Genomic DNA, 71,491 nt, shown 5'->3' with positions numbered 1-71,491 from the left:
TGCTCAGAGCTCCATCCAACTTGGCCTTGAACACTTCCAGGGATGGGGAATCCACAACTTTTCTGGGCAACCTGTTCCAGTCCCTCACCAACCTCACTGCAAATAATTTTTTCTGTATAAATAATCTAAACCTGCTCTCTTTCAATTCAAACCATTCTCCCTTTTCTGTCACAATGTGCCCTTGTTGAGGATAGAACCATTCTTCAGATTACTGGGAATGCCTACACATTGGAATTGGGAAGGCATACGCTACTGGGAATGCCTGGTGTGAGGAGACGAGATCTGGAAAAGTTGCCCGCAAGTCTCCCACATTGCAGGAATGCCTCCTCCAGAGCCCCAAATATTTTTTAGTATATTTTGAGAAGGCAAGTCTTTGGAAACATTCATAAGTCACACCTCTTGAGTTTTACTCTTATTTCAGGTAATGTCTACAGTAGAAAATGCGTTGCCTGTAGTGGGAATTACAGCTCAGATTTGCAGACATTGTCAGATAAAGTTTCTGTAGATCAAGAATGTAACCACTTGTAGTTGTTTCTCTGCCCCACTGCTCTGATCAAATGCAAAGCCTGACCTCTGCTTCAGGAAGCTGTGATTGGATATGATGATACAAACTCCTGGAGCTTGTCCCATCTCTTGGCAATCAGTGTTCCCACAGAAGGAGAGCTGGCAGAACAGGTAGCCTGTCCTTGCTGAAGTGCCCCATTCAGCACTCCAAGTCCAGTCAGTCATTATTGACAGAGCCTGAGCAAGGCTGGCTGAGGAGCTAGCACAGCATCTGTCCTGCCACTGCCCTGGAGGGAGGGATGCTCTGCAGGGAAGGTGAGAGCAGGCAGCTGAAGCCAGGGCAGCTTCAACAGGGGACATTGAGCTCTCCCTCGTGCTCAATGGAGTGACGAGTTTGGGCTGCCAAGGTCAGACCCAGCCCAGATATCACAGAGGGGACTGCTGGCTCTGTGATTGCAGCAGATTGTTTCTCCTGGCACAGCAGTGTGCTGGCTCTCCTGTCTAATCTTTTCCATTGTTTTTCTTAAAGTTTGCTACTGGAATAGGAAAGGTCACAATGTACTATCAGACACAGACAGGACATTATGAGTGTTTATATGTAAGCTGGAGAATGTATTCTGTGTTCATCTTGGGGAAATCTGAGACTGTATCTATTCAATGTCTCCTTTTTGTAATTTTTTTTTTTTTTGTCTTGAAGTATATACATGTTTGGTCTCAAAGGCTGACAAACATTGGTCTCAGTCTTCTTATAACTCTGTTCTTTGCCAGCATGCCAACATCGTCACAGGATCCTTCATCCTAACCTCCTGGTGCTTATAGTATTGTTGGAAATATATGGCTACAAAGTCACCCTAGAGACATATATTACTGCCTAGCCAGGTTCAGTTTGTGTTTTAATACAGATAGTTTAGTTCTGCTTTTAAGATCTGATTTCAAATTAAGACTTTAGTTCCCTAACTAACTATTTCAGTTTAAGTCTCTCTTAGGGATCCATCATTGTGAGAAAACTGCTTAAAGTATTTAAAGATAAGATTTATTGTACCCAAGGCAGCTATGCTTTCCTTGTTCTCTTTCTGTACTGTGCCTGTCTAGCATTTTATTACACTTCTTTATTCCTTTTTATCTTCTTCCTTTACTCCATCTCCAGTAACTGAAATGGATATCAGATACAGCACAAACACCACAGGCAACACAGAGTAGCTGGAATTTCTGGGATTTCCTCTTGCCTGTCCACCAGCTATTTCAACATGGAGCAGTGTTCAGAGTGCCACTGAGAGGCATGTTTGCTCCAGTGCTCATCCTCATGGGCCCCAGCTGTGCAATGCTCATTGCCTGGGCTGGAGCACAGCTTCAGGTCACTCTCCCACTCCAGCACTGCAGCACAGCCCATCTGCCCAGGGCTCATTCAAAGCTGAAGTTTGTTGTGAACAGGACTGCTGAGCCAGAGCTGGGCTGTCAGTCCCATAGATGAATGGGTTAAGTGGCTCCAAATCTTCCTTGTTTTCAAGTTTGCCTCTTCTCTTTTTCCCTGAGATATTGCAGGTAGTACAGATACATTTGAGAGGTGATGTGATAAAAATACTAATAAGATAAACTCACTGAACAATATCGTCCTGAGTGGAAAACAACTGGCCATTGTTTCAGCCTCCTCCTCTGCTTTCTTATCTTGTGTGAAAAATACCTGTGGTTCTCAGAGCGCAAACATGCAGGATAGAGTGGGGCCAGGTCTACAGCACAGGCCTCTGCTTGGCAATGAAACATCTGCCAAAAGTGTGAAGAGCAGTGTTCCCTGACAGACACAACCCTGCTGGTCAGGAGCTCCTCCACACGTATGGGTATATCAACAAATCTGCACTTTCCTTGATCTTAACCACAGAGTTTCTGACCAAATTTAGTGTGTATTAGTGCTTTAAAGTACTGGTATTATGAGTGGATTTACCAGGGCTGCATGGGAAGCTGTCACCCCAGTGCAGTGCCACCAGAGCATGAGGCTATTGACTCCCACACCAGGCCTGGGAATGGGCTTGGAGGGAAGGTGGGGTCCTCATCTCCCCTACCGCTCTCTTTGAGTCTTTGGAGAGAAAGCATTTGTGTCTGTCCTGTGTAAACATCTGCAGGAGTGACGACAGACGAGACCTGTGTGAGAAACTGGGATAGCAGCAAAACCAGGGTGTGATTCTGAGTCTGTACATCCTCCTCCCTGACAGAGTGCACAGGCACATGTGTGGGGTCACACACTCACATTGGGGTGACTGTCTGCCTCACAGGTTTACAAAGCCTAGTCCTTGCTCTCACAGATCTCACCAGCTGCCAGCAATGCCCCTTCATGCCACAGAAGCTGTTTTTTTCTCTCCTTCTCTTCCACTGCAGCTCAAGAGAATGTTGTTCAGCATGAAATGCATCAGCCTTGTGCCAGGCACAAATCCCAGACATCTGTGGAGAGGAGCGGAACAGAAAAGCCTTCAGTGAAGGCACTGGCAAAATACTTGTATCTTTAGCTGTACTGTAAAAAAGAGAGGAAACAAAAGGAAGATTACAGTTTTGACAAAATTCAGGTCTGAGCTTCTTGCTCAGACTTCTTGCACATTTTTCTGAGCTCCTAGGACTATAGTTGAGGTCTGTGAGTGAACACATCTTACACATGTAAGACTCCCAGACATATTTGGTAGCATAGTTACCTCAGCAGCCAAAAATTAAAGAGCCCTATCCCTTGCTTGTAAATTGTGTCATTTTCATAATATCTTTAAACATAATATTGTTAAGTTACTTTTATGTCAGTTATGTCCTGCAGCCGCATTTGGGAAGAGGCCATGTGTAGCCAAGGAGGGAATGTATAGGGAATAGAAATACATGGAGAATTCATTTACACCTGTACACAGCATACACCCTGTACATTCACAATGCACACAGACTGGAGAACTGTGTATGCTGAAGGGCTGCTATAAGGTGCAACCTGGAGCCCCTGCCATGACCATTGCAATGGCTTTTCAGTGTTTTCTTCACCACCTCTCAGGAGGGACTGAGGGGTGCTGCTCTCAGGGATGCAGGGCTGTAGCACTGCCAGTTGTGCCTGTCCCAGTCAGACCCCATTTCAGCCTCCCCAGAGCTTCCCACTCTGCCCCTGGCACAGGATCCCATGTCAGTGAGTCCCTGACAGTCCCTGCAGCAGCACTGCTCTCCAGTTCCCTCGATCCTGCCTGCCTGGCCAAGCACCTCAGACATCCCTAGATATAGCAGCACAGTTAAAGCTCAAAACCAAGTTTCACACCTCGTTTCTCTCCTGTTGACAAGCACATTCAGATTCGGCTCTCATCCTCCTCTTACTTCCAACTAAGCATCTGCACTACCTCAAATGCTGGATTCACAGCTGGTAATGCATCAGCCCTGGAACTTAACTGGCTCAGAAACTGTTCTGACTGCAGCCTTATTATTTTTATACTGTTTGGTGTCTGAAAAGTTATCACAATGTGGCTAACAGGAGCTTTCACACCTCTCAGATGACAAGGAGCTGAGATAACCCCAATCCAAATAATTGTCATTTTAACAAATATGTAAATTCAGTGAGGCTCAAAGGATTTAGATTTAAATAGCCAGAGGATTGAAAATTGTGTGCTTCAATACACTGTGTAGGTCTGGGAAGGCTCCTCAGAAGCATCACAGATAACAAGAGTTCAGTTCTAAGCAAAGGGAACCATAGTTTCAGTATCACAAATTAGTCATCTTGTCTATTATTTGATCATCTCCAAGGAAAATTGGAAAGTTATTGGGATCTTTTTATTCCATATAGTTTTGTTTGCTTTGTTATGAAATTTCAGCTTCAGTTGTGCTACATCAACACTGGTGCAGAGCTTCAGCTCAGCTGCCTGCACAGTGAGCCTATGAGCACTCTCCCAGGCAAACTCTGAACCCAGCATGTATGGATTTGAGCATCTGGGTATCTCCAGACTGTGCCAGGCAGTTCCAGGGCAGAAAACAGCCCTGAGCATCCCTCATTTGCAAGAAAAACTATAGCCCTCGAGTCTTCATTGGCCTGTCTGGCATCAGCAAGATTTTCCAGAGGCTGAGCAAGGCAGGGTTTCACCCAGGGGCTATCCCACAGTTGTTCCAAAGGCTCTCACACTCACTTGGGATGTATCTGTTCCCGCTGGCAGGACATCAGTGCCAAGAGCGCTGCTCCCGACCGCACGCAGCCCTGACCTCACCAAACAGGTACCAGGGCTGTGCACAGCAGCAACCTGCACTGGAGGCTTTTGTCTTGGGCTTTGAGGAACAAACAAAAGAAGGGGAACAGAAAACTGTGAAACTTCTCCATTAAATAGGGTCCATAGCTTAAGACTTATCTTTTGTTGTGAGGAAGGAGGGGTTGACTTCAGTGTTGAATGCAAAGAGGGTTTGGGACAGGAGTGTTGTTTACAGATATTTGCCATGCTCCCAGTGGTCAAACCACAGGTATTTCTTTAATTCTATAGAGCTTGCTTACAACTCTATTAAGTATGTGAATACATAAATAGCAGACTGTAGCCTGGGCTCAGCCAAACAGACATTCTCTGCAGCACAGCTAAAACCAGTTGTGACTCTCTTCAGCTCCACTGATAAAGTATGAATTGCAATGAAGCAGCACAAAATACCTACCTTGCTGGTTTTGAGGTTTGTGACTATATAAAGAAATGTTTTATTCCACCTCTGCAGAACCTAAACTTTATTCAAAAATATTTAAAAAGCAACTGAGTGACACTGGCTTTTAAAACTATATAAAATTTGAAAACATAACTTGATAAAGTTTTCAAAAATACTAAACACGAGGGGTAAAAAAAGTATTTCATATAAGGTGAAATCCTTGGTTTAAAGTGCTACCATGTCCCCAGGCATCCTTCAGCTCCAGGCCAGTAACAATTGCTCCACATATCTTATCTTCCACACATTTCCTTCCTGTACTACAGCAGAGCAGCATCCCTGGACTGATTGTGTGGAGCAGGGCCAGCTGCAAGCTGATTGTCATTTTCTTGCATCTCACTTTTCATATTCATTCAGCCCTCCAGTCTGGCATATGATGGAACACTCATTTTGTAATACCATCCCTGTGTCGTGAGAGACCCAGACACTGCCTGAGCTTGAAAATGCCCAACACTGGACTGTGGAACTGGTCGGGCTCCTGGAAAGCCTTCCACCTTCCCTGTAACTTTCCTTCCATCCTCACAAAAGCCCAGGAAAGTGTCATGTACACAACATCTGAAGGATAGTCCTGTTGCTTTCTCAATCAGTAAAAAAGAAAGCAGCTTTATCCATCCTCTAGGCATCAACACTTCTTTAGCCATCTAAAAAGGTGTTAATGTAGTTACCTGAGTTTCACCTGTAGTCAGTGGAGACAACATTAAAAGCACCTCAAAAGGACAGTTCTTCCCATATTTACTAGACATCTGTTTTAACAGGATCAGTTGCCCTCTGGAGAAGGTTTTTGTCTTCATTGATTAAAAAGACAGACAAGTAGCACAGACCAAGTGCTTGACTTTTAGAGGACAAAAGCTAAGCAGATCTTATCCCTGATCACATATTTTCCTACCTAAAGGGAGATGCAGCAGACTCCCTATAAAGAGGGATAGATTAAAACTCTGAGGTATAAAAAAAGCAAAATCCAAAGATAAATCAGTTTGATGTCAGTGGTGGACCAATCAAATCACTAGCAGGCATAGCTAGGTTGTACCAGGTGGGGATTGAGCAAGTCCAGGCCCTGTGATTGTATCAGGAACCCTGGAAGGGAAGTTGGAGAGGTAGGTGATTACATCAGGATGGCTGGGATGATTTACAGCCAAGGTAACAAGAGCTCATTCTCATTATGTCATTTTTTATGGCAATCATAGACAACTTATAATATTAATCATTAATAGAAATTGGAGAAGCAATTCTGTGATGTAGGAAAGGCTTTTAAGCTGGCACAGAAAATTCATCACAAACTGGTATGACGGCAGTGAAATGGGAGAAGCAGGACAGAGATCACTGCAAGTCTTATTAAAAGAGTCCACTACCACATCAGCTGGGATTGCTGCAGCCACTACATTGTCAATATTCTGACTTTGGTGATGACGGCCTCTCATGCATGGATGAGGATGTGTAAGAACAAATTTTGCTTTCTAGAGCTATGTTGAGGACAGATCTGGTCAGATCTGGTCAGATGTTCCTCCTCCAGGAGGGAAATCATCCTGTGCCAACAAACCCTACAAGTCTTACACTCCCAGAGAGAAATTCTAGACTGCAGAATAAGGACTTTGGCAATAGTCACAAAATCTACCACTCATGTAGGACATTTGCTAAGAGGACAGGTCAAGCTTGTTCACTCAGGTGAGGAACTAATAGTCTGAAACCAGCCTGTGATGGATCCCCACTCTCCTTCTCCTCAGGGCCATGAGAAACCCAGGCAATCTCTTCACAAAAGCTGGTTACTGGAGAAGGGATGCCTGGAATTCCTGCAGCAGGGCCAAGGTGTTCTTTGCCTTTTCATCCCTTGCAGGAGGTAAACATAAATGGGATATGACAGTAGAATCATTTGCCGACCTTGGTGTTTGAACCAGTATAGCAAATTCACTGAAAATAAAAATTGGCAAGAAAAAGAGGGTCCATCACTGGCAGGAGGTGATCTCTTTCCTGCTTTTTACTGTTCCCAAATACCTCATAAGCTTTTTACTTTACAGTAGAAATTCTGGAGTAACCTTTTCAAGGTGCTGCTTGGCCATTTTCCTGGGTATTCTTGTATCATACAAGGAGGAGTAAATGCTTGTCTGGAGATGAATTTCAGCTATACCTTTGCTCTTCCCATGCCTTCCTAGCATGCTGCATTCCTTTTCCACTATCTGGCCATTCCCTGGAAAAAAATTAGTTTATTTATCTCTCAGTTTCACTTAAGATGTGTTTCCCCATGCATGGTTGGATTTCAGCAGGGGGGACCTGTGTGCTGGGACCCGTGTGCCAGTCACAGCTGGGCCCAGCCATTTGTGACACCAGTCTGTGCAATCACCACTCACCAGAGCTGCAGCCAGGCAGGCAGGGGATCCCACAGCATCCCAGCTCAGATATATCTCAGGAAGATTAGCACCCATTGCAAGCAGGAGATACACAGATAACACTTTTAGGGAGACAAATGAAGACAGAGATAATTGTGGAGACACACAGCTGGGGATACACTCTTGGAAGGAGGAGCTCCACGCTAAAGGGAGGCAGCCTGTGGCTTATAGGCAACCCAGAGTGGGCAGGGACAAGCCTGTGGGACTGTGGCAATGAATGATCAACACTAGGGAAAGGACAACTCTGAGGGACTGTGGCCAACATGCAAAACTGTAAGAGGCAAGAAGGACAGAGAAAAACCAGTAAGAATGACAGATGGCCAAAGAAATACCAGTAAGGAGTGTGGAAAGGCAGCAGAATAAACCTACTGTGTATATGGCCCCAGCCTCTGGGATTATTCAGTGTAACCCACATCAAAAACAGGGGGGGGGTGACACTAGGAAGCAGGAGAAAGCTGCTTACCCAAGTGTTTGCTTAATTGTTCATGGTTTCTTTTTCTCAATACTCAAATCAGTGATTAGAAGCTTCTGTTCATTGGCAATAAACAGAAGCAAGTAAAAATTCTCTGAGTTGAGCCTGTTTGCCAGTAACATCAGACATGCAGAATTTTCTTCCTTTGCCTCTTTCACCTTAATCTTGCTCACACTGCCCTGGTGACACCAGAGGACCAGTTTTTCCACAGATCCACCTTTTTTCTACCCTCTCTTGCATCTGACCACTTCATCCATGTTTAGTCTTTGTTCCACCTGGCCTGATCAGCTCAGCCTTGTGAGAGCCTGTGCTTCCAGCTAACAAAAGACAAAGTCACAGCAGGAGTCTGGTGAGCAAAGAGCACCTGGACACGCTCAGCAAAAGAGGGTAGCTTCATCTCTGTGCCCATACTGTGAACCCAGCCAGCTCCAACAAAGGACAGTTTGGGACTGAGGGCAGCTTGTGGCTTCCTGTGTGATGAGTGACAAGCTGTTGGAGCCCATGATGCTTTTTCCTGAACTGAAGTGTTACATTCAAGTAATACAAACAGTATTAAATACAAATAGGAAGGAAGTGGTTTGCAATACTCTGTTTGCCTGTGGCATCTCTTCTTACATTTTTCACAAACAATTTCAGTATATTAGACTCCTGCTGACCTTTAGAGATTCCTGAACAATTTTGGTCCTTCTGCTCCAGAAATATTTGATAGCTTTACCTGAAGGTGCTTGAACATTCAAACATGCTCTTTATTTCCCATTTGAATTTATCTGCCTGCCTTTTCCATTGCTGCTCACCTACCACTCTGTTCAGAAACTGGGGAAGAAATTTCACATGGTGTAAAATGCAGCATTGTCTCCTTACTGTTTAGCCAGAGAAAATCACTATGCTGCACTGCTGTTATTCAGACAAGAAACAGAACAAGCAAGAAGCAGTGGATTGGAATAAAGGGCAAGCAATGGATTTCACTAATATGCAGAAGGCCAGCACAAGTCTTATATATTAATTACATGCAGGTTAAGAAAGAGTCTGAAATCTGTTTGAGATCCAGGGAGTATTCAGCTTTGCACTGGTTACTCTGGACCGTGAGTTTCACCCTTGCAGCCCCTGCCCTGGAAAAGAGTGGCCCCTTCCTTGTGAAAGGCCACGGGTTCCCCCTGTCTGGTGAGGGTGGTGGGCGCCCAGCCCTGCTGGGATCTGCATGGAAAGGCAGGGAATGAGGAGCTGCTGAGTCCAGTAGTGAGATCTGTTGAAAGATATGAGCAGCCCGAGGGTAAGGAGACGCTGGGAGAGACAAGAAAACTCCTAGGGAGTGGTGGAACTAAACTAACAAAATTCTTTCCCATGCACATGCCTAATACTTAAAATAATAAAAACACCTTTTGGGGACTACTGAGCCATGGGAAAGCCAAACAAAATCTGTTTTGGCTTTACTTTAGTCAGCAGCTCAGGAATATCAGAGACCCTGCTACATGAACTGGATATTTAAATACTACAAAATTCCAGAGAGTGCGATAAAGATGGGCTTTTATTTGGCAAGAGGGGATGTGCTTGTGCAATGTTCTCAGCAGCAGTGCATTTACCCTCACCAATGGAGTAGTGCTTATCCCAGAACTGGTGGGATTGCCTCCTTTACTCAGGCATTCAGCCCAGTGCTGAATCCCTTAGCAATAACTTGGCCATAAAGCAAACAGCTCAGCTATGGCCCAGCCCAATCTCTCTCTGCCACATTCACACACACAGCAAAGCAGCTTCTAAATTTTGCATTAAATCTCGCTTCTAAATTTTGATGGGTTTTCTCCAGGCTGTCCCTACTCCCTGCAGCACTGCAGTCACAGCTGGACACCAGAAATGCAGCAGCTGCAGCAGCCAGCAGCTCCCACTCTAGCGTGGGCTGCATGGTTGGGTCAGCTCTGAACAGTGGTAGCTGTTTTTGCTGCAGTGCACAGGCAAAAAGGCCATGGGGAGCAGAAGGGCCTCGAGCTGAAAACCCGCTGTGGTCTCCCAGCCACTAGGGAGGATTGCTCATCAGAAGGGTACTTTGTGTAGAAAAGGTGTTCTTCAATACCTTTGCCTCTCATTTGGCCTAGATTAGATTTTGCCTGATGGTTACACCTGGGCAGATGTCTTCAGGCATTCCTTTTCCTTAGTGCAAATATATGCTGGCTCTTTGAAAGACTCCACATTTTTGCTGATTGTGGCTTAGGTGGTGGTGTGAAGATACCCCTGTGGAGATACGGTGTGGGACTGGCAGATGGACACTTTGGTGTCTGCCTGCACCTTGAACAGGATAAATTCTTGAGGGTGAAGGTGATTGGGGGCAGACAATCTGGAGGACTGGCTCCCCTTCCATGCTGCTCCTTTTGCTTTGGGGAATGCTGTGAACACTGCAAGGTACTCTTTGTGTCTGCCACCACCCATGGGAACAGAATCAGACACAGTGGGGAACACGATATGGGGACATCTGACACTGTTAACTCAAATTCAGTGCAGTGTAAATATTGCTGGGCTGCTTCCAGACTGGTTGCAGGACATCTGTGTACGGCTGCACCCAGCCAGGCTTGGCCTCTCACTGCTCACCAATCTTTCTGACATAGAACCTGCAAAGATGTGCAACCACTCAGCTGAGGATCAACTGGATGAAGAGATGTGTCAGAAGGCAAGGAACAATAGCAGTATTCAGTCATGACCAACATGGTTTGAAAGCACTGAACTGGAGATTTAAGGGATTTGCTACAGATGTGTCCCCAGATTCTTTGGGGCCACAGGAAGGATCCAGGCCATAGTTTGATGATGTTGTAAATACAGCTTTAGCGCTTTGATTAGGTCCAAAATGCTGCATCCTCAAGCCAAAAAACTTCTTTTAAAAAAAGGGTGAAGTAGAAGCAAGCCTTGTATCTACTATCCAGCCTACATATTAAGTGTAGCAGTTTTACAGACATATGGCACAGCAATTTCTCTCCTCAGATGTTGTGTGAAAGCAAGATATAAAGAATCTCAGAAGAAGACTGCAGGGGGAGGAAATAGCTGAACTGACAGTGCATAACATCATGTTTACAAAGTAAACAAACTGGGTAGACAAAAGCAAGGCTTCTCTCAAATCTTTAGTTGAAAGAGCCTTGTGTAGAGCATGCAGCTATTAGCACCAGCACAGCACAGATGAGACAGAGAGATTTGAAGCTGATGTTCCTTTAAGGAGCTTGCCATGTGGTGCTGCAGCATTAGCTGTCTCTTAAAATCCTGGTTTAGGAACAGACACTATTTACTGGATTATCACCGAGCAAAGGCCTGTCACCAAATTTATTTCCAGTAGTTGCATCAATGGGCACTGAGTTGCAGGATCCAAGAACCACTGTCAGTGGTAGATTGAACCTGCATCCCCAACAGCCATCAACTGCAAACCAGCTACAAAAACCCTGCCCATCACTTCTCCTGAAGGTGCTTTTTGAACCAGCCATGGAGGGGATTTGGAATATTTCAGTGCAAAAGGATGAGAGCTGCCTTGTGCAACTGCAGTTTGCCTTACACAGGGGGTGTTGCAAGTTTTTCTGTGTGTAGAAGAAAAAATCAACAAGTAACTGCTGCACATGGATGCCTTGAATAATTAGAGGTCCATGAACAGTGTAAAAACTGGGCTCACTGATGCATCCTGCTAAGAGGATCTCCGCATCACTGTTCCTTCTGTTACCAATGTGCTACAGAGACACAGAGGCTGTGCCTTGAATTACGTACTCAACAAAGTTACTGTTTAGCTTTTTCTTAAACAAAGATGAGTCAGGTTTGCCTTTGCTGAAGCCAGCTCTGCCCATAAGTGGGGGCTGAGGTGAGAACTCCACACAGTCCCATACTGATGCACTCTCACTTAGTGAATCCTGAAGTAGGAAATGGCCCTCAGTGCCTTCCTTGGTCTCACTCTTTTTTTTCCCCACAACAGCCTTGTGGTGATACCCAGAGCTACCCCCTTGTGGTAAATATCCACTGTTTTGCTGTGGGTACGGGCTCTGGGGGCAGCCAAGCCATGTGCTCTTATTGCAGGTGATAATCTGCAGGAAGAATAAAAAGGAGGCTTGAGAAAGGCAGGTGGCTGATCATGGTCAGTCAGTGTCCCTGCTGTCCCAGGTGTTAACCTTCCACAGGAGGGCCTGGCCAAGGATGGCTGGGTGCCCTGGTCTGAGAGACTGTAGGAAATTACTCTACAGGCATTCAACACTAAGGCCATTCTTCTCCCGAGACGTGGAAAATTCACTCCTGGATCAGAACATATCCTTGGTTCATTTTATTGGCAAAATACCCTGGAAATGAACCTCCTAGCTCTCACACAAAGGCCCGGAGAGCTTTGGTTTCAGAGGGGGGGTGAAGGCGGTGGAGAGAGGGGTGGGGGGGATTATGCCTGGCTGTTGTTCTGTTGAAAGTCGGTTTGTTTCTGTCTCATAAAGTATGCAAGAATGTTCCCATGCTCTGCCCGGGCCAGCCCCCAGCAGCATGCTTTGCACATTAGCAGCTGATGCTGGAATGCGGCGTTCCCAGGGCAACTGGGAGCCCCCCATGGGGCACAGCCAGCCCCCAGCATTGTGCGGCCCCGGCTGACGCGGCTTTGTTGGGTGAGGTAATGCCGTGTGTATGCAAACCAAGCCAGGGGCACAAATGGCACTTGGAAACTGTTCCACGACTTCAAAGGGCGGGCTGCCTGGCCCCCAGGAAGGCTGCCTCGCTCCAGCCTGCACCTCCACTACTGAATTTCACCTCCTCTCCAGCCCTGCTGCTGCTGTCACAGTGACAGAATCCTGGGCTGCATCATTTGCTCAAACCTTTGTGGTGTGGTCTAGTGGGAACACTGGAATTCGGTCGAAGGCTGGGCTTGGTGATCTTGGACGTCTTTTCCAACTTTGACGATTCTATGATCCTATGAAAAGAAGGGAAACCAACAAGTTGAGGGAGTAGGGTCTACTCCACTCTGGTGAGAGCCTACCTGGAGTGCTGCATCCACCTCTGGGGCCCCCAAACCTAGGAAGGACATGGACGTGCTGGAGAGAGCCCAGAGAAGGAGTGTCATGGTTTAACCCTGACAGCATCTCTCCTATGAAGACAGGATCAGAGAGCTGGAGTTGCTCAGCATGGAGAAGGGAACCCTTCCAATACCAAAATTATTGGAACATGAATTCTGGAGAGGGACTTTTTACAAGGGCATGTAGTGATAGGCCAAGGGGGAATGGCTTTAAACTGAAAGAAGATATATTAGATAAGATCTAAGAAAGACCTTTTATTTACAAAGCAGGTGGTAAAACACTGGGACAGGTTGTCCGGAGAGGTGGCAAATGCCCCATCCCTGGAAACGTCCAGAGTCAGACTGGATGCAGTTCTGTGCAACCTGGTGTAGTTGAAGATGCCCTTGCTCGTTGCAGGGTTGTTGGACTAGATGTGCTATAAACCTTTCCAACCCAAAATATTCTGTTCTATGACAGGCCTATCAGAAGTGTGGCAGGAGCTCTGCAGTGGACAGGACTCAGGTGCTGCTATCAGTTTGTCAGCCCCAACTTGCTCATCCATGTCTTCCCACATGGACCTCTAGCACACAGCCAGAAGGCTTTTTTCAGAATAGTTTTATTTTTAGATGCTGGAATCCCCTTCAGTGTGGGACTGAAAAGAGTGCTGCACAGTAAGAAAGAAGAGCTGTCCTCTCAGATCCATATTCCAGCCATGGACACAGCTGAATTCCTGCTCACCGCCTTCAATAATTCAGCTAATTCTACTACACTGTATCCTCAAGTGATACAGCTTCATATTGATTGGAGGCTTAGGCTCCAGCAAGCAGTGACTTGATGTATATCTAACGCTGTGTAAACGTTAAGACATTATTCTTGTCCCCAAAACTTTGCTGTATTCTACAGGTAATGAATATTGAGAGAGGAATTGGAGGTTTGCCACCAGATACAAAAAGAGAGAGCAATGTTATTGTTACACTTAAAACTCTTTTACTAGATTGCTGTCTAAATTACATGCAGAAACAGAACACATCAGGCCATTAAAGGGACAAATCAATTCCTTAACACCACCTTGAGCTTAACGAAAATGTTGGCATCAGACCATGCACCTGTCAGATTGATTGAGAAACAACAAAAAACTGCCTGTTCTGTGAGCCTGGTTTCTGTTCTCAACAAGAAAGTGGAGGAGACATTTCAAAGGATATTTAAAAAAACTCCAAGTGGAAAATATGCAGTGATCAAAATAATCTTTATGGTATTCTTTGGTTGTGCAACAGCAAACCAATATGTAACTACAACTAGGACTGAGAAAACTCCTGCCTGGGAACCAAAGGCATCCCAGTTCCACACCTATTTGCAGACTGCAGAGCGCTTTAGCACTGACATCGTGTCCTAGTACATTTTGGCCCAGTTTTTCAAATATGCATAGGGTGTCAGAACATGCACATATGCATCAGTGAATTAAGTGTCTAAGACCACGTGTCTTTTACTACTCTGACTTTGTCAAATTCTCAGACATTTCTGTAGCACTTCTGAGAGGCAGGCAAGTCAAGTGCACCAAGGATGTTTTTTACACAGTGCAAAATCAGTAAGTGAAATGGCTAGGACTTTGTCAGTGACAAAACAGAGACAAGAAATCCTCTTGATTCCAGGAGGGTGAGGGCCAACATTGCTCCCTCAGCTTTCTAGCTCACCTGGCATGCATTGAGGTGATTTCATGATCACACAGTGCTTCTGATGGGAGTGAAAACTGAATTACAATGTTCTCTGTAGTAAAGATAAAGCAAAATCAAACAAAACTACATTCTTGAAAGCCAAGAAATTCAAAGATACCCTTAGAGCAAACTTATGATGTGGAAATAAAGATTTCTATGAAGTATATGACTTTCCAATGGGTTCTTACCAAAACTGCAGCAGGAGGGCTTCTGCATCAGTTATCCAGCTCCCCGAAAATAAAGCTGAGTAGAGAAACTTCCTGACCTGCTCTAGTGGGACTCAATTCTGCTTCTCTTCAGCTTATACAAAGCTTCCATTACTTTCAGTGGGAACAGCTTAGCAGTTCTAGTAGAGTGAATGGATGCATTATAATGTCAGTAATAACAAATGTCATGCACATTCCATGATTAGCTAGAAAAATGATTCCAGGGTTAAATAGGCATGTCTTATTCAGATGCATGTCACTGAGCTGGGCCCATCACCTAGGTACTGGATGCCATCTCTCTCTGTTTTTCCTTCTCCTATTGCTAAACATGCTAATCCTGGGCAGCAACCAAACATCACTATTGCAGGCTTGTCCAAAAACTATGCAGGGACAATTAGCCTCATTGAAAAAAGGTATCAAAGATCTCGCAGTACCAATTATCTGTTTCCCAGTGCACACGCACACACACAGGCATCCAAGGGATTTTTACCATAGCTAAAGACAGTTCACTGTGAATGGCAGTGACTTCATGCATTAAAAACTCTGCATCTCCCCCTGTGATGTAATGCCTGTGCCCTGAGATGAATGGCTTTGCTGCAGCTTTTTGTCCTGAAAGGCCAGGAGAGAGATAGTCCCAGTCCCAAGGGACACTGCAGCTGAACGTGCCCTGTTACAATCACTCTGGCAGCATCTGTCGATTGCAAAAAGCAGGTGGCAGCATCCTCATCAAAATAAACACAGGGATGAAGCAAACACCTCAAAGTGGACAGCATGGAAACTGGGAAAGGAGAACTTAGAGGAATACCACTGTTTTAGCATCTTGTATGGTGTAAGTAGTCTGCAGCAGTAGGAGTTTGTACTTCAGACTGCTTTAGTAGTATGAGCATCCACAGTGCTCCTGAAAAGAAGAAATGACATCCTGTGTCTATTTCCTTTATGTTACAAAGGTAAGAAGCAGGATGTTCCCAAATGTAACTCTCAGCATCCACAGAGCCTGAGGGGTCAGAGAGATGAAGTTAGGCAAGGGGGGGCAATAAGGATCCAGATGTTTGCAGAAAACTCCAAGTGATCTGGTGTGGCTATACAGTTGTGCAGCAGTTTCCACATAAAATTATATTATTAAAGGAGTATTTCTTCCTTAAAAAATGCTTTTCATGTATTTTGAAACTGGTTTTTATGACCACAATGAATATATTCTGTGGCATAAATTATTTATTTTCTTGTTCAGTGTGTGTTTATTACAAGCATGTGCTGTAATAGAGTTGTGACAAAATGCCTGAACCACTAGAGTAAAACTGAGTGAATCAGCCAACTGAGCAAAACACTAAATCACTTCACACTTTTTCTTTGCAAGAACTTGTCAACAGAGAATGTGAAAAAATCCCACAACTATGGGGAACTATGACAACTGTAATTTTTGCTGAGGACTTGGCAGAGCAGTCACACATCCACAAAAGTCATGGAAGCTGAGCACTCAGGAGTAGGTTACTCTCTGCAAACCTGCTGAAGAGCCTCTGGGCCTAAAAGCTCACTCACTTTTTACAACTGTATGAGCTCTTAATGCCACATAATAGCCTTTCTCTGGACCACCGAGGCTGCAATAGTCTCAATGCTGCAGCTCTTCAAACAGGTGCCTTTCACAGGATGATCCGAAATTGATGGCCATAAATAGGCACAGCCATTCTAAAAACTTAACTCTTAAGTCTGTTTGAAGATAACAAAACCAAATTTTCCTAATTTCCTTTATTAAAAATATTTACATGCTCTGAAATAATTTACAGACTACTACCAGCCCTGTAGAAAATCACTGCTATTCCAGATAAGTACGTTTTTACATCGAGCTGCTTTTTAAGGGCAAATTAAACCACACTGAAGAGGCTGTCCACAGCCTTTAGGAATCTGCTGTTGTTAATAATTAAACTACACACCATTTCCTAAAGGTGGTGCTGCAGCCAAAATGCAGTTCATAGGTGGGCAGTAGAAACCAGGCAAAGTAACTGTTCTTCTAATAAGGAACGATTACTGCCTTCAGGCATAATGCTTTTGACAGGCTGCTCTAAACTCTTGTCGGGGTCACAAGGTTAATCTCACAGCAGCCACAGGCCCCCTTGCTGCTGAGCGTGAACAATATGGTTAACATTTTTGGAATGGAGTTAAATTTCTTTGTCATTCCTAGCCTACACCTGACAGACGCAGCCCTCTTCTCTGCTTTCATAACCTGCCATCTGGAAGATAACAAATTCTTATCTAGCCGGTTGATCTCTCCTTCAATGAATGTTTCCCACCACCGACCAAAAGGCCAGAAAACAGGGTTTACCCACCTGAAATAAACTCTGAGCTTTCCTGAGGCTAATTCCTTCAGATCCTGCCAAATACAGGAATGTGTGACACAGCAAAGAGCTCTTAATACCAGCAGCATTCCTCCGGCTCATCACCACAACCACCACAGCTCTCATTCCTGGGCTACTGACTAAACACAAATAAATTTTGACATTGTTTTTTGTCCACTATCTCATTGTATTTGGCTTCATTCACCAGTTTATCCCATGAAAGGCTAAGGGTAAGTTAATACAAGATGGATGATGCTACTTATTTTACATCCTAACAAAGAAGAGGTTGCACTTTGCTTGAGCTCCTGCAGTGACAGTACAATATTTGCCTTTAGTAAATAGCATGTAAACAACCAGTTACTGACAATTTCAGTGAGGGAATATACCTGTCCTCATAAAGACTTGTGTCCCAGTCAGGGGGAATTCTGTGGATCAAGTCCTTGCAAACCCCTGCAAGTGTTATTTACAGACACAAGTCTTACCCAAATGTATAAATGGCCCATCGTATCTTGCACTTGGGCAAGCTTCTAGTCCCCAGAACTGAAGGTGTCACAGACAGTGTTTCATATCCCAACCTCTCTCATGCCACCTACAATTAACCAAAAAATTCCAAATTTTCTTTGCTAGCAGTGCAATCAAGTAATTAAGGTCCAGACAACTATGGTCTTATTTACATGTCCAAATATATTCGGGTGTTTGATATCAGGTGCCTATGCAGACCTGGAGAACTATTATGCTGCCCAATTTTAGGTGAGATGATCTGTACAGTAACAGAAGAGAAAGGGGCCCCTCATGGGCAGTCAGAGATAGGGGTTTTTGTTTCTTTATTGGAATGGCTGATGTGCCCCATCCAGAGAAGAGGGAAAGAGAATGTACACTGGGAAAGGCAGGTACATGTGAAACTCCAAAACTCCTCCAGAAGAGGCATGGTATGAAAAGCTGGAGAATTCCCTCTGCTAAATATCTGCTCTGTTAGAAACATGGATAGACTAGCTCCCAGTTGCAGCTGCCCCAGCAATCCATTCCTCCTCTTCTGCTTCACATCAGATCTAGAAAGCAGGAAATCTTAAGATTTAGTCCTTTTCTTTCTATGAGTTAGGTGCCACTTGACATTTCAATAAACCCTAGTAAGCAGCGGGTTTCTGCTGAAAAGAGAGAAAACCACAAACTGCAACTTCAACTGCAGTTCCTGCCATCCCTCCCTGCATCTTGTTGGAGTAAGGTTCTTCAATTCAGCTCACAGTTAGAAAAATAGATCAGTTGTTCTAGGGTAGGCCAAATGGACCAACTCACCCTGCAGCTGTACCATCACTAGAGTGCACTCCAAAGAAGCAGCAGAAGAGGACAGAGAGAGGGAGAGGAGCAGAACATTGTTTTTGGCTGGACCAGTTTAGCTGTAACCTGAAACCATATCATAAATTAGGTGCCTTAAAAACAAAGAGCAGGAATTTGCCCCTTCCCACCCAGGAGCTTAGACCACAAGGCAGGGACACAGTCAGCCATGAGCCTGCTCTCTTTGCTTCCTCAGCAGGTCATGACATCCCTGCTTTCAGGCTCTGTGTGGGCACACAGAAGAGCCATCTTTACCATGGGCATCCACCATGCATCAGTGCCAATGATGCTCCCCTCCTTTGAAATGGAGGATAGGCCTGGATGCACACATATGGATATTTATGGATGAAGTAAACTGATTAATTCAAATACTCTTGGGAATACTATTTTCTGTTTCAGAGAGGTGAGCTTGCAGGGGGGAGAGCAGCTAGAGAGCAGGAATGCTGTAGATATGTGAAATGACCTTATGCCTGTCAGTCCAGAGACACTGGACTGGCTTTCTACACCTGACATGTGACTGAAAGCATGACAAAGGTATCTCTATTTACTTAAAAGTACTTAACCTGCTTATTTTTACCCCTGTAGAGTCACAGTAAAGTAAAAACCAAAAAAAAAAAGATGAGCATAGATGGCCATGTAACTGGCACGTGCGTGGTGATTGGAAATTACTACCTTTTTCTAATTGCCTTAGAATTCTTTTCAACAAAAAAACTAAAAAAAAATGTATTTGTCACCTGAAAGGAAATTTAAAAACTGAAAGAAATATGGGATGGGCATTATAAAGTGCTATGTACCTTAACATGAAATTTCTCAGGGGCCTGAAAAGGAAGATATTACAGCATAGGATGCCTGGTTGAAGTGTTTTGGCCTCTTCAGAAAAGGCCTCTTGCAGCAGCTTGCTCAGTTCTACATGACCAAGAGTCACTGTACCCCCTGAGAATGAGACCCACCCCTGAGGAACTTCATGCCAACAGGATTTCCCTCTGCTAGAGCTCAGCTTTGCCACTGGGGATGGCAAGGGGTAACTCTAGAAGTGGCTTTTAATGTTACTGAGATGAGTATTTCTTCTGTCATTTTAATGGAAGGAAGAGAAACAGCTATTTTTAAAAAGTAGGACTCCTCTGTGGGATCATTTCCAAGAGGCTTTGGGCATCATCCCCATGGAAAAAACAAACAGTCACACAAACCCCCAAAACTCAATCCTCAACCTTGAATTAAAAGATTTCAAGAATCATTAACAGTAACAGTATTTATGGAATATACAGAGAATTAGAGAGTACTTCCTACCTTTTACAGATTTTGAACAACTTCACATTTTGGAAGTAACTTTAAGTGAACCAGGCTGACTTGTGTTTCGCATCTTTACTTGATGTATGATGACAAAAGGAGATAACCTTGGTATAGATAGCATGATTTATTCAGAACTGAAGTCAGTGAGACATGCTTACCGTCATTGCAGATTAGCAACCCCTGTGTGTACATTTTTTATTACTTTCGCCTTTTCTCCACTTCCCAGCCATCATCTCCTGCTTTTACTTTGTCTTTGCCTGTCTCAAAGTAATGTCCTTTCTAAAGGACAGAAACCAATCCCACTAGGGATTATATTTCACAGCCACATTCTTTATTTACAAGGGGGTTTCAGTGTTCCAGACTTTTTATACTTATAAGATACCTAAGTTGTTTTTATAACTTGATGAAATGTTTATAATGTGATGAAATAGCTTTCAATACAGAAATAATTTAATAAGATGAGTTCCAGCAGACATTTTAACACTTCCAGGCAGCCTCTAGAACCACTGAAGTTTGGTGAAATGCGATTATTATTTCTTGATATAAGCTTTCATATCAGCTCTGTTTATTTTCAGGAAGAAGACTTTTTTTTCTTCCTGAAGAATGACAGGTTGAAACACTCAATTCCAGGTAAATTGCTTTGTTCTGGCAGTAGAAGAACCACCACTCCCTGCAGAGACAAGAAAAACACTAAAATAGGCTGGAGCTCTTATGGCAGGTGAGAAAGCCTCTGACCAGAGTGGGGCTGCTGTGAAGGGAAGGGGCAGAGCCCCCTCTGTCAGAAAAAGGAGGGCTGTGTGGAGGTTGTGGAGCACCTTTAAACCTGAGCCCATTTTCAGAAACAAGAGCAAATCCGGACTAACTCCACCCTTGGGCACCCACCCAACCACTCAGCAGGAATTTCTCAGGAATGAGGGGAGATCTACATGCCTCTTTTTCTACTATGCTTAAAAGTATACTCTGTGGGTGAAATAAATCCCATACTTGAGGCACTTTTCCTAATCTCCCCTCCTGTATGGACAGATATCATAGCACTCTTCCCAGTCATCTCTTGCCTTTGCACAGGAGCTGGGAGTTCATTCCAACCCCTTACTCAGTGCCAGGTAAGGTGATGAGGAAGAAAGCTGACAGGATCTACACATCAGTAATTTTATCCAGAACATGATGGAGAGAAGAGCATTTATGGAATGTGTCTGTGCAGGAGATTCATACTGTACAGCAGAAGATAACGTTTCATGAATTTCAACAGCATTTTAAGTCAGGTACAGGCAATGACTTTCCTTCGTGTATGGATCTGTTTTGCCCCAAGTAATGCAAAAATTGGATTTTTTGGCATTTTAGCTAAATGTACCACATTTGACTTCCATTTTCATTGACATAGTTGTAAATTCAAATTATTTCATTCTAAGATCTTAATTTGTTAGAGCACACCTGACTTCTAATGACCATTTTTACAACCCTTTGTTTACAGATTTCACTGGTTCTATCCTGTCATATGATATTCTGCTTCTGCTGCCTAATTTCAAAGCTCTTGCTGCTTTGACACAGCATACCAGTGTTAATACATAATTGAGGCATTTACTAAATGGGCAGGAGGGGAAAACAGATGAGCAAGAGCACGGTAAGCACTTGACTGTAATTATCTCTGAATAGGCTTAGGTTAGCAGTGATAATGGCAGAAATAGATTTTACACGTCAGGCTAAGTTCCTCCTGTGGGTAATTTAAATCATCTTAGTGCCATTACTTCATGGAAATTTTCAGCCTAAATGTGCCCCTTCTCTTTTCTCCTTTCATCCCCCATTTCTCATTAAAGAAGCAGGATGACACAGCACACAAGGGTATCCCTTTGCTTCCCTTTAACTTGCAGGATCGTATGCTTATTTTTGGCTTTCTCTCCGTTTTTTCCCCCCAGTATTTTCTTTCCTAGGCACAAGATTTCCCAAGGTAGGGAAATCTGCAGCACTGCCTGGTAGCAGAAGGTAGAGAAGAGATTTGCGAGCGGTGGCCCCTGTTCAGCCGATTGTTTCCTGCACGCAGGATTTGGAGCTGGTGGAGCTGCTCCCAGGCACGTTTCCCTTCCCCTGCGCTCCAGCCCCCTCCCCATTCCCCCTCTAGAAGCACCAGCTCTCCTTTGTGTGCCCGGGCAAGGTGCTCCCCAGGCAGGACCCCAGCAGCCAAGATTACATTTCTTCCACATCCCACTTTGCTGGGGGGTGGGGATCAGAGGGAACATGCAGGATTTTCAAAAAAAGAGGAAAGGCCGATGCTTTGGGCATGAAAAAATCTGTGGTTTTGTAGAAAACTCTTTCCTGACCCTACTGCCTTTGTAGCTGGATCCTTCCTGACTCTACTGTTTTTTTTATTAATGCTCTTAACACTTTATAATATTGCAGACATTTTTATTATTAGATCTAGGGAAGAACAGATAAAAACAGATTTTAAAAAAAAGAAAACCTCCATTTAGTATTAGAAAAAAGCTTAACTGTGGAATATTCTTCCAAATATTTCCAAAGTTGATCAGTTTATGGAAAAAAATCCACTCGTCCTATCATCTACTGGTTTTATTCTTCCTTTTGTACCAAGAATATATAAGTCAGCTAGAGAGAAAAAATTAAAAATAGGAAAACAATATTACAGACAGAATTTCTAATCAAAACAAAAAGCAAAACACATAGCTGAAAGGAAGTAAAATGAAGTGAAAAGCCTTTGTGAAACCCACGTTTGTTCAGGGACAGCAGAAGCCATTTACTCCTTTGGAAGGTATGCTTTGGCAGGATTGTTGTCTTTAGGGGTCAAGAGAGGAAAACTTGCAGGGAACAGACAGCCAGAAAGAATTCTTTATTAAGCAGTGAATGACAATGTGTGTCACATGTTTGCCATGCCGAGGACATTAAATTATTTTAGCATTGTGATGGAAGCCTATCAGAGACATGATAAGCACTGTGAAACCCTGGGCAGGGATTTAACAGCTCTGGCATGGTTTCAAAGTCATCAGAAAGTAACCAAAACTTCACAGTTTGAGTTTCAGCGTATGGTGAAATCAGCAGACAACTCCTGTCCCCAAAAAGGAATTTGTACCAGCAGCTTATGCGCTTATGTGTGTATTTAGCTGCAGATACCAACTTGCCAGAGCACCTGTAGAGGCAAAGATACATCAAATGGGTTCTGTCAGAGAGAACGTGACAAACTCACTTGGTGGCTGTGCCACCACCAGCTGGGATCTCAAGAGGCTATGTAATGAACACAGGTTTGGGCTTGATTAGAGCTTGGGTTAGGAAATCTTGAAACCAAGGGCCCTGGGAATTTGGTCAGAGTTAGAATAAAACCATAAGCCTATAATGATGTTAAATGATTTTGTGTACTGAAAGATTCTGTTTCTCTTTAGAATGAAATGCTGCTTGTGACCATTTTAGTAAATACAGTCCCACAGAGACTCTGTCAAAGGTAAGAGTTACAACCTCTGTGCTCTAGGGCCAAATTTGATTTATGAACCCATTCTCCCTACCCAGATTACCCACCTGGCTTTCAAAGGTTGCTGACGGAGCAACATTATGCAGCTGTTCCCTCACTACCTGAAGGCGTCTCTGTTGAAATGTCAAATGAAAAACTTACTGAAGAAGAACATCAGCATCCTCTGGGATGAAAGATGCAATGCACAGTGACATATATGGCACCAGAGACAACAGGGTATAAAGTAAAATCTCCCATGTCCTCCCCAGTCACATGGCACATCCCTGGCACAGGAGCCAACCTTCAAGTGCCCACAAGCAGTTTATGGCTCCAGACCTGTACCTTGGCCTCACTTGCAGAGTAATGTGGTCAATGATCAGCACAACAGCATTTGACTTTTATTTAATATAAACTGGTGTCTTATACCTCCCCAGTTATACCTATACCTTGTATATGGTGTTTGGTATAATGACTAATTGTTATCAATAATGTAACCAATACTGTATCAGCAGATAAGCCACACTGCAACTTTATTTTTACTGTTTACTATGCTATTTTAGATAAATTTGATATTTCATACGTTAAAAAAAAATTTAAAAAATCCTGACTCTGGAGCTCAGAATTAAACCTGATTTTGCAACATGTTAATCATGAAAGCCACAACATGATGAATAGTCCCACTGAAGCTATTGATTATTTTCTAGGAATAAGGCTAAAGCCAGCAAAATCAAGCTGTAACATGCACTGAGAACATCACCAAATACGATTTTGCTTCAGCATGTATGCTAACAGAAAGCAGATTGTTACAATTTCACATGTAATACCTATGATGACTGTATATGCAATGAAAAATACACAATTATTATTCCTGCAAGAGCTGCATTATGGCTGGAAAGTGTCTGTATGCAGCTGATTAAATCTGACTCTGAGAATGCAGTTCTGCAAATAGCCTTTCATGCAAGACATTCAAGTAATTTTTTTAGGGCTCCCTGTCTGCCAGCTCGCTGCAGACACAGTTAGCTCAAACTTTTCTTTAGGATTCATTTCATGCCCTCCTTTCTGCTAATATCCCTGAGATCAGTCCTTTCTCTAATGAATAGCTGACCTATTCTTCTTTGATTTGCCATTGATTTCCTCCGCTCACCTCCCAATGCTTTGCCTGTTGATTAAACGCTAGACATAGGAATGCCTCAAATTTCTGACTTCTGAGTCATCCTCTCATGACTTGAACAGCTTGAAGCCAGCTTCAGCTCCCCGACATCATTAGTGAAAACTCCTTTTGTTTTTAAACTCTACAAGCAACGCATTTCTCTCCAAGCTGAGGTGCTGCTTGTGAACTAGACAATAAATAGTGGCAACAAAATTATCTCCTACATGCACTGTGATAATTATCGTAAGAAAAGGAAAGGGATGGTTTTTCCGAGACAGAGGAGGCAAGCCACAGCTTTCCCTTTTGCACTAGAAGATCTCTTTGCTTTCATGCAATCCAGACAAGACCATGAGTAAAGACACCTGCTTATGCAAACTTTTATTTTTGCATGGGGTCCCTCTGACTCCAGCATGACTCTGCATGAGGCATTGGCTTATAAAAGCTGCTCTTTTTTCTGAAGACATCAGCTTTTAAGAAGCAATCCACAAATCCCCCTCTCCAGCTTCCACTTTACAGAGCAAGCTGGATGAAACTGCTTATCAGCACTGCAAGAAGGAGACCTGGAGTTGATGCTTTGAAAACTTGCAGTGGTATTTCCTTGGAACACAGATATCTTCAACACTTTGATGTCTCCTTCAAAAACAAACAGGCTGACACTATCTCAGTTTTCCTGCAGTCCTGATGTTTCTCAAAACGCAGCTTGTTTTCTCTAGGGTGCCACACAATCCTAGAAGACCAGCTATGTGCGATAATTGCTATACTTCCAATTAAGGTAATGCTACCTGACATTCTGTGCTAAATTCCATTTCAATCACAGCTACATTGGGAACACCACCTGCACATGACCCACACTTTTCTCACTCTCCTACTCAGATTCTGTGGGAAGGAAATAGCCTTAAGGATTCTAGTGCAAATGATGAGGAGAGCAGGTTGAGGTGGTGTGCCACAGAGCACACCCCTGCCTCAACAGCCTAGGCACAGTGCTGGCCTCCTGTGATAGCTAAAGCACCTTCTCACAGAAACTGGAGCCATGAGTTTGTAAGGTACTGTAACATTTTATTTTCAAACTATCAAACCCCAGAAGAATGCAGCAGAGCTGTTTGCTAACATTTCAAGCTCTCCACTAGTTGTCAGAGTATGGCAGCAAGTCCCCCTGTGACTGTGCTGGCTCTGCTGCAGGCTTCATGCATGGTACAGGGCAGGTTAAACAAGAACAGGTTCAACAACAGAGCCTACACTTGGGCACTAGATCCTGTGCCCTTGCATTCAGTCCTGCAAATTCATGCTGGAAAATAAATGAGGAAGAGGAGGTGATATTACAAGATATCCAGCACTGGCTGGACCACTCCGTGAGACAATCAAATCCACCGATACAGCAGACCACTCTTCCAGCAAAAAAACAAAACACAACAAAAAACTGGGATTTTCTGTTCATTTAGTGAGATTCACCAGTTTAGCAATCTGAAGTGCTCCAGTGCTGGCTTAAGGAAGGTGCTACAACCATGAGCAAAGGGAGTGAAGGAGACAGAAGATGGCAAAGAATAAAAATGGACAGTGTGACATGTTTCTATGGACAGAAGGAAGATGTCATGCCAAGTTAGCTGCCCGTGAAAACATGCATTAGGCACCTCAGAACAGCATTAGAAACAGCTGGCATGCTGAGAGGGCAACTACATAGATCAGTCTTGGCTTAACAAAAGGACAAGCCATGAAAGATTTCACCTCAGCCATTGGGAGTTGCCTCTATTCAGTTAGGACCCACAGCCCTGGAGCCACTCCTGAAACGAGGTGCCTGTCCATTTGCAGAGATAATGAGTATGACAACAATGTTTTCTCTCAGAAGATTGTTGCGGGATGAGATGTTCCCTCTGCTCACAGAGCAGCCTTACTGTTACAGTCCATCTGGGAAGAGGCAAAAGTAAGCTGTCCTCTTTATTATCCATCCTGGCAGGGCTCAGATTTTAGCTAGTCTTGTGTCCAATCTCAAATGCAAGATTAAAACCTGGGGGTCAGTACAGGTGACCTGGTGCCCTGCTCACATCACCCTGTCAGGTGGCCATGCCAGACCAGCAAGTCAGGCTCACTCTTGAGGTTTCTCCTGGGCAAATATCTTTTTTTTTTTTTTTTTGCTATACAGTTGAGCAACACTGTGCAAAAGTCTTTCCACCTGCTCCCCTTACAGCATGCTGCCAGCCCAGCTCCCGTGCCGGCTGCAGCCCCACATGGAACTGGATATGTGGGGAAATTGAGCAACAACCTGCTCGTGAGGGAGCAACTCAACAGAACTTGAGATGATGTCCGCCTTCTTTCAGAAAATTACTACATTAAAAAGCAGATTATAACACAGACGAGGGAGGGAAACAAGAGGGTTTATGCCATGCGTGCAGCACAGCACCTCCCTCTCGAGCACTGTGGCTCCCAGCGCCCGAAACTCCAGGCGCGGAGTTCCCAGATGCGATCCCGACTCTTACACGGCACCTCTTTACGCTTTGAGCCATCTCCCCCTGCCAGCATCGCCAAGCGACACAGCCACCCGGACCGAGTTCCCGTGACTTGCTGTGGTCCCTCTTAACTGCAATTTCCCCTAGGCAAACTTCATTGCTGCCCGTACGGCGGACTGAGTACCCACCAAACCAGAACGGCCCGGCAGCCCGGCCGGCAGCCCCCCATCACCGCAGGCAGGGCACACACCGCCCGTCCCGTCCCGTCCGTCCCGCCCCCGCGGCTCCCCCTCCCCGAGTGCGGCCCCGCCTGGCCCCGCCCCAGCGCCGGTCCCGCCCGGGGCTCCGGCGTGCGCCCGCCGCCCGCCCCGCTGCTGCCGGCGCTGCATGCTGCACCGAGAGGCCGCAGGAGCTCCGCGGCCGGGGCGGCCCCGGTGAGTCCGCGGGCTCCGCTGCGGGGACAGCGGCCAGGGGTGTCCCAGAGCCCCCGCGGCACCGGGGGGAGGCGGCGCGGTGCCGGTCCCGGTGAGCTGCCGGGGGACAAAGGCGAGCGGCACGGGTCCCGGGTGGGAGCGGTGCCGGTGCGGCTGCGGGCGGCGCTGGGAGCGGAGAGACCCGCGGGGCTCCGGCTGCGCCCGGGGCAGGGAATGGCGGGGCCGGGACGCGGAGCGCTGCCCGCCGGGCCGGGAGGGCTCCGTGCTGCGGCCGCCGGTCCGGCCGCGCGGCTGCGGCTGCGAAAGTCTATTTACAACTTTGTGGCTGGATGGGCGGTGCGAGCGCCGGCCGGAGCGATCTCCGGCTCTGTCACGTTATCAGGGGGTTTTCCCGTCGGAGCCGCCGCCGTGGGTGTCCCTGCGCGGTCTCGGGCGGAGGCAGCGGGAGCGGGCAGGCACAAGGTGGGAGCAGGAGGGAGTGGGGCTCTGGAGGAGCCTGAGGTCGTGGTCATTTATCCGTCCCTCGGTGTCGTGGCCCGGGCCCCGCCGGTGGGTCTCGCTGGCGCTGGATGATGGGGTGATGCTGGGGCGGGATCAGCCGCACACCGGCTGCGCTCGGGAGACACCCGAGGCGGCTGGCCGCGTCCCAGAGAGCCCCGTGGGGCCGTACGGCGGCACGAGTGTGGGACGCGTCCCAGCTGGTGCTCGGCTGGCTGCCACCTGCCCCGCAGGTGCCGAGGGACACTGGCAGGGACACGGCCCCGCGGGTCCAGCCTGTGGGGCAGCACCCGGGCCGCCTCCTTCCGTGGGGCAGCCTCGGACCGAGGGGCTGCAGGCATCCCGTGGGGCTGCAGGCATCCCGTGGGGCTGGTCTGGGTGGTCCGACTGCCCCGAGGGACTCGGATGCACCGTACGGGGCGGGACGGGACAGGAGCAGAGTGTCCCCGCAGGTGTGTGCTTGCGGGAGAGGCGGTGGGCGTCAGCAAGGCAGAAATCCCCGTACCTCGTTGTTCCTCCGCCTCTTGGAATTGTTTTTTGGTAACGATTTCCAGGGAAAGGCTTTGGGTTTCCTGTGCTGAGAAGTCGTCATCGTCCGCATCGAGAGATGTTTCTCCTGCTGTTCGGCAGTGACAGGCTCTCAGGTTAACTCCCCTGTGGCATTTAGAATGCACATCTGTGTTTTTCCACCACACCAGAAAACTAGCACACTGTCTGAACCTTGTCCCTTCTTCAGAGTACCGCTGTGATGCTCGGGCCCTGACAATAAATACTTACTTCAAAAATGTTTTAAAAAACCCAAACCAACAAACCACAACTGTTTGAACATTGGTGGCCCATTAATTTGTTTAGCATTTTTAATTTTTATTCCTGGAAAATTTCTAATGACAACAGAATGCCTTGGCTTCGCTGTTGTTTATTCCTCCCATTTAAATGTACAATTAAACGCTCTTAATCTAAGTGTTCTGCTTTCAGCACTGGTGGTGGTGGGAGTCTGTGTAGTAGCCAGTGTTTTGGCTTCAGATAAGAAGTGTCAAATCAGAAAAAAATGGGATCTAAGAGGTGAGCGGGGGTTGTGTTTCTTGTAGAGATCACCTTGAGGAAGAAAAGAGGGGAGGAAACAAAAAAGAGTAAGACAAAAATAAGTCTACACAATACTGTTGAAGAACATGAGTTTTAGTGATTATTTGCAGTGGTCTACCGAAAAATGTGTCTGTGCCTTTTGGGCAGTTTTTTTTTTTCCCCCCTTAGAATTTTTGTTGTTGTTAACTGGATCTTTTAATACAAACTTGATAAAATGGGTTAAATACCAGTAACACCAAAACGGTTTGGATTTACATGTGGTTTTCTCATCTAAGTCTTTTTCTGATAGAAGGTTTTAGACCCAGGGCTATATAATTTAGATTTTTTTTTAACGGGTGAATTTTTATAGGGTTTTGGGGTTTTTTTTCTTTGTTATATTTTAGTTTGTTTTTTTAAAAAATCAAAGCTAATAGTACTTAAAAGCTACAGCACTTTTGTCTTCCCAACACTGCAGGTAAAAACCATATGAATCCAATGATTAGCTCTCTATCAGTTGGCTTTTGTAGTAAAGTCGTTGCCCCACTGTTCCTCCAAAGTGAGACAATGAAAATGGCTTGCATGCTTACTGTGCTCCAGGGTTACACTTCTTTTCTTGCAGAAAGTCCCCTGTTACTGCGCTGCTGCTTGATTATCTCGCTGGTGTTAAGCAGTGGTACCTTAATTCCTAGTGTGGTTAGTAACTCTGCACAGACAAACGGTGGGCTTGGCCCAAACAAGATCCTCTGGCAAGGAGGAGCTGCTCCCTGGAGAATCACAGAAGATAATTTGCTTCTTGTTTAACCATTTCTTATGTTTGCCTTTTCCTTTTTCCCCTCTATTCCTCTTTTTGCACAATTCAGCATTGCCTCAAAAGTGCAGCACTCTGTAAGGCTGGGGGATTTTTGTTCTGTTTCTTTTTTTGTCTGTGTCTTCCCCATTGCTTTGCTAAAGCTGATGTCTGACAGTGCTGTGTGCAGTCTCTGAAACTGCATCTAATCATAAAGACCCTGCTGTTTGTGTTAATTTTATCAAGGTATTGGCAGATTGGCATTTTCACACTAGTAACAGAGGCAAGCTGTGTTCCAGGTGGAGTTTTATCTATTCTTTTTGTCCACTTCACATAAATCAGTATTCCTTTCCGCTCTGAATATTTTTAAGACTAGCTGTACACTTTAGGGGGGGGTAAACTTAAAAGCAAACTGATGCAGAAACTGCCTGGTTGGTCTGGATATTTAGATAGTGATTCAAATGCAATGAGATCAGCAGTGGACTTTCCCCTTCCTCAGGGGAAGCAAGCCAATTTATTTTTTTACATGGTTATTACTGGGAGCGAAGCTATTCCTACTCAGAAGAATTTGTTACATAGTTAAAAAAAAAAACCAACCCATGTCTCTCCTTATTTGTCCTGCAGCTCAAGGTATTGCTTGTGAAATTATAATTACGCTTTGCTCTTTATTTATTTATTTAATAAAGACTTTGTAGTCTGCTGCTTCTATAACTGTTACAAGATCTTGGTGAGAATAGCAATGAAGAAATTTTTGGACAGTTCTGCAACAGACTTCTGGAGTCTTAGGGATATATTCCAAATCAGTCCAGTGTAGCTCAAGTGAAAAAATATTATCCCTGTAAAATAACTTGCGCAAAGACAGGCTTGTAGAAGAGTATCTCTCATCTGTTATGCTTGAGGCAAGAGTATAATGGATCCCCTTGGGAGAAATCCTGTTTATAGCCTTGGCAGACTAAAAATGGAATATGTTTCCAGTTGGAGAATTAACTGATAGGCTTTTGGGTCAGGACGTGTCGTGCATTTGCAATTTGCACAGTATAGGAAGGTGCTTCTCTTCTGAGTTGCCAGTAGAGAATCCAGGTCTAGCTGCTGCTCTCCTGCTCCTCCTAAGTTTCCTGACAGTTGCTGTGCCTGTGAAGGAAGCCTGGCTTTCCCTTATTGTAAAGAACTTGCTGCCTGTACTTGGCCTCTCCTGTTTCCCACAGATAGAAAAGATGAATGGTCTTTAGTAAAAAGCTGCAATTTACAAGGCAGAATTGCCAGGCACTGGAGTGCTAAATTGAGGTATCTCTGTTCTTGTTCTTATGCAGATTCTGGACCAGCATTGTCTTTGCTGCACTCCTAGCTGTGGACTTGTGTGCCCATAAATGAGATTTCCCTAAGGATGCATCTCAAAAGGGACATGTCTGTGTGTTTGAGGGGTGATAAGGTTGCTGTTACTGCATGGCTATTCCAGCAATTCTCTTAACTTTTGCAAGGTCTCATGTGGTATGTGTTGGGGATCCAGCTGAGAAAATGGAGCTTGGCATTTCTGACCAGGCTTCCTTTGCAGCTGCTCTGTGTGAGGTGTAATGGATACTGAGGCTGGCTCATGCCCAATGCCATATTTTGCTGGTTCTTTCTCATGCTTCTGCAGTTGTCTAGGCCAATTGATACCTTAAATCGCCACTTATTCTTAAACTTTAATTAATGTGCCCAATTTATGAAATATGAGAAAGACTTATAAGTGATTAGTATTCAATAAACAAGTCCATTAGTAGATTATGCAGCAGTAATGAAATTCATTGCAATAGAAACTGTTTGTCAATACTCAGATGCTATTGGGTACAAAAAAGTACTGTATGTACTACAAAAATAGTAGTACATACTACTACGTTTACCGTTCAGGGAAAAGGAAGGATCAGTTGATCCATTTATCTTCCCACAAGAAGACTGTCTTCCCAGGTAAAAAAGCATCCTGGAAAGAAATTGCATGCTCTAGATGCAGACTTTACAGTTTGGGTGTTCTTTAAAATGTGTACATTGCTACGTTTTGCACGTAGTACTGATAAAATAATGTATTTTAAAAGGCTGCCTATTTTTGTGTACAAAAATTCAAAGCCACTTTCCATCACTTAAAAGTGATGGAAAAACATAATCCCTGTGAGATCCTAATTCGTCCCTTTTTGCCTGAAGTCTTTAATACTCATTGTCTATGTCTTTCAAAGAGCTCCTGAACTCAGTTTTGCTTCAGCTAAATATTAAGCTCATAAAGTGATTCATGTTGTGCTGTCCTCAAAGGGAGCAAACTGCTGAGGAGCTTTCTTCTTCCCATGGGAGAGGTGGATGGAAGCGTGGCAGGTACCCTGCGTGGTCCTGCCATTGCTGCCCTGCCCTCGTGCTTCTATGTGCTGCAGGAGCACCTCCTTTGGTGCTCTGTCCTTTGTTGGGCATTTTTTCCTCTCCTTCAGGACTGGTTAGTGCACCCAAAGCCATGAGTCACTTTTATTTGGCTGCAAAAGAATGCCAGCGTCCCTGGGTTAGAGAGTTGTCCCTATCTTTGAGTTTAAGGACCAGGGCAGCCAACAGAGTGTCATAGCCAGATGGCCCCAGGTTAGGAAGGGGTGCCCACAGAATTTTGGGAGATCCCTTCTTCTTAAACACTCTTATGTGCAGAGCAGAAGAGTTGCAAGCACTAGGGCACATTTCCTTTTCTAGGATTCACTTGTACTGCTTGATGTGGGGCAGGAAGACTGTATAGCACAAAGGTGGGGAGCCTGAGCAGTCAGGCCTAAGAGCTGCATCTAATCCTGCAATGAAGACTAGTGAGAAAGCATTTTCCTTGCTATTGCTAAAGCTCAGTGTCACCAAGGAGTGCTGCTTGTACAGGAAAAAGGATGTTGGCTGGTACCTAAGACCAATGCTCAGCGATTTCCCCATCACATCTGCTTGGGTTCACAGCCCTGAAGCTTTTGAGGGCATCTTGCATTGCACCTCTTGAAGAATCCTAAAGGAAAGGTGGGGGTCAGGCCCACACTTGTGTCCTGTGAGAGGACTGTGGTCACACCTGAGCAGGTGCAGAAAGCCTGCTGAAGTTGATCTCCCAATTCCATGGGCTGAAGCCAGCTGTCTCTGCTGTCAGTGTTGCATCTATCAGCCAAGCTGCACCAGTTCTGGAATCCAGTTCTTCAGAGCACCCGAGTGACTGGGAGGTGTCCTGGTGTTCCTTGTTCAATGGCTGTGAATAGGGATTTCCTACAAAGCAGTGTGCAGTGTTTGAAGACAGGTGTGTATTTTACCCAAAGAGCAGTGTGTGGATAGCAAATTTGGTACCTTACCTCCCTGTGGCATCTTTGCCCTTGGATGTGTTGTGCTAGTCCTGGAATGATGCTGAGGTAGACACATTTGAAAAGTCCATGTGCTCCTGGGAGTTTGCTGCAGGATGTGACCTAGTTGTCCTGACTGCTGGTCACAGGTGGCACTTTTCACATCATTTTACAGCCATGACATAAAGCTATTTAGCTTCAATCTTGTTTTCTGCCCTGACAAGCAACTTTGTTTCCGCTCCTTCCTGGCTAATGCATCTTCTCAGAGAAATTTTCATCATTGCAGGGGTTAGTCAAAGGAGGTGGGTGGAGTTTTTTAAAATTGCTGAGAAAGGCTTATACATGCCATCATGACATCTTTTACTTGCTCAGGCTCTTTATTACTCTCCTTTGCAGATAGTACTGGTGCCCTACACTGTGCATCTGAGGGGGCAAAACACCTGGAAGGTGAGGGGGGTTTTCAGTTCTATGACTGTGTTTCATCATGAGTACGAGGCAGCCCAAGTGTGGGTTGCTGCCAAAGGCAGATTTGTTTCCAGGCAGTTGTCTGTCTGTCTTGCTGCAGGAGTGCCTTGATTAAAGCTGCTTAAGCTGTTTGTGAAACTGCAGCCTAAGAGTCTAGTGTTCTTAGAAGCCTAAGAGATCTCTGGATGGTGTCTGGAAAATATTAAGAAGAGTCTTAATGTTTCTGGACAATTTTTGATGGGAGGCTGTAGGGCCACTGTGGTAAGGTTTCATCAGGAAGATGCTCAGTGCTCATTCTCTATCAGCTCTAGCAAAAGCAGATGTTTTACTGTAATAAACCTTAAAAAGCATGTTTCCAGGTGTTTGTAAGAGAAGCACAGAATTACCTGTGCTTTTTTTTCTTGATAGATAAGAACTTTGTTCTGCTTTGCTGCTCTGAGTTGGTAAGTTATGGCTCATTCATCTGTTCCCTTTATCCCCCCTGAGATGTGGTTGTAGCTGTACCTAGAGGCTGAAATGTGACTTAGGACTCAATTTGCTGTGGTGTTATGAACCAGTGTGTAAAACAAATGGTTCATTACAAGTACCCACATGGTGTCTGGCTGAGACCTTCTCCCAGACAGGCTGGCAGTGGCATGGCCCCAAATTCAGTGGTGGCAGGACATCCCTGTGCCATTGGGTGTATGGTGGGTGAGGTGTTTCAGTGAGCCATCCTGCTGATCCCTGAAGCAAATGGCTCCTTCCTTCTCATTCAACTCCTCTTCCTCCCATGGGGGGCTCTGCTGCTCTTTTCTGCCTTGCTGGGGCAAACCTCATCCATTCCTGCTTGGATCCAGCAAGTGCTGAGGTTCTGGTCCTGTGCTGGGAGGCAACTTGAGGGTCTGTGGAGAGAGGAGGGGAAGATTTAATTGAGTTTTTATGGCCGTGTTTGAGCTGCTTAGTGAGAGAAGGCTTGAAGTTAATGACAGGCATGTTTTCCAAAGATCCTCTGCATGTGTGTTTAGGTAAAATAAACACTGCTAAATAAGCTGTGCCACCACTCTGGGCACTAATAAGCCTCCTGTCTGATACCAGAAGAATACAAACAAATAGTGCCTTTGACTGTTTTAATTGATAGACTTGCTGGGCCTTTGACCAAGCAATTGCATCTCAAAATGCACTTCTTCAGGAGCTAAAACATGAATGTTAGTTAAAAAAAAGCAGCACAACAAAAACAAACAACCTGTAGGGTGTCCCAGAGGCTGATGATTGACTTCAGCTTTTATTAATTCATCTGCAGGGCATTTGCTGGAGCTTTTATGGTTTAATTGAGGTTAAGAGGTTGGAATTTGTGGTAAACAAAGGAATGGCATATGGGCAGTCTGAAATTGTGTATGTTTAAGTAAGAGCATTCCTTCTGGTCACTTGTTTTCATTGGGCAGTTACTCCTGACTCACAACTTTGTTAAAAAAAAAGGAAAGGTGTAAACATGCATTGCTAGCAAGTTAATGATTCATTATGTTTTATCACATCCTAACATACCTCTAAAGAAGAGAAGGTTGAGCTGGGCCTGTGTTTGACCTCCCCCTTCAGATTAAGGACGTTTTTTCTTTAACCCCTTACCTGTTGTGGGAGGGTCCACAAGCTCGTTTGTTTTGAATCATAATAAGAAAAACACTTTCTCTTCTGCCTTTCTCACTTCCCTCTTCCAAAGGTCCACAGCTGTTCTCTTAAAAATTCAAATGGAAAAAGCAGGTGTGGGGAAAAACTCTCCAGAAACTTTTTATTGTAGAGGCTATGGAGAAGTTGGCGTCAGTTTCTTCAGCTGTCCAAAGGAATCTGTGTGCCTGTGTTTGTGTTTTATGGTAACTTTTTTGTCCTACTTTCAGTTCTGTTTTGAGCCCCATGAGTGTCTTCACTGGCTGTGATATCCCCTTGTGAGAGGGAACATGTACTGGCCAGTGCAGCCGTTTGACAATTAAGATAAGTTCATACTTGAGGTCTTTATGCTGTTGATAAAGTTTATGGCATGAATTACATCAGCTGGCAATAATAGCGGTGACCTGTTGCCCTCAAGTCATTCTGTAGACATCTGTAATTTATATATATCTGTTAATAGTGTGTAGTCCAGACCCTAAGAGAGCATGTGAGTATAATTATTTCAATGAGAGAAGATAAATCAGAATTTTCCTCTTAATATTCCAGTTAATAGCAGCTTTCACATGTCCCATAAAGTCAAATCACTTGCTTTATTTTAGAGCAATCTTTTAAAAACTCCTAGGTATTTTTAAACTAAATACTTCTTCTGAAAAAATACTTTAATAACTCCCTTGTCAGCATTTTTTGGTGCACTTCTGTCTTATAAGGAATGCTCTACACAGCTTGAATCAAAAATTGCTTTGTTAAGAAGCATTGTATATGCTGGCTCTGGGAAGGTGGTGCACGGAACAGCTTCTGAATTTGCAAGAGGACACTCCTGGATCTATCTTGTATTTGCTTTAAAAAATAATTTAAAAAAAATTATGCTTGAGCACAGAGTTGAAAGGAGAGGGATAAATCCAAGTTCTATTTGCTGTACTCTACATTATTGTTTGCTTTTCCCATCTCCCACACAAGAATTTGATTCTGCCATAATTTTCTCCTGAACCTGGACAAACATGATTTTAAACACAAAACAATGCTTTTAAAACTTATTTGTAGTGCACAGGCACACAAGTACATGCATATATGTGTATGTGTATACAGGCAGGTATAAGCAGGCATGACATAGCCTGCTTCCCTGCTGCTTGTGATCCCTCATTTTTTATGCGTTGTGGAGGGCGAAGGAAAAGCCCATGGCTCCCTTCACAGCCTGTCCCCTGAAGGTGGGCTGGGCTCTGGGTGTAGGAAAGGGTGGCACTGCCAGAACCAGTGCATTGGGCTGCCCTTGCTGGGGTCTGCACCTGTCCCCGGGAGTGTGGGGACTTCGGGGACAGGCATCAGCCAGCAGCACCTCTGTTGCTGTGCTGCAGGTGAGTGCTCAGGTGCTGCTGGTGGAAGGGAGTCAACCCCTTTGTTCAGGGCAGTTGGAGGTTGACTTACATCAAAACTTGTACAGGCATGACCCCATGGCTGGTATCTTGCTGGTTTAGGTCTCTGCTGGCATTGATACCTAACCCCCCCTTGAGGAGCCTCTCCCCTTCCTGATGGATTCATCAGGTGCCACAGGATACTTCATGAGAGGAGTACTGAGAGCATTGGAGAGGAGAGGGCTATACATAAAATGGTACAAGTTGCTCAGGAAACTGTCTAACCTAGCTGTAAAGTCAAGATGATGTTGGCTTCCCTGCATTTGGCTGCAAAGAAAACTTCCATCTCTTATTTCTGTTAATATCTGAACTTCAGCTGTAAGGTGCTTGTGCAGCCTGTGCTCAGTGCTTGAGAGGAGGGCAGTGCTTACCTCACAAAAGGTGTTATACAGTGGCTGAGTTTGTGTTCCACCTCCTCCTTTGAGTTGAAGTGTAGAGGATTTCAGGCAGTGGTTTCCCAGGGAGTAGGGACGGAGTGAGGGGGAGGACAGCACAGATGAACTCCTGTGCACTGACAAGTGCCTGTTGACAGCCCATTGAACTCTCTGCTTTGGGAGTGAGTGAGGTGCCTGGCTGAGGGATGGGCGCTCCCCCATGTCACGGGTGTTCTCAGGCAGCAGCCCAAGGTGCCACCTGCCTTATCGCTTACACGAGTCTGGAAACCTTGAGTCTGGTTTGTTATTCCAGGGAGACCTCATTGCTTTATGGCACTCTCATGGGACTTTCGAGCTGTTTAAAAGGTTGACACTGCCGGTTTGTGCTGTGATGCTGGTGGAAACATTGACTGACCCTGGAAAATGGATGACTGTTGGGAGTGGTTTTGTTTTTAAACATCTCATCACACATGTGCTGTGAGCTGCTGCCGGTGCCAACAGAAGCACAGCACTGATGCTCTCGCCTTTTCAACAGGTACATGGGATGAAGGGAGCCTGACACCAGTCTGGAGAGGAGAGCCCAGCCCCCGTGGAGCTGCCCACCATGAGCAGGACACTGCTGGCAGGCAGGATGCAGCCAGAGATCCGCAGCGTCTGTGTCTTCCTGCCCACCCGTGAGCAGCTCAGCCTGGCCGTGGGGGTGAGTGCTGGGAGGTCGCTGCATCGAGGCCACGGTTCAGATTTGTTAGCTCCCATTGTTCTCCCAAAAGCCTGGTGCTGGTCTGCTGACCAAAAGGCTATTAGCCAGCTTAGGGTAATTGGTGCTCCATTTTCTAATTGGGCAGACTCATTGAACTCATTCGCAGAGTTTGTTGGAAGTCAGGGCTGTGTTTGTAGGGTGGGGGTCTTCTCTGCTCTTTTTCTGTTGTTATTTACATGTTATTATCTCTGAATGGTTTTGCTGCTTGTAATAATCCAACAATTTTTTAAAAATTGAACTTGAAATACCTTGATTACTTAGCAAGTCTACCCAACATATGACTGTTTGCTCTTGTAAAGTGTCCAGCTATCCCTGGTTTTGACAGCCTGCAGATCCCTTCAAAGAGTCTAAGGCAAACAGCCATTGAGGGTGGGTTTTTTCCCTCCTCTTGAGTACTTGTACACACAGAAAATTGAGGCAAGTCGCTTCATTTCTTTGATTGCTGCCTCGAATGTCTCGAAGTGTGTGTGAGTGACAGCAGGGCCAGCTCAGCTGGCAGCCCAGGGTGGCACGGTGTCTGCACAGCACGGTGCCTTTGTGCAGTGCCGGCTGCTCCTTGAACTTGTGAGAAACTGAGCTGACAAGAGGCACTTGGCGTTCAGAGGACCAGCGAGTTTCAAAGATAAGTGCTCTCTTGTGAGCGTGTGTGTGCACTCGTGTGGGCTGGGGAGATTTGCCTTTGTTTTGGGTAGGTTTTTTTTCCCCTGCTTTGGGATGAGGAGGGGGAGAAGACAGTTGAGGTGAACTGTTATTTTAAGTACTTGAGTGAAACTGTGGCTTTTGAAACTGTGTGTGCTAATCTTCAAATCCATGTCGGAATTTTCCTACCTGCTATGTGTAAGTGTAGCGTCCTTAGCTGAAACAGCCTCAAGGGTTGGATGGAATAAAGCTTTAACAGAAAAATCTGGGACACTCTGCTTCTAGGTTACTGGTTCAAACCCAGCCCATCCACTGCCCCAGAAGGCTTCTGCAATCTGCTGGCTTTTGTGCAAGGCAGAAAACAATGATTTAATTAAGTTCTTGGCAGCAGGTGTATGGGCCTGGGTAATGGTCTGTTGCAGCTGACCCTAAATCTCACCTTCTTATAGCTCTTATCAGGGAGGCTAAAGATGGGAGATAGCAGAGCTGCTGGCCGTGGGGAAGGTGCAGGAGGGCAGTGCACCAGCCAGGGCTGACACTGTCACTGCTACTCACTCTACCTGTGTCTGAATGGAGCACACAGCTGTTCCTTCACCACTGGATCATGCTCTGGTAAATCACAAAAACCTGCAGTTTATTGTAAAAAAATTCGAAGTGAGAAAGACTCTTAAGACCGAGTCCAGCCATAAACATGACGCTGCCAAGTCCACCACTAAACTAGGTTCCTAAATGCTACATCTGCATGTCTTTTTTAATGCCTCTAAAATATTTAATAAGCATAAGAAATAGTCTTGTGCATTGAGTGCTGACAGGAACAGAGGAAAAGTGCTGTGTCCCTTCCTGTTTCCCTGTCCTGTCCCAGCCTGCTGCCCCTCCAAAAAGCTGGGGTGCCTTGTGCATCACTATGTTGTCCTGCAGGGGAATCCCCCACAGCACCTCTCTGTATTCCTGTTAAAGACACTTGCCCTTGTCATTTCTGATACCCCTTTCTTTCGTGTCTGGGAAATTGGGAAAGTATGTACTTGGAGATGCCTGTGTGTGAAAGGGAATAGCTGCCTGGGCCAAAACATGAGACCTCGACACATGGTTGTGTCCTAATTGCATAGAGAGTGAAACATGACCTGTTACAGCTGGGCAAGTCACCAGAAACAGCTTTTCACTTGGCTTTGGACTTTACCACAACATTCATTCAAAACAGCAACAAAAATTAAGATTTCACAGCTGGAGAGATCTTTCTTTTTTAAAGGAACATCAAGGCAATTTTCTATTGATGTTGGTAGAACCCAAATATAATTAGCACAACCACAGATGATACTTTGTGCATTTATTAGAATAATAATGCTACTACTAAAGATTTCCAAAGCCTTTTAACCTCTTCAGTGTGGAATGCAAATACTAAACAAGCTTGCAGCTCATTGAGGTAGGTAGGAATAGTTATCTTTCCAGCAGAATAAATTATAGATCCTTCCCATGATAAGCACAGTGTTTATGCAGGTAAGTCCTCCCTCTCCCATATAAATTCCACCCTTCCAGATAAGAGTTTACCTATATGTGTTTTATGTGGTCACATACAGATTGAAGCTTGCCCTTTAAAATGTATTTGTCTTACACCATTCAGAGATAGTGCTGTTGAAGAGGGAAGAGCAGGAGCCATTTTAATTTCTCTTCCCCCACAGTCAAGTATCTCTTAATTAGCTTCGATGTCTGCCTTTCTGAATGTACAGTGAATTTAGGGGGGTGGTGAGCAGTAAATCTGCCTTCTTGGGACCAGCTGTGGACGTGAGGAGAAGCAGAGCTGTGAGGGGAACTAGGGGATGCTGCAGGTCACCCGCTGCCCTGAGGAGGGCAAGGCAAAGTGGGAGAAACTTTTGGAGTGGAGGAAGTCTGGTGAGGGCCTGTGGGTTGGTGAATGGCAAGCATAGGTCTGAAATCTTTCAGTTGTTCTGTGAACAGGAGAGCCAATGTTTCAAAACATACATATCAAGAAAAATAGATATAGGCAACTAATGCACGTGAATATCTGTACACAGAATGACCTTGGAGTAGCAGTTGCCATCTGTAAACTTGCACTTGATTTCACTTTGGACTAAATTTCACGTGTAAAGAAGCCCTGAACCCGACATGGGGCAAAGCTGAGTATCAATGGAAGGAATGAGTCATAACATTTCTGAGATCAATCTTGGCACAGGAACTGTATGCATAGGGAGGAAAGTCCAAAGATGAAAAATGCAAAGGGAAGTATTGGTTGCTTTGAGCAGAGGGGAAAGTAGGAGGGAACAGCAGTTGCAAATGTAATTGGTATTGCATAGCCTTTAAGGCTGGGAGTAGAACTTGATACAGAAGGGAAGTGCCAAGAGGAGAATGGACAAGGTGCTAGTAACATACCTGCTGTGCTAGAACTCTGCCTAAATCACTGTTGAGAGCTGTGTGCCACAAAACTGTCACTTGAAGTACTCAGTTCCCTAGAATTAAGTATCTTAAAGCAGGTTTTTCTTCCCTTAGGTATGAAAGCTTGCCACTTAGAAAATTCATCTCATTGTGTAGCATTTACTAAGAGTCCTATGCTGCCGGTGACTCTTGCATGCCCATAACCATTCTGGCTAGAGGCAGGTCACATCTTTCTTAGCAAATCCTTCCCAGGTAGGAGAACATGCTCAGAGCTTGCTTCTTTGGCAAAGGAGACTGCTCTGTGCCCAACTTTCCCTTCCAAGTGTGTGTTCTGGGTGTCTGACCAAACACTGCATCTAGGTGTGAGACTGAAAGGGTACAGTCTTACATGGAGACTCATTATGAGATGTGAGACCCAGATGTGGTTTTGGGTCTTATCAGAACTGTGCACTACCTCCTCCCTGCTCAAAGCTTACACGTGTTTGCATTGGTGTAGTGCAGGCTTCAAAGCTCCTGATGAAGCAGCAGTGAGTGTCTGGCTACTGATGCCTTGTCAAGTAGAAGAAAATGAGTACTTAAATGACCTCCTGTTTCCCATTGTCCATGTCTAGTGACATGGTACGGCCTGGGGCAGGGAGGTGAGTGCAAGCCAGTTTCTGGGGTGTGTGGCATACCTACACTATAAGAGCTTTAAAAATTAGGATGGTGATTGGTTTGTAGCAGAGTTAAACAGTCGACTTCTGCCCTGTCCTCTCTGTTGCCTGGCAGGTAGCGCTGCACGGTACCGCTCCTGGCACTGCTAATCTGCATGGTCCAGCACTGGGGTAATGAAATTCCAAGGTCCTGGCCCATTTTGCAGCTGCAGCTGGCTGCACCATGGCGTGAGCTGAGGTTGTCTGTGTCAGTCCTGTTCTGTTCTCCCCATCTGCTCTTTCTCTGGACTCTCTGTGGGCTGGGGGGATTTCTGTGTTTGTCTGTCAGTACTCCTGGGATGGTGCAGTGGGACAGGGGGAAATGAGGCTATGGATGGGGAGATGTTTAGTGGGGGAATCTTCCTATCATAGTACACATCCAGGTGTGCACATGTAATTAACCAGAACCATGCTGCTCCTTCTGGGGCAGTCTGTGCATTACAGGAGGCAGGGATATTGGAAGGTCTCAGTGTGCAGGGAAACACTGCTAGGTCTTACAGGCTTTTGGCTGCAGCTGCCAAAGATAGAGATGTTAATGGCTGTGTGACTAGAAGTCAGCAGGAGACAGAAGGAGCTCCTCTCTGTGGGGTACAGAAAAACCACATCTCTAACCTATGAGCTACTCAGAGTCTTTGTGTTTGTTTGGGTGCTTTTGTTCCTGGTTCTCCAGAATGAGACTTTTGGGTTTGGTTTTTTTATTTTCTCAAAAAAAAATTGTAAGGGAGTGGTATTTTCATTTCTGTAAATATTAATGATTATTATTCTATGATAATAGCAATAATACTGAAAACAAAGGATGTTCTCTGGTGTGGTTGTGTTTGGGTATTTTACTTTGGTACCCAAAAATGTATTGGCCTGCAACTCTTCTTTAGGACTCCTCTTTAGAAGAGTTTCTCCATCCAGGTGCATGAGACATCTGTAATGCTGGATTGGTTGTGTCTTTCAGGTCAAAGCCACTGGACAAGAGCTCTTTCAGCAAGTTTGTGATTTAGTGAAGATTAAAGAGCCTCACTTCTTTGGCCTCAGCATTGTTAAAAGTAAGCAAACTCAATGCACGAGCAAGTGACTTGGCAAACATCCACAGACCCGCTTGTGTATTTACAGTGTGTGCATATATACACAGTGGCTGTGCCTGCAGGGGGAATTTGATTGTAATAAGGTCACAAAGTATGTAGATTATGCAGAGCCTTCCCAGAGCTCTTTTGATCTTTGGTATGTGGGCAGACAAATTGAGTAAAGGGGGGGCTTTTGTTCTCCACCTTTGTTCTGGGATTCCACCTCTTTGTGGGACTTTCTTTCTCTGCTGTAGTGGGAGTTGCTAGTCAACATATTTGTTACTATATTCAAAACTATAGGTATTGAACAGGAGGTGGATTTTAAAAGGATTTTGGGGCTGAAAGTGTTACTTATATTCTGAAGTCACATGTGAAGAATGTGGCACTGGGGAGGAAATTCAAATGATTGTAAGGGACTGAATGCATGCGTGGGACACATTGGGTTTTGAAATATCACATGGGGAATACAAAACTTCTAGTCCATGAGGTAAAATCCAGTTTGCTTGGTCCTATGGCTTAGTATTGGCCAGGAAATGGTGTTAAGATGATGCCTTAAAGAAGCAAATTGATATGAGAGATCACATTTCTGGTATGGTGTAAACATTGACATTCCCTCCCACACCCCAACTCTTAGCAATTAGAAATGGATCTGTTGCCTTGTTTATCTTGCCTTCCCATATTTCCAAAAGCACTGAAAGACTTGTCTCTCCTCCAAACACTGTGTTATTTACTACTGCAATTCTAGATATTTCATTGAAATTATAGTAGTCTTATAGAAGCCCTTCTAAATAAGGTTTCTTTTGCCTCTTTATAAATATGTAGGATAAAATAAGGTGGTTTTTTTAAGTTTGTCTCATTTCCTTTATGCTCTCATTCTGTAAGAACTGCTTTTTTTGAGTGCAGCATTCAATCTGAGAGGAGCACAAGCTTTTTATCTCCATAAGGTTTGTAGAGTCTCCAAAAGATTCCTTAAACCTAATATAGCTGTGCTTTAAACCAGAATAGTTTTTTTTTAATGTGAGGAGACCTGAATGCTCTTAACTTTTCTCACAAATCATCTCTGTTTCTGAGGCCTCCCCTTTGCAACATTTTTTAACACCAGGTTTTGCCTATTCCACTTGCAGGACATCTTGGCTGAAATTGGAACCCTTGTCCTCTCCTGTAAGACAGGGCAATTTCATTCCTATTTTCTCTGAATTCTTCTGTTTTTCTCATGTTTCTTTCACTTTTCCCCCCCCTTCACATGTTTTTTGTTTCATATTTTCCATACCCTGCTTTTGCCTTCACTCACCCCTTTTCTGTGAAGCAGTTTCCTTCACCCTATCAAGCACAGGGCTTCTGGTCCCAGAATACCCGGTAGTGGCAGATACCTTTCAGCCTGTTGGAAATGTATTGTAACCACTGCATACCAAAGAGCATAATGAAGCTGTTCTGACTAGACTTCAGAGTGTATTGTCCACATCTTTAAGTGGAAACAGTCTTCTCACTTCATGAAAGTATTCTTCCTTTTTATAGCAGCTGATTCTTCCAGAAAGCGCTTTAAAAATTAAGGAAAAGAGTTACAGGTGTCCAGTAGCCTGAATTAACATCTCTTTTTTGTTTGTTTTGGGGGCTGGTTATTTGCTTTCCTGAAAGGAAATACTTTTTCTGTTCCACAACTTGGTTTCTCTCCACCTTGATTTGGTCAGCAGACTTGATATCTCCCTTGCTGCCTGTGGCAGCTGAGATCTTGCCTCTATAGCAAATGTAGCACTGAGTGTGGCATTTGGAAGTAGCCTTTAAGGTATTGCCTGCTTCACAACAAGCTCTCATCTCAAAAAAGGGAAGTGCTCAGGTCAGGTAGTGGGGAGGGCTGGGTAAGTGTTGCATTCCCAGGTTGCCTTGTGGGTGCTGAAGTCGACTGCCTTGGCTTAGTACCTAGTCAGTGTACATCCCACAGAGGCTGGGACTGGGGGAAGCCTGGGCCTGGTCCCTCAGGAAAGGCTGAGCTAGGTGTCCAAAAAATGGAGAGGAGGCATCTACATTTTTCAACAAGGTAATCCTCTCCTTTATCATGCTTTCACCTCTGTGCTGCAGCTTCAAGACGTTTTTTAAAAAACAGCCACCCTGTTTTAGTAATGATATCTTTCTGAGTTTCTTAATGTGTATTTATTTTTGGTGGTCTGATACTGCCACATGCAAAACAAGGTATTCTAATCCACCTGCATCCATTACTTTGCTGCTAATTTGTCAACAAAACCCTGACTGTCAGCAGTAGCAAGAGAATGAAAATTAAAGGATTTCTTCAGAACTGTAGCCAATCACACTGCATGGATTATCTGGATTAGGAGCCCATTTGACCTGCAGACGTTGTACAGATACACTAATGCTCAGTTGGTCTCATACTAAGTATGTGTGTGGGGGGAGAGGTTGGGGTCCTTAATCATAAACAGAAGTTTAACCCCTAAATGTGGCGAAAAGGGAAACGGCACTACAAAGCACCATGCAAGCTGCAAACCATGAATGCTGTAAGATCTAAGCTGTAGGTCTTGGAGCATGTTTCCCAGCATTTGATACCTAAATATGTTGCCTTCTCTTCTGGCTGTTGTAGATGCTGAGGGCAAGCTTCAGGATTAAGGGTAACAGTTACATTGTCAGGATAGCATTTTTCATCCCTTCTGCTCTTAAACTGTTTTTTTTATTCTCAACCCAATATATCTGAGAGGAAAAAAAACTTGTTTCTATAAGAAGTTGATCACTTTGAAAATCAGGCTCAGGAATGTGCATTAATGGGAGGTCCTACAAACCTTGGGACATGTTGCTCTTCTAGTTTTGTCATGGATCATCAGGCAGGCTATACCTTGTGTGCTCCTGCTGCTGAAGTGCTTGGTTTTTAATTTTTTTTTTTTTTAACTTGTAGTTTGCTCAGTGAAAGATCCTGCGACCCTGCCAGGTTCAATCTGGTTCCATAGGCTTCAGCAGCTGGGTCTTATATGGCAAATCCTCCTGTAGGGTCAACCTTATCTAGTGCCCTGCGGGTGGTTTCCCTCTTGTTATCGGAAAGTGTGTGCAGAGACACATTCAGTCTTCTAAAACAAAACTGAATGTCAGCAGACAAAGAACAGCCAGGCTTCCTTTGTTGTTATAACCCAGATCCCTTCGATCCTGAGTTTTGGGCCATGCCTTTATAGGAGCAAACCTTGCTTGACCTAAGCAGATATAAACCTTCAATTGGGAAGGAGCAAGACTGCAGCTTCCCTGCCACTGTTTCTGTGTCCTCTTATGAATTTGTCAGGCTGGCTTTCTTACAAAACCAAGTATCTCTGCTTCAGCTCTCCTGCCTCAAAAATAATATTCTGTTTTTTAAAGCTATAGCTGTTCACCTTGCGAGGCCCATGATTCCCAGTACATGCTTACCAAGGAGCTCAGTGATTAACTCTGCCAAAACCACTCTGCCTCCAGTTAACTCTTCTGCATCTGTATATCCGCCAGTAGTGAAGTTCATGGACAGAATATGCTAGCAGGTTATCTTTGTATTACATGAGTGTGTCTTATAACAAAGGGTCTCTTAGGAGACAAATAACAAAAGTTCTGTGAAATACCTTATGATGATTTCTACACACCAGTCCTTCCTCACTATCCATGCTTCTTGCCTGTCCTCTCTTAAATCTGCTTACATAATTGAATCTTTGTTAGGAATTTCTCCTGAATTCTAACCTAAGGTACAGCTCTATTGCACTTTGGTACCTCAGACGAGTTAAATGCAATATAAGAAACACACGTGCAGAAATATACCACCTAGAGGGAGTTGCAGGGGTTCAGATGTCCAGAGAGTATAAAGTACTCCTTGAAAGGACCTACATGGTCTCTTCCTATGAAGGCAATTTTTTGCCTGTACCTACTGCCAGTTGTTTCTCCTTTGGTATCAGTACAACATCCAGCCAAGTGCTCTCCTGCCTGAGAATTGCTAAGGGTTTGTTCGCCCCTGGATGAGCAGTGCTGGAAATGGCTCTGCAGCTTTTCTTGTGCAGAAGAATCCCCTGTGACACTGCTGAAGTCTGGAGATCTCTGCCTGGGCAATGCTTGTTGCTAAATGTAAGATACCAATGCAAAATTCTGGCAGTACCTATCCATTACCAGGAATGACTGAACTTTTATCTCAGTGTTCAGATCTTGACAGTTCCTAACACCACTAGATCTCAGGCTTCTTGATATTGTCTCCTTTCATACTACCCTCCATAGCCTTGTGTCCATCCCAGGTAAAGTGACCTCAGCCAGGACCTCCCTTGCTTTACTCCCAGCCTGGGTTGTGATTCTTCCCTTCATTGGGATACATGTACTTTCCAGCTAAAGCTAAAAACACAAGGTTTTCCTGAACCAAGTTCTTCTAGACCCTTTAGTAAACTGATCAGAAAGTGGACAACATTTCCTTCTATTGGCTGGAAAGGTAACACCAGGAGCATTGAGAAGCTCTGCAGAGGTGGTGGGAGCAGGTGCCATGTGGGTAGTGATTTTCCCAAATCACTAATGCTTGGAAGCTTGGGGAGATCCACATGCAAAAGGGGATGTGTAGCCAGCTCTTCTTCAATAATCAAACAAAAAATCCAGGCTGGTGTTCAGGTTATGTGAGGGCTACAGCATGTGTTGTGAGGTATATTTTAGTGTGGGTTTTTGTCGTTTTTTGGTTTTTTTAAACTTCAGCTCTCCCCTAACCATAGCATCCCTCTGTTCTGCTCCTGCTCTCTTTCCTGTTGCACCTCAGGGGACATAGGGGTGTTGCCACAAAGCTTCTTGAAGCATCTGGGAAAAGTTAAGCGCAATAGCCATGGATAATTTTTTTCCTTCTCTTTTATGCAGAAAATGCTTGCTATGGGGAAATTTGGCTTCACACTAATTCATATTTTATTTGAATCCTATTCTTCTGGACTGTCTAGTTGCATTGCTAAAATATACATGACTCAGCCAAATTTGTTAATGGCATCTTCCTGGCTGCCTGTGGGGCTAAGCACCGACTCTTGGTAGGACACCTTTGTGGAATTTGTTGGTGCTCCTAGCCCACAATGGGCACAGGAGGAGAACAGGTTTTTGGCATCACCATTATTTAGCTTTTATGCAGAGAACTTACTTTTCATAAAAAATGAGATGAGGAGGAACTGGTTAATGCAAAATAATGGCCTTTAGGTTAACAATTATTCGGAATTATTTGACCCTGTATTACAGCCTTAATTTTCCATTCCCATTTTTCCTGCAGTGTAAATAATGCCTATTGTAAGTCTGCATCACTCACTGGAACTGTGTCATTTTTTTCTAACTGGGGACCTGGCACATTATTTTTTTGCAGCAATGCATGTCCTATATTTTTTTAAATACATAAAATGTGCTCAGCTAATTTTGCAGAGTAGAAGTGTTTTACATTTCTGGTAACTGCTTATTTTGAGATGTGATTTTTACAGCATGAACTTTCAATCTCATTTGAGAATTCTTAAAGGTGAAATTGGGAGAAGTGTGTAAATTTCTTTACTGCAAAGGAGCTGGCTGTCTAGATGCATTTCTTGGGATTGCAGTGCAGTGCACTGGTGGGTTGTGCCAGGTCTGGTATCTGTACATATGTACATAGGGAAACGTTTCAAGAGAAGCTGATGCATTTGTAAGATCACCTGCAGTGCTGAGATGAGATTCATGAACTCAGAGTCAGTAGCTGCAGGTGGATGAGAGTGTATTTTTATGTGTGCATGCTTCTCAGTCAGCTTCTTACTACCTTTCACTTGTCCTTCAAGTGAGACCAGTGTAGCAATGACAGTTTGTACCTGCTGAGTATCCAGCCCTGTTTGGATCCACAGATCAAATTTATTCTTCCCTGGAAAGGGGGCCATCTGTGCATTTCTATATTGTCCTTTACAGCACTGCTCAGAGATGCTGCAGTTTGGTGCGCTCATATCTGTTAGAGATGCTTATTTTCAAATAGCATCTGGTAAAAGATCTCTTAGGGTTTCATCACTAATCCAGTGTGAGGAAAAATAAAACAAAGCCATCCACAAAGAAGTAGGGCTGTGGAGAGAAATACCTCTTTGTTTTTGTGGATGGAGGCTTCCATTGCAGGTTGACATTCCAGCCATATTAACTTCATTAAGGCAGGAATGCAGTGCTGCATTCTTGCACAGGAGGGAGGATGCTGAGCTGGGCTGGGGAGGACCCCAAGAAGAGATGTACATTGGGGTGTCCTCCTGTAGCCTGGCTTATTCTTGTGGTTTATGTGTATCTCCCAGTAGGCCTGATAATAACCTGGAATCCTCAGGTGTGACATCTGTGCCCTCACAAAATCATCTCTAACCTAATTAACATGACAGATAAAGAGAGGCTCTGGGGTGTGGGTGGCAAATTACTTTACTGTGGTGTAACTGTTCTGTCATACTTTTCCCTTTCTGACGTACTATTCAGGGCTGATGGGATGGTTTGGGGTATGTCACTGTGCTTGCTATTGAAATTTCCCCTCTTGTTTGAGGAATAATTAATGTGTTTCTCTAAATGCCTGTGGGCATGGGATCATCGTTGAAGTAGAAAGGAAAACTGACCCTTCAACTTGTTATAGCCACTTAACAAGGTGTCAGCTGAAGACCACAGTGCTGGCAGAGCTGATACAGGCTTTACCCATCATTGCTGTGCCATCAGGACCAGCCCCTTGGCATGTGGGGAGCCCATAGTGAAGGGCAGGCCCTGCTGCAGGACTGCCAAAGCCCAGGGAGGGACTGGGTGGTGTGCTCATGTTATACAACTCCAGTCACTTGCTGTGCATCGATTCCCTAAATGAGCTTTTACTTACTTTTTAATGAAAGCTTTATGAAGTGATGTGTACCAGCTTGGCAGCTGATTAGGGACAGACAAGCCTAACATGAACAAACCCTTCTCTCACTCACTGACTAGGACTTCTATCAGCCTCTTCCAGGCAGTGTTATCTGTTCTTAATGGACCTAGAGAAGGAAGGGCTGGGGCCAGTGTAGCCCCCAGCCCCCCTATCTTTGACAGAAGTGAAGAGGCAGGTACAAGATGCAATCTCTGTGATGATAAAAACTCTTCCTCTCCTTGTCAAAACAGCAGAAATAACTTCCATATCATCCTGTGTGCTACAGCACTTAAATTGACCACCACAGACACTTTCAGAAATTCTATACAGCCACTTCAATGGTGCAGTTAAATATTGGTTTGTTTCTGTATGTGATATGTCAAGTAATGTGATAAACAGAAGTGTAGGTATATTAAAAGTACAGCTGCAAGTACTACAATGCAGGAAAGAGCATGGAGACAGAAACAGGACTTTTTGGGCATTGTACTTTTTGTATCCAGTGTTAGTGCTGTTTTGCAGGAAGTTTCCTAGTAGGGTGATGTGTAGGCCAGTTCTGGATAGCACCAGATGTGGTTTCTTGAGGTGGGAGCTGAAGGAGATGGCGATAGGAGGTTGTTTTGCTTGCTTGTTTTTTGAAAGCTAGCAAAGAAAGTATTTGTATCTGCCCTTGTAAGGATCTGCAATGATTTGGAAGGGGTGTGAGGTAGCTTAGAACCCCCTTCAATGCCTACTGTAACATTGACCGTGCCAGGCCTGCTTCTGGCATAATACAGACATGAGTGCAGGCTCTCATTTGGAAGTCTGGGCTGGTCTTAAGGGGCAGGAGTTTGTTTTGTGAAGGGTTCTTTTTTCTATTTTTTTCCTCTCCTTTTTACTCCTGCTCCTTTCATGTTAAAGGAGCAAACTCTTCATCTTGGCACTTGTGTCACCAGTCAAAACACTGTCCTAAGCAAGATCAAAGTGTAGAGAGACTGGTCAGGTGAATGTGCTCAGCTGGCATTGCTACTGCAGCCTGAAACACCTGTCAGGTCTTGTCTTTTATTTTTTTCTTAAGAGACTTGAAGACTCAGGAAAAAAAATCTTTCACTGGCTGAGTTGTTTGTATTTGATAATTGGTAAGCAGTGTTATGAAACATCAGCTTTGAAAGCAGCACAAACCTCTTTCATGATGATGTGCCATTCAGGCTGTGTCTTGTTCACTCTCACTAGGGTGGAGAGCAAGTCCTGGTCCTTTAGTGTTTTGAGGCAGGCCAGGTTTCCCTTCCTGTCATTCATCCTTTCTCTATATGAAAGAAGTTGGGTGTGAGCAGGACACACCAGACCTTCTGAGAAAGGCGTTTGTGTTTGGTCCTCTTGTTTCTCACCCTTTCAGAGGATCCCCTTCACATGCAGAAGATGAAACCTGTCAAGTACCCAGCTCTCGTTACTTACTTTTGCCATATTGGACCATGGTGCTACATGATGGCAGAATACAAGCTTGGGTAGGGCTTGCTTGTTTAATAATAATAAAAAACTGACTGGTAAGCTGCCAGTACAATTAGCTGGGTAAGATGATGTTTCTCTTTTTTGGAAATGGCTTCTTGATTATAAAGCAGGAATTCTGCATTTCTGGCTAAGATGTTTGGGAACCTTTAGCTCGGGATCTCTTGAAGGAGTGAATGACCTTCCTTCCATGCTATCTGGAGTTGCACATGTATTTAAGAGTACTGTTTTTTTTCCTCCTCTGCCCTGTCTATTTCCTGGTCAGCAAATGTATTGCTTGGAAATAACTTGTAGAGTGACCTAAATGTTTAGTGACTAAACATTTCCAATTATTTTATGTTGAATTCCTTTTTTTTTATCTTTCAGATAATGAATATGTTTTTATAGACCTGGAGCAGAAGCTTAGCAAATACTTTTCAAAGGAATGGAAGAAAGAGACCACCAAAGTAAGAGAGGTGTTTAACTTTGGAAGCTGCTGCTTTTTATTGGACTGCACAGTGAAATAAATACTCTTAAACTAAGGTCCATAAAGCATCTTTTGAAGATGGTCTGCAGAATACTTTTCATTAGCAGGATGCAGTGACTTTTGCATAGTTGCACAATTAGTTAAACCAGCCCCTTATGCAACTTTAGCTGAGCCATAGTAACCACATGGTTGCTGTTTGGCTGCTGCAGAAGTGGAGGAAGTCAGTTGGTCAGTTTTCCATTTGAATTTAGTCTGGGGACCTCATTTTTATCCTTAAGCAAAACAGCCTAAAATAACCTTTTGTGACTTGAATCTGGTACATGGGAAATGACTGGAGCTGTGACTCTTGCCAGAGTATGTGCAAAAGGACACTGGAGGGAGAGGAAGGATATTTTGTTTGAGACAAGTCCTAGTTCTTTAAGGCCAGCTAGCCCTGATAAGGGAGGGAAAAACTACATGAAATAAAGACAAGCTTACGTAATTGTTTAATACTGTTCATTCAGACATGATAATGCCTGTTTGTGTGTGCCATTAATAGAGGAGCCATAGTCTAGAACAAAGTATAGCATGCAATTGCTTTCATATATCTTAATTGGGTCGTTGTAAAAGTTGTCAATTACTTTTTTCCACCTTGCCTAAGCATTTTCTTTTGCAGAATAGGCACACTTGCCATTTCTGCTGCTAAGTTTGTAGATAACTAGTGAGGTTTGGACATCTCTCTTATCCCCAGGCATGTACGCTGCTTTTCCCAAACAAATGAGAGTTACTTCAGAAACAGCCAGAGTCATGTGAAGGGGCTGTCTGTCCAGCCAGTGAGAGCTCCCCAAAGCAGGTGTTTCTGGTCACCTCAGGATGGGGTATGCTTTGAGGTCTCTCTGTGACTGGATTCTTGCTACACTTTCCTGGTCAGGATAAGTGTTGAACTTCTGGTGTGATGTGAATCACAAAAGACTCAATGAGTTGCTACTGGCAGTACTACAGTCTGAGATGAGTTAGCCTTTTGGACTGGGTTAGTTGAAAGGTTACTTTCTATGAAGAGGTTTCAGGTGGAAAGCCCAGTCCAGCTGATAAAATAGGGTGGCTATAAACAACTTCCAGAAATGAAATGGAGATGTTTGCATGGTCGAGAAGCTGTCTGCCTCAGATGTGGAGAGCATGGACCTTGTCCCAGTGAGATGGATCTGACCAGCAAAGCCTTGGAATTGCCTGTGGGGGCAAAGTTACCTGTGTGAACATGAAAGTGACAAAGTAGGAAAGATGAGAGAGTGAGTTAGTAAGATGTTCCTTTATTCTTTTTCCCTTTTTTTCTTTTTTATTCTGTTCAAACGAGCCTGTAAGTCGGAAAGATAGGCTGTAGCTAAAACAACAGGCCTCATGCTGGCTTTCTTCTAGCAGCACTCCTCAGTATGAAGCACACACCACCACTGCCTTTTGCTCTATGGCTGCAGGAACGTGTGAATAACTAACCAGGAGCCCTGCCAAACAAAAGGCATGGAGCTGATCCCAGGCTGGTGCTCCTGAGCCCCAGGCAGTGAGTGCTGAACATGGCAGTGTGTCTGTCCGTGCTGGGTGATGTGGTGTGGTGCAGGGATGGATGGTTGCTCCTAGGAGTGCCCTGGAAATGCCATGGCCATGCCAGGGTGGCACACTGCGCTGCTGCCTTGCCTGGCGCTGTGAGGGAGGCTGGGTTAAACTTGCTGCGTTCAGCACGAATGTGTTTGTGGTGCTGCCAGGTGCTGAGCTAGGTAATTCTGGGCCAGCCTGGGTGTCCCCAGGCTACTCTGGGACTCTTACACCAGCACATCCCTCCTATCCAAAAATCATCTGCTCTTCCTAGGAGATTTTGTCGTTCAACCTGTCTGATGGTTTTGTGATGCCTCATTGTCATGAGCCTCCAAGACAGTCAGACTCCCTCCTAAAACTTGCCAAGAGCTAAGAGTAGAAAATGAAAAGCAGCATGGGGAGTAAATTTCAGAGGAGAGAACATTACCAGATAGGGTAACAGGAATTTTGGATGCTGATCATAATTTAACTCATCTTCTGTCTTTGCTCTAGGGGACAGAGAAATTCAGCCCTCCATTTGTTGCATTCTTTAGAGTACAATACTATGTAGAAAATGGAAGAGTAATAGGGTAAGTTCTCTTCTGTGGTAATGACTGTGTTTTGAATTATTCAGTGTGTTCTTAAAATGAAAGAAGAAGAATGTTTCTTTGTTAAGCTCGTCTCTGTCAACTCATTGAAATAAGCTTTAAAAATTAGCTTGGATTTTTTTTAAGACTTTCACAGATGTCCTCACTCAGCTATGAATGTTTTCTGCCTGAATCATACTCCATATCCCTAGGAAAATTGTGACTGCTTTTCCATCTGTGTTGAAAATGCAGGTTGAATGATGACATTAGCAAAACACTCTTTTGCTCATGTCTTTTGGTTGTATGAAAGGCACTGGATGCATATACCAAAAATAGTTATTTATGCTCCAAAGCATGTGCTTTGGATCTATTTTTTGTATTTGAGCAGTGCTCTGTGCAGTCTAATCCTGGAAATGGACTTTCATACATGAACAAAACAAATTACTTCATAAGTTAGACTTTTTCATTTGTAGTCCATTCACATGGAATATGGGCTGCACTCAAAACAGCACCACCCTCACCCATGGTACAGAACAAAGGATGAGGTAGTTAAAAATGAACAACTGACAGAGTTAATTTACATCAATGCTTCTGGTGTGGCTCTGTCCCTGGGGGAAGGCAGGAGCTGGGATCATTTAGGTGGATTAAACTCTTTACCAAATTTTTGGCATTTGTTCTTGTCTTGAGCAAAGCTTGTGGTTTTCTATGTTTTCTCTCTCCATAGTCTTTCACTTTTGGATACAGGGGACTCTTTCTTATGGAGTCTGTCTGGCTGATAAGTGTTTTTTGTTTCATTTTGCCTTTTTTGTACAGAGAGAGATTACATACCATTCTGCCACTCCCAAGTTACATGTCCTACACCATCACAGGCATATTTCTCTTGCACTAGTAGTTTAATTGGAGAGGTTTGTAGAGCCATGCAGAGGTAGTTATCTGGCCCCTTCAAACTATACTTGCACACATTTACAAGCAGACTGTAGTGTCCAGCACCTCATCTACATGCACATGTCAGCAGCCTGCTTCCCATGATCTCTGAGGGCAGGGGGTGTGTGGGTTATCAAGGCTATGCCATAGTAATTCCTTATCAGACAATCCCTGTTTAGCAGCTTGAGGAAGAAGACAAAAACAAGCCCAAGGCTCCCATGTCTTTTGATCTACCTTGCAGGGAATTAGCTGTTAAGAACTATCATGAGCCTAAGGCAAGGTGAAACAAAAAGCAGGGCCAAGTTTAGAGGGAAAAGGAGGACAGGTGTGCAAGAAACAGGACTGGGAGTCCAAGGGAGTTGACTATCCTGGCTGCTACAGGCTTTCCAGGGAAACAGAAGTGCTTGATTGTAGTCAGTCTCCAAAACAGGTGTGATGTGATTTTTCTTTCATCTACCTTCTGCCCTAACTTCTTAGATCTCATGCTCCTCAAGGCAGAAGCTACCATTTCTTGTGTTTGTACAACACTTAGTGGGAGAAGACCTTGATCTTGGTTTGGTGCTCCTTATACACACAACTGTATCAGGGTGGCATTGGCACACATCAGACATGTCAAAGTTTAATCCCTCTTCTCAGCAGGATGATGTTTTTGAGGGTCCTTATCTGAACTTTGTTCTTGAAGTAAATTTGCCCTTGTCTTGCAGCGATAAGGTGGCACGGCAGCTCTACTACTGCCATCTCAAAGAGCAAGTGCTTATGTCTCATTGCAACCACAAAGAAGAAATCTACTTCTTGCTGGCTGCCTACAGCTTACAGGCAGACTTGGGCAACTACAGAGAGAAGGTCCACGCTGGCAAATATTTTGAACCTCAGGCTTATTTCCCACAATGGGTAAGTTTGGGGGGGAACCTTTCTGTCAACAGGTCATGCCTGCAGCAGGAGCTATGCCAAGGTGGTACCTAACTGCAGCCATGCAACTTCCCCCTCTCCTGCTGCAATGATCAGGCAGATGGGTAGAGTATCACCCTGAAGGTCCCTCAGGGAGTATCTCTTGTCTTTCCACTCATGTAGATGCATGTTTCTGGGCTCACTCATCAGTGAGGTGGGTGATACATCCTTCCTTGGTGATGGCATGTGTTGGTGTCACATGAATAACTCTGACAGTGCAATGTCCTTGTTTAATTCTTCTATGGCTTAAAGGGTTGTGTGTTTCCAGAGGTACATCAGCAAGATCTCCACAACCCAAGCTCTCCAGAAAACCTCAGGGCTGCAAAGCCAAGTGTAATTCCCTTTGTTCTCCTCTCTGTAATGCTTGCCTCAGGGATGGATAGATCCAAACCTACGGGGTAATACTGCTGTGCAGTGCCTCTGGTGCTTGCTTTGTCATTAATCTCTGCCTCAAGTGCAGTAAGAGGAAAGAGAAATCATTTGCATGTTTGTTTATAAGCATGTGACTTGTGCCCTTCAGGACTTTCAACCAAGAATTGATTTAATTGTCAAATGAAGGCAAATTAGCTAAGGCTTTGTTAGTTGGCTGCTTGTCCCAGGCAAGCTGCATCTCCCCTGTAAGATGGCACTATCCTCTGCTTGGGGAGAAGGTTCAGATCAGTGACAGGACTTGTCTTGACTGATAGTCTCTTTTGTGCACAAATCCTAGCCTGCCTGCCTTACTGTGCAGCAGTGTGCCTTTCTCCCAGACAACAGGCCCTCATCCCATGCCATTCCTTGTTACTGGGTGCCTGTCAGGAGGTAGCTAACAAAGGGCTGGAAATGGTGGGTCTTCTGTGCTGTTTCTGAGGCAGCTAAAGGGCTTATCACAGACTGTTGCTCACCTGCACTGAGCCACAACCCCAAGCAAGTATGTGGGTGATTTATTACATCATTACAAACAGCAAAATTTGGCAGGCATGGGGACGCTTCTCTCCCTGCCCCTGGGGAGATAGTGAGTAATCTCCTCCTCCAACACAATCACTTCCTTCAACACGTGCTTCATATCATTTGGCCAAGGGCTGCCCCAGGTCTCGTGCCAGTGAGGAGAGGCACTGCTGCCCTGGGCTGACCCACCCAGCTTTGAACTGTGGAGCTGGCACATCTCTTTCTGCTGACACTGCACAGCTGATGGCATCAATATTGTCCTCCACCAAGGCCAGCCTTCCTCGTGGGATGGCAACCAATGTGGCAGGGCATGCAGAGGTGTTAGCAAACAGAGTAAGCAAGGGCTTTAATATTAAATGCAGGTGGGAACTGGGTGGTGATGGGGTCTGGTTGGTTTGAGCCAGGACAGGTTGTTTCTGGCAGGATGTTCTCAGGTACCTGGTGCAATCTAGTTTTAAATGCTCCTGGTGGTGGGGGATGTTGAGAAGTGAATTCAGCCAATCATCCCTCTTACCTGTCACTGCCACTCACAGCCTGAAAGGAACCAGCTGAGTATGGGAGAGGGCTGAGCTGCCCAGTAGCCTTGTATGGAGAGGGCGGGTGGGTAAACGTGGGAACTGGGCACTCGCAGGGCAGGAGCAAAAGGCCCAGGGCAGGTTTTTCCTACTGCTTAGTGAAGCCACGTGCCTGCCAGCCACTCCTAATAGATAAAAAAATACCTTGAGATAGTGTTATCCACCCTTTGAGAATGGAAATGCTAAGTAAGCCTAATGTGTAGTTTCTGCTCTTAAAAGGAAAACCTAGTATTTCTGCCTCTTCAGAGATGTTGCTGCTGATTGTGCTGGCATGCAGAGGAGTATTTGTTATCTGCCCATAAACATTTATGGATGCCAAGAGTTAGGAAAACTAATTCCAATACTTAAAAGTGAAAAGAGCTGGCACGACCTCTGTAGTCTTGGTCTGTTACAGTTTTGCCACTAGGATCTGTTTGGAGACATCAGTGTCATCTGGGGTGCTTTAAATGCTTATCCTCCAGGGAGGCAGAGGCAAACACAGACCAGCATCTTGAGGGAATATATGAACCTCCTCCATCTCCAGCCACTGCTTTGCTGTTGATCACAGCTGCCTCTCATGGGGATTGCTGAAGAATTGCTGACCTGTTTGTTTTCTTTGCGGTTTAGATAATTGCAAAGAGGGGGAGCGACTACATCTTGAGACATGCCCCAGAGATGCACCGGGAGCAGCAAGGGCTGAGCGCTAAGGAAGCGGTGCTGAAGTTCATTAAGGAGTCTTGCCTGCTGGAAGATGTGCCCGTCCACTTCTACAGGCTGCAGAAGGTTAAACAACGACCTTTTTATTTTGAACTTTTCTCCCATCATTAATTGAGGGCACCATGGCATTTTTCTCCTTCTGTTTGTTTGAGGGACAGTTGCCTCTGATTCAGAGAGGCCAAACAAATCTAAAATGCTCAGCCAAACGAGGGCTGTCCCCACAAACAAACACGTCGCCAATGTACAGATGTAGCTGGAATTTAGTTTTGTTCCTCAGCTAAGAAACTGGCCGCAGGAATGGCAAAACTTCATATTTGTTCCTGCCTGTCAATAGAATTGCACCAGGGAAATCAATGAAGCTGCTTTTTTTCCCATTGTAGTTCATTGAAATTATGACAAGAGGTCAGCCAGCTTTCGCACAAATGTCGTGTAACAACTGAAGGTGACACTGAGTCATTCCAACTTTCGTATCCCATTCATTCTCCAACCCTGCCAGAGTGTTTGGTGTTTTTTCAGCTATATGCTTTTCTTGGCAGTTTTGGATTCCTACACTGTTGCTTGTTAGACTCTTTACCCAAACCTGCTTAAACAGAAGATGCTTCATTTTCACATGCTGAGTGCTTAGATCTAGAAATGAGAACTTTTCTGTTCCACTTAGGTGAGTGAAACCTGCCTATGCAATTAGGAATGGCTTGGGTTTTTTTTTCCAAATGGAGATACACTCCTCTGTCAGACTCATAATTAAACTTTTTGGGTTTTTGTGCTCAGTGGCAATTATATCTGAGAAGTATACATGTCTCTGAACATATCTAACAGCTCTAGTTACTGAAGAAACATGCATTTTCTAGAGAAAATAAGTTTTGATCAGTAGTCCAGGCTTAGTTGTTTGCAAACCAAAGATGCTTGCCTACCTGTCTTCTGTTCTCTGTTTTTATTCTTAATGCTGTTAGTGATGCAGTCATGAGAGAGTTAGTGACACTTGAATGCCATAAGAAGTCCAGCAGGCAGGACATGATACATTTTATATCCAAAAGCATCAAGACTGTGAAATTGCTTGCTCTTAATATTTAAATTCCTTGTTGACTTGGAATTTAGGCACCATGTACTCTTCCACGTGTCGTTTGATTCTTAATAGAGTCTTATTCCTGCTGTGTGACACAGTTATCTCATTTTGTGGTGAGAGATGCTCCTCCTTAGGTCATGCTTGGGTCACCGATTGCCTGAGCCGAGTGCAGAGGAGTTGGTGAAGGTGTTGGTGGGCTGGTTGCCCTGAGATTTCAAAAGCAGTCACTTTCATCTTAAGGTGGCTTCTACTGAGGTTGGGAGCTAAGGAAAACACAACACACCCCCCATCTCTCATTCAGACCAACACTGATTTACAAAGCTCTTTGTCCTTAGGAGGCAGAAAATATTTCTTATTATTTCTTAATATTTCTTACTTTGAGCTGAAGACAGGGATGGTACCAGGGATCCAGGGATAAAGGGTGGGGTAATGTGATGGCATAAGGCTTGTATCTTGTAAGCCAGATGAGGAGAGACATGAATAAAGATGAGTTGTGACATAAAGTTTGAGCTTTGTGAGCCCATACATTTTTACCTCCAAATTTTCTTTCTCCTTTTCTTCCTAATTAAAAAAAAAAAAAGTATGCATTCCACTCCCTAACTCTGTTGTGTTAGGAGAGGCTGAAAGAACTAGCTTATGATATTTTTGGTCTTCAAGCAAAAGAATATGAATAGAGACCAGGTATGTCATACCAAGATGCAGCAGGAGTTAAAAGACAGTATTTCAACCCAGGTAATAAAACTCATGTAAAACCACCTACTCCCAACACCAAGATAGAATGTTAGAATGAAAGTCCTAATAATTGGGCATTGATTAGCTCCCCTCCAGCCAAAAGCTACCTAAGATCTAGCAAATCCCCTGGATGGGAACAGCAGTGCTGTGGCAAGGAGAGGGGAATGGGTTCCCCTCTGTTTTGGGCTCTCTGTCACCTGGAGAGCAAGAGTGGTGCATGTTCATGGGGACAGCAGAGACAGCACGTGGTTATAAGAGAGGTTACAAGGTACCCCTGAGAACAGTAATTGTCCATATTCTCAAATCGCTAAAGCTACAGGATTCCCTGTCCAGGACAGCTAGGACATATGCTGGTGAAATGCCTGAGCTCCCAGCATGAGGGGATTTTAGGTGTAGGTATTTCAGGGGTCAACAAGGCAAGGTGCACTTTACAAACATAATAAAAACCAAATGAGCTGATGGCATCTGTGTGATGAGGAGTCCTGCTACCTCTCCTGCAGTAGGTGCCAGAACAAGAGCGTGGTCTTTGTAGATTAACCTTTGACTCTTCTGTTCTTTTAGGATAAGAAGGAGGATCGACCGACAGTTATCCTGGGCCTGACCCTGAGAGGAATGCACATCTATCAGGTAACAGACTGCTGTGAAAGCCTTCTGGTGTAGCATTAACTCTGCCCAGTTCCCTGTCCTCCCCCCTCACCGTGGCTCCTCTGCCTCCCCTGCAACCCCAGGCTCCACATATCTCAAATTCTTGGTTGTTTGCAAATTCTTTGCACATCGCTGATTCCACCCTGTACCTGCCAGTCCCTGTGTCACTGTGGGTTTGATGTGTTGCAGGAGGTGAATCACGTTCGCCAGCTCCTCTACGACTTTCCCTGGTCACACATTGGGAAGCTGGCCTTCCTGGTGAGTATGATGGAATGGAGGCCATCTGCCAGTGCCTGCCAGCCTGGGATGTGGCAAAGCTGTTGGCCTGCCTGTGCTGCTGCGTCACGTCCTGTCACTTGCACGCACGAGACCACAGCTATCTCTGGTAGCTGTGTGGCTGAAAACGTGCTCCTGCTCATCTCTTTGGCATCTCTCCTCTTTGTGCAGGGGAAAAAATTTGAAATCCAGCCAGATGGTTTGCCCTCTGCACGGAAACTCGTTTACTACACGGGTTGCCCCTTCAGGTCACGCCATTTGCTGCAGCTACTCAGCAACAGCCACCGGCTCTTTCTGAATATTCAGCCAGTTTTGAAGCAGATCCAAAAACTGGAGGAGGCTGAAGGTATGTTAGGGAACACCCAAGTGAGTTTAGTAAGAGGAAGAGTACAGTGTGTTAGTCTCTTCTGTTGTTTCATGGTGCCTACTCTCATCTAATTAGTGGTGTTTCTGCCTTATTGGGGAGCCAGTGGTAGAAGCAGAGGTGTTAGGTACCTTTCAAGTCCATTCCTAAGAAGTAATTGTGGCTCCCACATTGTTGACTGTGATCAGAAAGTTGTTTTGTGATATCTCCTCTCAAGTGGTTTCTCTCTTTCCCTTCAGTGGGGTTACAGCAGTGGCCTTGAGCAGTGTGGGTGCAACCAGTGGCGTGTGCCAGTCACCTGTAGAAAGGCTGACTGATCAAGTGCCTGTGGGCAAAAAGCCCTTGGTTGTTTTGTGTCTGTTAGTGTCACATAGATTTCTCAACCACCCTTAGCACATACATGCCATGGGAGAAATAATAAATCATTACTAAATACCAGCCACAGAAATCTTGTTCTTAGCTGACTTCAAGTAGTGGTGGGTATTTCAAGAACCAATCAGCACATCTGATTTAAAGATTGAGCACCAAATTTCACTAAGTAATTCCCTTTTTTTGTTTGCTTTTGTTTTGCTTTATTGTTATTGACCTTCACTCTGAAACCAACTGTTTTCTGTATCATAACTGCCTCTACCTGCCTGTTCTAATTTAGGAGATGCTGGGTTTACTGCGAGTATGAGTAATTCTTTTACAACCACCTGAGCATCCATCTGTTGAGCAAACAAAATACAAAGCTGTCCCTGTATTTGTTCAGTAGCTGCAGCAGTTGTTTCTTAGCTGTTGGCTGATGCCAACAGAACTTCCTGAATATATTTTGTTACCCTTCCTTAAAGTTCTCGCTGGTTTCTCCCTCAGAGAAGAAGCGCTACCGGGAGTCCTACATCAGTGACACTCTGGACATGGACCTGGACCCGTGTGACAAGAACTCCCGTGGCAGTGGGAGCAGCGGGGGCAGCCGCAGGGATAACCGCCTGTCGCGCCAGTCCACCGGGAGCCACGGCAGCTCCCACACCTCGGGCATCGAGGCTGACTCCCGGCACCGTGTGTCCGTGGAGATGTCGGTGGATGAGCCCTTCGGCATTGACCGCGTGCACAGGAAAGAGCAATCCTGCAGCTCAACCATCAGCTACGGGAGCTCTGGCATTGACAGTGGCAGCAAAGGGCGGGCTGAAGATGACGCGCAGGATGATGGTAAAGAATTTGGACGTGTGGAGCAACTTCTAAGCCAACTTTTGTCTTCTCCTGCAGGAGAGCGGGGAGTAAGAGACTGTACAGCAGCTTGGAGCACAAGTGTAATGCTAACCATTCTCCTGCTGCTCTCTTCCTCCTAGAGCTTGAGCTGGCAGTAGATGAGCCAGAGGAGATGCCTGTAGATGAGCCTTTAGAGGGAGACCAGTTAGAGGAGGCCACTGTGGGAGAATCTGTTGAATCCCTGCCTCTAGATGCTGCTAGCTGCCAAGGTGAGATGGCTTTCTGCTGCTGCTCAATGCTGTTCTTTAAGGCTCTAGCAACAGGCATGATCTGAGGGATCTACAAGAATTCCAATCTCCTTCTAAACAGCTGCCAGTGCTATTTACTGCCCTACTGCAACAGGATTTGCAGGCAGTTCATCTAGAATTTACAGGCCAGCCTTCTGTATTGTATGTACAGTGCTGCTCTCCTCTGTGCTCCTCAAAGTCTCCCTTCTCTAAATGTGCCAAGCTTATATTCAGTTAATGACAGAAAGATAATTGAGGTAAAGTTTTTGTAGGGAAGGAATATGCTTTAATATCTTGTGTGCCACAAAACAGCCAAGGGGCTCAACCACAGAATAATGGGATGGTCACAGGAATTCTTAAGTAAAGTTTTGTGGCTTGTGATACAGGGGATGCTAGGCAACAGGGTTATGCAGGAGCTGTCTGGCCTTAATATATACAGCCTTTATAGGAAAGCAAGAAGGGTAAAAAAATGGGACAAGTTGGCAAGAAACTGTTTCCTTGAAAGTTTTCAAATGTTGATCTTTAGGGCCAAAAATGAGTGCTCGTGAGCAAAACTCCTGGAGCACTGAGGGTGCTTAATGATGTATATTTGTCTTAAGAGGACACTGTTTGTCACTGTTTGAATGTGACCTATGAGAACAACTTCCCTTTTCTATTGCCCACAAAACCTCAAACTTGCAATGCTTTTCACTTCATGCTTCTCCTTTCCAGCTGTAAATCAGGAATCTCTGTCTGTGGTGCAAGTCACGCTAATCAAAATGAGAGGCCAAAGTGTGGAATCCCTTCACCAGGTAAGGGAGAGGTTGTTCAGCAGGAGGGTCTATGTGTGGGCATTGAACCGAGGTCCAGTGTAATGGAGACGGCTGTAAATCAGGACACATGGATTAGTTTGGATTTGACTGATTTTTACATGGTGTAATCAAAACCAGCTGCTGGTCAGCTACTGATCTCAGGAATAGGATAAGAGCAGCATTTGGGGTCAGAATAGTATAGAAAGGTTTGGAACAATCAGCAGGGAGATCATGCAAACCAGTTATTATCTACCATAGTCTTTTGGATGAGACATGGAAGATCAACCACATCAAAATTTTTGGTACAATACAGAGCAAAAACCATCTATGCAGTTTGGAAGTGAGTTGCAAACTTGATCATCTTGAAGCCAAAAGTAGCTTACATCAGAGCAAAACCAGATGCTCAAGCTCTAGTTGTTATATCATTTGTGTGATTATAGTCTGTGTGTACGGAAGTCTTTGTTGTCAAGATTTTCTTTTCACCAAACACTTGAGAAAGGGAAACTATATATGGTAAAGTACGTCAGAGAAGAAGATATATTTGGAAGAAGCTCATTAAAATGTCTTTTTAAGACTTCTTTTCAAAGTATTGCTGTACTCACTGGGGTAAAAATGTGGTTTTTGAAAAAAACCCAACCAAACAAAACAAAAACCCCTACTTCTACCCTGTCTTCCCTCTCTTAATCCAAAATTACCTTATCTGCTGAGAGAATTCTAAAACTCTTAGCAAGGTTTTCAGTCACTTCTTAGGACTTTGTTTTTAATTTTCCATGTTTCTTTCTGGACCCAGTCAAAAATGATAAGAAATTTTCATTTATCAGCAAAATAGTCCATAAAGTGCTGTAGGAGATTTGAACAGAAGCTAAAGACCATACAGTACAAATCATAATGAATTTATTCCTCTGTTGAAGTGGAAGACTTAAGAGCTCATGGCTGGAAGTGGGCATCTTGCTTAAAGCTGTAATGTTTTTGTTACTGCTGTTATCATGCTTACACTGTTAAATGATCATGAGACATCTGTTTTATACAGGACTGTTAGGAGTGTCTATATAATTGCAAAGACCTGGCTGCCACTTTAGTGCATCACATACTTGGTGGCTCCTTAGAAAACTATCAAAATATTCCTTACAAGGCCATGTAACTAAATACTGCAGGGTTTCATTAGCATTGACCAGACAGTGCAACATATTCATGTTCCTGGGAGTACAGCTGAGCCAAAACAGGATTTCCTCAGGGTAGTTTTTAATTCCTCTCCCGTGGCAGTGAGTGAAATTATACTGGGAGTAAGATTTCTGTAGTGCCAACAGAAGTGTCTTGGTTTCAGAATTATATTCTTGAAATTAGCCTTAATATTAGCATTTAACAGGTGATTATTAAAGAGGCAGAGCAAGAAAAAAATACAATTGAAGCTGGAAATACTCTCAAATGGTCAATAACTCCTTCACAGAGGCTTGTGTAGCAAGATGGTGCCTCTGGGAATTACTGCTGATTTGTTGCTACTCTTTATGGAACAGTGTTATGTAGATGAAACTGTTTGTGGCAATTACTGGACACTCTAACCCATTAGTTTGCATGGTTGCCTTCTGAACCTTCCTTTCAGCTCATTAGATTTAATGTGTTCGAGCATTTGGGGTAGTTTTTTGTTAAGGGCACTTTGTCCATTTGAGGACAACTGCTTGGGTCTGCCAAGAAGTGTGAGGTCATTCAGGTGTCAGTATCTGTCAAGTGTTTCATCCATTGTACTGGGCACTTGAGCACACAGGGCAGACAGATCCGGATCCATCTCAACATGGCATGGCAGCTTAATGCACTTGTAATTTCTGAATTGTTCACAGCTCCTTGTTTAAGCCAACATCCTTCAGAAGGGTGGTGGGGCTCTTTTGAAAGTGGGGAAGAACAACTCTGAGAAACTTCTGGCATGCCTAGCCAGAATCCTCAGGCTGTGTCTGAGCTCATTGTTTTTATTCATGCTGAACTGGCAGGTCAGATCGCCCAAAAGCTGGAGCTGCATGGAGCAGCACAGCCAGAGTTTGGATGACATCCGCCTGTACAAGCGCCGGCACCCGTCGCTAAGTGCCACGCTGTCTTCAGACACGTCCCACAGCTACACCTTCGGCTGCAGCCTCGAGGACAAGCTGTCTGTCTACGGCTGCGTCTACTCCACAGCGGACTGCAAAACCAAGTCTGCCCTTTACGGGAAGCGATCCATGAACTGCCTCTCCTTGGATCTTCTGGGAGAGGACCAGCTCCCAGAGGAGTTTGTGGTGTAATGAGATCGGAGCTCTTCCATACCAGGAAACAGCTCATCATGGCAATATATACCTCATTAACACGTGTGATGTCACTCTGGTTCTTGCGGGAGATGGTGAGCAGCTTTGTTACTCAGCTCTGTATCAGTAAGTGGCATCACTTCTGCAGAGCTGGCTACAGGGCAGATCAACTGGAGTGTAGCACTTAACACTGGCATTGGTGGTGTCTGTCTGAGCAGAAAGTGGAAGTGGCCTGCACCCTTGGAAGGGGCACAATCAACATAAAAACCAAAAAACAGTGGACCAAAACTGACACTGAGCTAGTAAAGCAAACTTTGTGAATATGGATTAATCAGAAATTTAAAGTTTGTCATGTTCCTGCCTTTCTCTTGTGGTCCATGTCTCTTAATTTTAGTGTACAGATAGTTTGTCTTCAGTTTGTGCTGCTGCAACATTGCCAACAGCTGTCAGGCCAGGATATACTCTAAGCACATTTGGAGGGCTGTGTATGGAAGTGTCTGGCCTGTTTCAGTTGTAATGAACACAAGTTGCTTATTCACTGCACTGCGGCAAGACCTGCTCTGCCAGGAGTTTCTTCTTCTTTTGTTGTTGTTATTTTGTTGTAAGCATCCAGCCAAATACAATGTGTGGTCTTTTTTTTTTTTTTTTTTTTTATTGCAACAAATGGAGCTGACTGTCAGCTGTCTACCACTGCTGTGATGCAGATTGGCATTATATCCTTGGGGAGATAGGGAGGAGATAAAGCAAATGACTTGGCTGCTTCTGAGAGTATAGAGGGCAAGAGCATTAATTGACAGGCTTTTGAAGAGAGGAGTGTGACTGGAGAATTTGTCCAGGCATGATCACCCCTTACATTGATTCATACTTTAATGCTGTTCGTTTATTTGTTTTTAATAAATCTGTTCCTTAGATTTTTTTTCCTTTCTGCTTAGGAGGCAAGTAAAATTGGAGAAAGTCACTTCGCAAGGACAGACAGAGTGTGACTGTGTCCTACTTAGTCATGGATAGGTCATGCAAATATGTGTGTGTGGTGCTGCAGGGCTGATAATGGTGCAGGTGTAGGGTGTTTTCATGCCAGACCAAGGGTACTTGTTTTGGTGATCTTGAGAGTGGTGGATCTGGCTGTACTGGCTCTCACTAGGGAAATAATCATAATTATGCTGTTTCATTCAAGCATTTGGTGTGGAAAACATCCTGCTACCTTGTTACATGCAAATGAATATGTGTTTGGTTTCCTCCCCTCATCAATTGCCAGCATTGGGAAGCTTGTACTTGAAGGCCCAGCTTTGTGCCCAGCTTTTGACAGCCATCTAGGTGTGTTCTGGCAAACTAGAAGGGAAGGAATAGTGTTCTGCTGGCTGGGGAAGTGTGTGTTGTGCAGTGTTGGTCATCAAAAGCTGAAGATAGCCTTATTCAGGAAAGGAAGGAAGCCAGACTGTGACAAGGAAGGTTTGAGCTGCTGCTTTGATGGTGGGCATGCAAGCTCAGTAGTTGTCTGGTAAATTGCATTCCCATAAGTCATTAAATAGCAAATCCTTGAAGTCCATCATCTTGCTACTTGTGTGTGAATGCCATGTAGAGACAGGCCATGCAAGTGCATCTGCACTCACTGAAGTGGGACCAGCTGCTCTACATCCTCTGAGATGAATCCAGCACCAAACCCAAGCTGTGTGCACTGTAGCCACAACTTAATTGACTGTGCCCTCTTTGATCACACTGTTTTTCCTTGTTGTAATGAACAATTAGGAGTTGCGTGTTCACTGTAGCCTCTTTTCCTTTGTTTCAAACAACGCCAAAATGCCTTTGCAAAGTACTTGAGGTATGTTTACTGCATCCAAAATAAATTCTTCTAAATGGATCTGAATGGGTAAAAGAAATCTAGTTGGCTGCTCTTGAACAGTCCAGCCAAGCCTCCCTCTGTCAGTCACTCCCTGTTACCTGGGTCCTGTTTGGCCATAAGCCACAGGGGATGGGCATGGCCAGGATCCAGGAGGCCAGTGGCTGTACAGCAGGCAGCAGCCTTGCAGCAATACAGGAGCCTTGCTCTTGCAGCTGCCACAGAGCTGGAGGGATGGGTCTTCCTGCAGCAGTGCCTGTCCGTGCAAAACATGAGGGAGGTCTGGAGTGAGGGCCCCACTAACCTGTTGCTCTCCCACCCATGTAGATGTACAGTTACTTGTGGTTCTGGGAATGGTTGTTAACAGGAAAAAAGGTCAAAATTCAGTGGGTATAGTTGTTGGGGAAAAGGGTCATAAAATGAGTGTGCAGCATGTGCACTCTTCTCTCAAAGACAATCACATCCTTATCTGCTGCAGCCTAACCACATCACAGAAGTGTTTATTGCCACCAGGCAGCTCACTGTGCTGGTTTTGCAGTTAGCAGGCATCCAAAGGATTTGGTGAAGCACTGCAATCCTGTAATCCTGCTGCTGCTGGTTACAAAATGCACCAATGCCTGAAAACAGCATAACTGACTCTTGCATGAGCATCCACTGCCTTGTACATTCCTGAGAAGTTCTTGTATTTATTCATGGCTGGTAGGGAAGGCAAACTCTGCAGGTCTGACTGCCTTCTCTCTGTGGTCTGTGCAGCTCCCTCCAGTACTGTAAGTGACATATGCATATGAAGGGGAGACCAGACACTTTGTGTATAGACTGAGAATGAATCCGTATCTTATGAGCACTGTGAATATCTATTATGCAACTTTTGTATTCATATTAAAAAGAAATCCACCTGTTTCTGCTAGTAATACATTTATTTTTTGTTTGGATTTAGAAGATCTCTTATTTTTGGGTTTGATGGTTTGGTAGATGTTAGTGTGTAAGCATTTATCAGCTGATGTTAGAAACTAGCTGCCAATATTTGTACATATTTGTAAAATACTCGTGTTATAATCACTCTATTTTAATGGTAAAAGTTTCTCCTTTCCATGAAAGGATTTTCTTGTTTAAAATAAAACATAAACAATTATATATACACCTGCAATAAAGAATGGATAGAAAAAAGGTAACTGTGTGGCTATTTTTGTGTCCAAGGAAGACTGTTTTTTCCATTTGAGATGGGTTGTGGAAATTAATTTGCTGCCAAACTAATCCATACGAGCTCAGCTTGTGATGACAAACCCAGAGGCACTGCAGTCAACAACTCCTGTTCCTCCTTGCTATTCTCAGTAGCACAATGCCAAAGGGCCTTTGTCAGGTGTTAAGAACACAGCTGAGCAGGTTGGAGTCAGCAGGACACTCAAGGGGGCTGAATCTGACTGAAGAGACAAGTTAAGCTGCTCCTGGTGGTTAGTCAAGAAAACCAAGGAGGTACAGAGATCCTGTCAGCATCCTCTGGGGGCTGCATCCAAGGACAGCTGCCAGCCCACAGGATGCAAAGTGCTGCTGAAGAGCACCAAAGTCACCTAACCTGCTGGCCTGGAGTCTGGCATGGATAAAGGAAAGGTTTGTTTCCTTGGGTCATAAATCTATGAAGGACTGCTGCTGAGCTATCTGGATCTCTTCTTGAAGAAGCTTGCTCACTGGGAGCCTCTTAATTTTTTTTTTTCATTTTCTCTGGAAAAAATGTACTTTTTATATGCTTTGATATGGTAGTATTGCCTCTATTCTTAAAATTTCCATTCTTGTACTTCATATTTTTGTCCAGTGCCTCCTATGTTTCCAGTACACAAATTTTCAAGGACTTTGGAAACTCATCCAACTTTGGCTTGGGGATGCTGGGAGAGGGTGATTTGATTGCACATGGAGCTTTGTATGGAGATAAAACTAAGTAGCAGATCGACATCAGGTCACCCAAATTTGAAGGACATGGTCACTTCTCTTTGTTTTGTTGTTTGGCAAGTAATAGCACTCTCTTGCCCTCTAGGGTGGAGTCCTGCTGACCAAGGAGTTTGTCTCAGAAGATGGGGCTTCTCGTGGTACCAGCAAATGCTGTGTGGGTTCAGTCAAGTGCTGCAGTGTGGGATGGGGACAATGTGGTTACTGCACTGCATCTGTTTTGAGGCATGCCACCTGTGGGAGCTGCATGGAGGTAAGGCCTGAAGGTGTGTGCTAAAGCTGATGGGTAAAACAACCCAGGTGTTGTGGGTGAGCGGTGAGCAGTTCTTCAATGGATTTCTTGGCAGCAAATTCTGAGTCACTGGAGGCTGATACCGTATTTTAAAAGTCTGAACATTTTGAGCAAGAACTGGTCCCTCTCATTGTAAAGCTGTAGCTCCTTGTTCCCCGGCAAGGTGCTTCCTCTGTGTGGGTCGGGTGGCTCCTAGTTACTTTGCCCAGGCTTCTCGTGGCAGCTCTCTTCCCTCATCCCCACCCTCGTCTGCTCTGCCTCCACCTCGGAGCCTCCGCTATGACGCCTCCCCTTTCTTAGAGCGTAATCCTGGGCTCGTGGTGCCCAAGGCCTGGCTCCTGCCTTCATGTCTCTCCCTGGACGCCCACCAGCTGTGGCGTGAGGAGGAGGAAGGGACCCATTGTGTCCCCTGGCGGTTCTGCCCGGCCCGTGGCGGCAGCGGCGCGCCATCCATAGCGCATCAAGAGCCAGCGCGGCGGCCGCCGGGCCGGGGTGTGCGGCAGGGCCGGGGTGTGAGGCACGGCCGGGCCGGGGTGTGCGGCAGGGCCGGGGTGTGAGGCAGGGCCGGGGTGTGAGGCAGGGCCGGGGTGTGAGGCACGGCCGGGCCGGGCCGCGCGGGGGCGCCCAAGGAGCGCGGCGGCCTCAGGGCCGGGCCGGGGCCGGGGGCTCCGGGCAAGTGGTGCCGATTCCCCTCGGGCAGCTTCTGTCAGCATTCTGCGCGGTCCTGGCTGACCGTCTCCCCCGGGACAGTGCAGCCCAGGGTGATCGGTACTTGAGTGAGCAGAGCCCAAAGCCAGCGGTGGCCATTCCTCACTGAATGCCTCACAAAAAGCCTGTGGAGCGGTTACAGGTCTCAGTGGTCCAGCTCCTGCAAGGAGGGATGTGTACCTGAACTGCACTGGGGAGAAAGCTGATGCCCTTTCGCCTCTGGTCACCCTTAGCCGGGCATAATTTAGCCGTGAAACGCTGATACAAGTTGAGAACCTTCCGTCCCTCTGACAAGTTGGTTTAAAAAAGGCAGACGGGTATAATGGGATGAGAAGTCCCAGGGGCCCAGGAGCTGTGCCCTGAGATGCTGTAGCTGGGACAGCATGGAGATGTGTGTGTGTGCTGAGCCAGCTCTGCGCCTTCTGTGTCACACATGGTCCCTGAATCATGCTTCTGCATAAGACTTACAGCTTGTAAGAAGGAAAACAAGGAAAGCTTTGCAGCATACCTGGCTGATGGGAAAATCTGGCAATAGGAGTGCTTAAGGGGCCCATGTCAGAAGGGCAATAGAGAGCCTTGAGTACAGGTATGTTTTGGAACATCCAGATCCAAGCCCACACTTACACAATGCCTTGAGACTGGGAGTGGGGACAGCTCCCCTGGAGCAGCCGTGCCCCCAGCCTGTCCCAGCCCAGCCTGGCTGGCATTCAGCTATAGCCACATCCTGCAGTGGGATGAGCAGCAGGGTTTGCTGTGGGAGCAGCTGGGTATGACTGTGCTTAACATGGGCTCTCCAAATAACAGAGAGGGTACAAACCATTGCTTTTCAGTCTGCTTCAGCACAAACCCATTTGAGCTCCAAAATTTTCAGCATTACTACTGAAAAACATAAGGCAGCTTAGGCAAACTTAGGGAGAGCTCCACAGCCATAATGTCAACTTTGTTTTCAGGAAAAAGAGGCAGATAGGAGCTCTTACAGACTTCTTTTTCCCAAGGACACAGCTGAGCTTTTGGACAACCCAGTATTTTTAAGTTTAACAAACTTTAGAGACTCCTCAAAGCTGCTGCCTCAGACTGCTAGTGCCACCACTCTGGCCCTGCTTCATCGAGGCCATCTTTAGCTCAGAGCTGCCTCTCTGACTCCAAGCAGGTGCCCACAAAGCTCCAAGTAAAATTTCTTCCCATTTCAGGATGAATGGTTAAAACAGAGATCCCCACAAGGCACGGTGACAGCAGGGACAGTGAAGTGGTGACATCCCAGGTGTGGAGGAGCATGAAGTAGTTTCTGGCATTTCTAAGCCACTCTCCTACACCTGACAGCAGGGACCACAGAGTGTTCCTAGTGGCTCAGGCATTTAACCTGCTGCAGCTGGTAGCAGGTCCAGGAGGAGGCTGCTCCAGAGGAAGGCAATCAAGACACAGGAAATCAGGCACTTGTCTTTCTGAGGCAAACAGCCAAGTAAGAGAGAAGGGCTCAGCAGAAGCTCTGGGAGAAGTGACCAGAAGGCTCCATTGTTGTGGTCCTGTGGATGAGCTGCCCAGGAGAGAAGTAAGGAGAGACTTGCTGGGGGAATGGGGTAGGGCTTGTTTGCTTCCTAGTCTTTTCCAAATGTTGTTCACTCTAAGGGCCATATTAGTTGCTGGGATGAGTCCTGCAAAATGTTTCAACCTTCCTCCTATCTGGTGTTTCCTAATGGTG

General features: G+C 45.0%; 1 protein-coding gene across 1 annotated transcript; it reads left to right on the top strand.

Moving 5' to 3' along the window:
• Positions 1–37,501: 37,501 nt before the first annotated feature.
• On the top strand, positions 37,502–65,574 carry FRMD1 (FERM domain containing 1). Its single transcript, XM_054280104.1, has 13 exons — positions 37,502–37,597; positions 42,323–42,413; positions 51,100–51,179; positions 53,255–53,331; positions 54,957–55,143; positions 57,309–57,464; positions 59,755–59,820; positions 60,028–60,096; positions 60,286–60,460; positions 61,331–61,666; positions 61,807–61,935; positions 62,665–62,744; positions 64,727–65,574. The coding sequence occupies exons 1-13, from the start codon at positions 37,502–37,504 to the stop codon at positions 65,012–65,014; spliced, it is 1,830 nt and encodes a 609-aa protein (XP_054136079.1). The 3' UTR covers positions 65,015–65,574.
• The last annotated feature ends 5,917 nt before the right edge of the window (positions 65,575–71,491 follow it).

This window comes from Melozone crissalis, unplaced genomic scaffold (assembly GCF_028551555.1).
Source record: "Melozone crissalis strain CALT ecotype California unplaced genomic scaffold, PUWL_Pcris_2 ptg000027l_1, whole genome shotgun sequence".
NCBI classification, from domain to species: Eukaryota; Metazoa; Chordata; class Aves; order Passeriformes; family Passerellidae; genus Melozone; species Melozone crissalis.
This window is presented reverse-complemented; position numbering and strand designations above follow the sequence as displayed.

Coding starts and splice junctions, on each gene's coding strand:
- FRMD1 (XM_054280104.1), top strand. CDS start 37,502: ATGAGCAGGACACTGCTGGCAGGCAGGATGCAGCCAGAGATCCGCAGC. Junction 42,414..51,099: donor TGGCCTCAGCATTGTTAAAA/GTAAGCAAACTC, acceptor TTTATCTTTCAG/ATAATGAATATGTTTTTATA. Junction 61,667..61,806: donor AGATGACGCGCAGGATGATG/GTAAAGAATTTG, acceptor TCTTCCTCCTAG/AGCTTGAGCTGGCAGTAGAT.